General features: G+C 51.7%; 3 protein-coding genes and 1 pseudogene across 4 annotated transcripts in view; 3 read left to right on the top strand and 1 right to left on the bottom strand.

The window, feature by feature from the left end:
* The first annotated feature begins 13,615 nt into the window (after positions 1-13,615).
* Positions 13,616-34,159, top strand: PRODH (proline dehydrogenase 1). The gene is made up of 14 exons (XM_066365319.1): positions 13,616-13,914; positions 18,585-18,793; positions 23,343-23,377; positions 23,777-23,926; positions 25,053-25,117; positions 25,339-25,455; positions 25,876-25,955; positions 26,709-26,790; positions 27,355-27,447; positions 27,538-27,684; positions 28,430-28,605; positions 30,110-30,208; positions 33,443-33,531; positions 33,605-34,159. Exons 1-14 carry the CDS (start codon positions 13,645-13,647, stop codon positions 33,790-33,792), a joined length of 1,800 nt encoding a protein of 599 aa, XP_066221416.1. The 5' UTR covers positions 13,616-13,644; the 3' UTR covers positions 33,793-34,159.
* A 620-nt stretch (positions 34,160-34,779) lies between these two features.
* DGCR6L (DiGeorge syndrome critical region gene 6 like) lies at positions 34,780-42,509 on the bottom strand. 2 transcript variants are annotated; one of them, XM_066365323.1, is made up of 5 exons: positions 42,338-42,505; positions 42,099-42,259; positions 36,814-36,914; positions 35,861-36,001; positions 34,780-35,331 (listed from the first exon to the last, which is right to left on the bottom strand). In XM_066365323.1, the coding sequence occupies exons 1-5, from the start codon at positions 42,445-42,447 to the stop codon at positions 35,248-35,250; spliced, it is 597 nt and encodes a 198-aa protein (XP_066221420.1). In that variant the 5' UTR covers positions 42,448-42,505; the 3' UTR covers positions 34,780-35,247. The 2 variants fall into 2 exon arrangements, with proteins under 2 accessions (XP_066221420.1, XP_066221419.1); XM_066365322.1 differs by having other exon boundaries at positions 42,099-42,509.
* Positions 39,393-39,493, top strand: LOC136396533 (U6 spliceosomal RNA; annotated as a pseudogene).
* Positions 42,510-63,845: 21,336 nt separating the features above from the next.
* Positions 63,846-69,169, top strand: part of GRIK4 (glutamate ionotropic receptor kainate type subunit 4) — a 375,204-nt gene continuing 369,880 nt past the window's right edge. The window contains exon 1 of the mRNA XM_066365318.1: positions 63,846-64,259. The gene's annotated coding sequence lies outside the window, so the exon portion shown is untranslated. The remainder of the gene's footprint in view (positions 64,260-69,169) is intronic.

The raw sequence follows: 69,169 nt of genomic DNA, 5'->3' as shown, positions 1-69,169 counted from the left end.
CATGTGTACAGCTTGAGAAGTGACCCCAGAGACCTTCTGGGGGTGAGGGAGCCTCCTCCCGCCATTGCATTCCAGTCTCTGTTGAGCATACTCTCCAGGACAGGTACACTCAGGTGCTAGGGCAGGTACAGGCAGTGAGGAAATGCAACCAAACCAGATGCTGCAGGAAAATAACTCAAGTGGGGGTTGTTTTAGTAGATATTAAAGGGCCTCTCAGAAGAGGAGACCAGAAGCTATCAGACATGGACAGGAAGAACCACCAGTGCAAAGGACCTGAGGCAGAACAGAGTATCTGAGGACAGGCAGGAAAGCCAGGAGTGAGAGAGGGGGCACATCTGCCCACTGCAGCCTCTCCTTTCCCCCACACCTGGCCACAGGCTCCAGGCCTCAACATTAGGGGCCTTGGGCACCAGGTGTGGGTCCCACCAGCTTCAGGTATAGTTGTCACAGAATCCTGGCTTTCAGCTGCCAGCCCCACCTTTCTCCATACTCCTCCCTTCTGTGCTTCCCTGTTCCCTGAGCCCTCAAATACAGGAAATTGCCCCAGGGTGCCACAAGGGGAGAACTCTGACCCAAGAGGCCCGGGAGCACCATTGTGAAGCAGGGCCTTTTTTCACTTTTAAAATATTTGGGATGGATTGAAGAGAGAGAGAGAGAGAGAGAGAGAGAGAGAGAGAAAGAGAGAGAGAGAGAGAGAGAGAGAGAGAGACAGATGTGAGTGTCATAACCATGCGGTTGTTTGCTCCGGATTCACCCCAACTAGTCCCTTGCTCCTCTGGTCCTCCCGGCAGCATGCCCGTCTCCTTTCCTTGCAAAGGTCTAGATTGGGGCACTATTTTGTGAAACTGGGAGAACTGCACTGGAAATTCAACCGACATATACAAGGAGCCATACACACATTCTCTAGGTGAAGCCCAGGGAGGAATGCTGGAGGACGCCTACCTGCCTACCCCACCCTCAAGCTTTAGTGCGGAAACCACTCACAGGGGTTGAGAAGGGGTTGTAGGAAACCCATAGCCCTTCCAGCTGGGATCTGGCCTTAGCTGGCCTGGGAAGGTGCAAGCCCTTTGGGGAGCCTGGAGCTGAGACCCATCTGGCCTATCTGAGTTTTTGTTCCCTCCACAATGATTCCCCCAGCTTCTGGCCCCCTGAGCACCTGACCTCAGGGCAACTTAGAGTCACTGGGCTGTTTCCTTCCTTTGCATTTGGAGACAACAGCCCTGCCCCTTACTCCCACTTCTGCCCCAGCCAGACCTCCTCCCTCCCCCCTGGCATCTGTGTGTCAGTATGGTCTCCCGCATGTTCTCCTTTGGGGTCTGAGTCCGAGGTGGGGGAGGGAGGGCTTCAGGGGACCAGGCAAGACTGAGGGGAAAAGGAAGCGGGAGTCTGGCAGACAAGCAAGAGGAAAAGGACTTGAGTAGCACAGAGCAGCACAGGGCAGCACAGGGCAGGAGGAATATAGCCAAAGTGGGGTGGACAGCCAGCTTCACCCCATAGATGCTCTGGCTGGAATGGCCCTTGGCTCCTCCAGTCCAAAGATGGGGCCCTTCAGCTCAGGGAATCTTGATAATGTCCCCCAGACCACATTGTCAGTGGCAACAAAAGGGGCGTTCCAGTGACAGCCATTGCACAGCACTTCAGGGCTCCAGCCCAGAGAAGCCCCAATTCCTTCTGATGCTCAGGAAGACACGCTTGCTGCTGCCACGTGCTCCTCCTGGTTTCTGTTGGCCCTTTTCTAATGCCCACCAAGGGCTTTCTCTTGCCAGGTTTGTCTCCCACATCAGCTCCATTGTAGAGATGAGAAAACTGAGTGAGTGGCAGGAAAATGAAGTGTGGAATCAAAATGAAGCTGGGATTGGGGAAGAGAGAGCTCAGGCCAGGCCGGCCTGACTGTGGAGCCTTCATGGGACCACCGATGAGGCACAGGCGCAGGCCCCCATGCCCTGCCCCAAGCTACTGCCCGACAGATGCGGGGTGGGCACTTGGCCTCCTCATCACTCTCCCCGAAGCCACTATGCCTGGGGATGCCCCCAGGGGCCGGGAGTAGCGCCACTGCCCTGCTCCTGATGGGAGGGCCATGAGGCTGAGCCAGCTGGAGGCCTCAGTGTTCACTCCAAAGCCCAGACCAGTAGGGGCCACTCCCAGGGACCCTGTGACAGGACAAGAGGTATGTGTGGGAGGGTGCTGGCCAGCTAGGGGACAGCCTGAGTGCAAGGCCTTATGCTGTGGACTGTGGTGGAAGCAGTATTCAGTGTTTTTTTTTGTTGCTTCCATGAACTATCAGACCCTTTCATTACAAAATGCTCCATCCTTAAAGATACTGCTGCAGGGCAAACAAAGGGGTAAGCAGTCCTAAGATGCCCACCCTACCAGCCTCCCCCTGGGGCAGCCCCTCGGAAGGGCTCCCAGAATCAGGCAGCCCCACTGTCTTTTGGGTGCATCTCGTGTGGGGTAGGGGACTGCAGATGGTTGGTGTGGGCTTGTGGAAGCTGGACGAAGGGTGCCGACTGGTGCCAGGCCGGAGCCCCTATGTGTGGACTGAGCCTGGCCTGGGGGCGAGGAAGTCGGATAGGAGGCCAGTGGGGGTCCCCCAGAGTCCAGACCTGAGGGGGTCTGGGTTGAAAGACTTCTCCTTCTGGGTGAGATGACCTCCCTCCTAGGAAGGGTTCCCTCTACCCATCTGGCCCCCCCAAATGGGCAACCCCGTTGGTGAGCACTGGGTCCTTGGGGGACACTGGGCATCTCAAGCTGTTTGTGGGCCAACATCATTGTTTTGGTGGTGGCACTGCCAAGCCCACTGCTCGACTGCTTCCTCCAGAGGCCGAGGGCCTGGCGAGAAGCTGTGCAGAGCCAATTATCCCAAAGGCGAGCCTGCCGCAGATAATTGGGAAGACAGGTTCTAATGAGGTAGGCTCATGGAGCCCAGCTCAGGGTGTGTCCACTCACACCAGAACTTAGGGACTCGGTGGCTCGGTGCCTTGCCATGCCCCACGGCTAATTGATAGCCCTCATACACTGCCGTTGACCTGGGAGGTAGCATTTTCTTGGCAACTGAGGTGTGGCTGAACGAATACCTTGAGACCCTGAAAGTGAAATCGATGCCCCCTAATCCTCCTGCTTACTTCCCAGAAGCCTCCTCTCTCTCTCTCTCTCTCTCTCTCTCTCTCTCTTTTTTTCTCAAAAAAAGAAAACTGGGCCTAGAATAGCCCATCTCAGTGGGCCTAAAATAGCCCGTCTCCGTGGAGGGGATACAGGCATATCTCAGAGACGTTGTGGGTTTCGTAATCTTTTTGCTGGTGGAGGGTATTGCTTTTGGTTAGTAAAAAATGCAACAGCTATGAGGTGTAATAAAGCAAGGTCTGCTATACTTGCATTCCATCCTGCAGGCCTTGGGGAGGGACAGACAGTCACACTCCCTCCTAGTGTTCCTCACACCTAACTGGGTAAGAAAAACCAAATGCCGTTTCCTGTTAGAACAGGTGGAACTCCCCGACTCTGGTTCCTGACATAATCTCTCTGAATTGATGCAACCCCCTTCACCCCACACAAGAGAGAGGACCAGCATGTGTTGCAGTGCTGGCCAGCCTGGCCTTGGCCAATGGGTATGGGCGGTGAATAGGACAATTGAAGTCTCTGACTATGAACCTCATGGCTGCAGGTAAGGGGTGTGGTGCCCTGACCTAACCTGCCCTTCCTCTTGGGGGGGCGTAGCCCTCCAGGGGCAACTAGGGCTTCCTTCTCACAGAATCCCCTTGGGGTGAGGTTGTGGGTCAGGTAGACCCAGCTTGGTCCCGCCACCCCAGCTGGCTGCACTGAACATTAAAAGGCAACTTGGTCACCGCTAACTTGGGGCCGGTGTGAGGGATAAAGTGACCAGCACTCTGCAAAGAGCCTGACCGGGGTGGTGGGGGTGGTGCGTGGAATCAGCATGGTGGGATCTTTGCGCACACGTTAAGCAGAGCACAGATGCTGAGGTGGCATAGTGGAAACTCACTTGGCACACTGCTTTGGGCTGGGCGGAGAGAGGTGGGGCGAATAGAGATGATACTCCAACAGTGAGCCTTTGACCCTAAGGACAGAAAACCCACTGCAAACTGGGAGGATGGTGAAGAAAACTTGTGGCTCATATAATTGGGGAGAGTCATAGCAGAGTGGCCTTCAGGTGCTGCTGGATCAGAAGTCAGCTCTGCTCCTTGGGGTTCTCTTGGCCATGCTGCCCTGTGGGTCTGCCTCACCTTCTGGGTAGTCCCCAGTCTGTACCTCTCGCCCAGGACTAGTCAACCTTTTATACCTACCGCCCACTTTTGTATCTCTGGTAGTAGTAACATTTTCTAACTGCCCACTGGTTCCACAGTAATGGTGATTTATAAAGTAGGGAAGTAACTTTATAAAATTTATAAAGCAAGTTAAAACATGTAATAATAATTACTTACCGAGTACTTTATGTTGGATTTTTGCTAAGTTTGGTGGAATAAATCTTTATAAAACAACTTACTATAGTTAAAAAATCTATCTTTTTATTTATACTTTGGTTGCTCCACTACTGCCCACCATGAAAGCTGGAACGCCCAAATAGTGGGCGGTAGGGACCAGGTTGACTACCACCGCTCTCGCCCATGCCATCCAGCAGTCACCTGCGCTCCACCTTCATTGCATGAACCTAGACCATCACTGTGCTCAGGGCAGGTTAGAGAAACCTGGTTGGTCTGGGTTTTGTTCACTGCAGACCAACTGCTGTGGCAAGGACCAGTCTGTGCTGATGAGCTATGCCAGCCAGGTCCTAGTCCTTACAGTGGGAGAGTGCCAGGCCCTGCTGGCTCATAGCTACTGCAGGTGGAGGGTGGGCTGGGGGCAGTGAGTGGGAATGGGTATATTCTAAGTGCAAAGGGTGGCACTGGGCAGTTTCTTAGGTGTGGGTGGGGAAGGAGGGCAGTTAGGAATTTCTGTCCAGGATGGACACTGGGGCCAGCCAAGTAGGGTGGGGGAGAAGGCAGAGGACTACATTGGTCAGGCAGATGAAAGAAAATGGGGGGATAGTTTTAGATGGGACAGATGAGTGTGGTCAACAGGGGAAGCTGGGCACACAGGTTGGTCCCTGGAGTGGCTGGTCTAAAGAGAGGACTGTGGGCCACACTAGTTATAGAGGTAAATCCAAGACACTGGATGCATTTGCCAGAGAAAGAAGGTGGTGAAGGGAGGGGCCCGGACCAAGAGTGGGCAGCCGTGGGATTGGCGAGAGGGGGCCTTCAGGGTCTTGGTGACAAATTTAGACTATACTCCTGGAGCTGAGGGAGTTGACAGAGCTGAACCTGGGCTGATAAGAAAGATCCATGGAAGGTCCTAGAACTAGCATCCTCAAAGAGGTGAGCTCCCCTTCACTAGAGGACACCGAGGGATTGACCATTAGCTGAGGTGACAAGGCTCTGTAACCCTCAAGATGCTGGGAGGAGGGAGCCTCTGTCCGGACCCCCCACTGGGAGAAGTTGGACCCTGAGGCTAGGCCCTGGAGGCCAAGTCCTTGTGAAGTTGCTCCCTCACCCATGGAGGGGGACCTCACCCAGAAGGGCCACTCCTCATGTGTCACAAATGCCTCTGATGGCCAAGCAGGGGTCTCCACACTGCTGGGAGTTACGTTCTCGGGGACGTGTGGTGCAGTGGCAACATAAACATGCTTTATAACCCCTGGTTTGTGTTCATCATGAGGGCCACCCGGAACATTCTGGAGCTTCATCCATCCTCTAGGGCAGGGGTCCCCAAACTTTTTACACAGGGGGCCAGTTCACTGTCCCTCAGACCACTGGAGGGCCGGACTATAAAAAAACTATGAACAAATCCCTATGCACACTGCACATATCTTATTTTAAAGTAAAAAAACAAAATGGGAACAAATACAATATTTAAACTAAAGAACAAGTACATTTAAATCAACAAACTGACCAGTATTTCAATGGGAACTATGGACCTGCTTTTGGCTAATGAGATGGTCAATGTGCTCCTCTCACTGACCATCAATGAAAGAGGTGCCTTTTCCGGAAGTGCAGCAGGGGCCGGATAAATGGTCTCAGGGGGCCGCATGTGGCCCGCGGGCCGTAGTTTGGGGACTCCTGCTCTAGGGCCTGGGAGTTCGAAAGGGAGACCCTAGTCTGGGCTCTGGTATGGACCAGGACAGTGTCCAGGAGGGTGACTTGTGTGGGGGAGGAGTGGGGATCGTGGAGGGAGGGTGCTGAGAGCTCTGTGCTGGGGCAGACAGCAGGAGATAGGCGGGAAAGGAGGTGGCCTTCAGGCAGGCAGCTGGACTGTGGTGAGGAGTGAGGAAGGTAAGGCCTGACACCCCCCTGCAGCTGTGGGCCAGAGTCTGTGTGTCCTGGAGGTGGGACAAGGCCCCAGGGGGCAGGGGGACTCATCGGGGCAGCTCTATGGCCCTCTGCTGCTCTCTGCTGTCCAGCTCTGTCACTATGGTCCCCGCCCTCTGTACTCTGTTTCTCCCCACCCTTAGTCCCCTCCACCTCTTAGACCCTCAGGCCCAGGCCAGGCCATGCCAGGAGCAAGCATGAGGTTGAATTGCTGAGGTCTGAGGGGGATGGGAGCTTGTGCCAACCCTTGTGCCCTGTTTTATCCCAGCCAGTAGCTCTGGGTGGACTCGCTTTGGTGGACAGCCTGGGGGTTGCCTCCGCTGCCCCCAGCAGCTAGGCCACCACCCAAGGTCTCAGGACAGCATGGACTGACCTGGCATGTGCCCCCTGAGGAGGGGACCAGGGAACTTCATCCTAAGCACCCTGCACTGTGGCTCCCCATTCTTGGTCCTTGGGGAAGGGTCTAATGAGAAGCTAAGGACAGGCTCTGCAGCTTTCTGCCCCCAAGTGCACCCTGGATGTGGCCAGTCTCCCCCAGTCCCCTCCCAGTGCAGGGCTCATCCCCAGCCCCCTGGTGTAAAGACCAGCCTGTCAAGGTGTGGAAGCACCTTTAGGGTGGACATTTCTCTGCACGTCCCAGAGCTCTGGACATGAAAAAGCAAATCCCATCAATCTTAATGGCATTTGATGTGTGGTTAAAACAGGCTGGTGGGTTGTTCTGGATGCCCAGTGACTTTGAGGCTGACCGTGGTGCTAAGCCCGGAGAGCCTTCAGTGGTGGTGGTCACTGTCACAGGTAATGATGGCTGTTCTCATCCATGTCTGGGAGGCTTGGTGGCTCTCAAAGGATGGCAGCCTCTCCCGACTATGCCCTGTTGGGCAGAGGCTGTCTACCTGCTTCTGGGCTTCCTAGTGCCCCACCTGCAAATGAAATTTCTGAAACAGCTCTTTCCCCAACCCCCACATATGTTTAAACATTAATCAAAGAAGGAGGAGGCCCCTCTGTGCTGCTGCCTGTGATGACAGGGTCTGTCACAGTCAGAGAAGCCCTTCCTTAGCTCACCCCAAGTGGCAGGCCTCTCAAGGGCCCACAGGGCCTGCGTAGCTGTGCAGGGATGGCCGTGAGCCTGAGTCATTTGTGTCCTGGTGCATGGTGGCCTCCCCAGGAAGACAGCGAGATGCACAGGAGGACGTCAGCCGTGTGCTCTGCAGGAAGCCAAGGTCAGCATTGTTCACCTGGAAGCACAGAGAGTACCAACATCAAAGACTGGCCATCAGGTGAGGAAGGAAAATCAATGCTGGGCTGAGCTACTAATGCAGACATACGGGGGTGGGGTGGGGAGAGGGGATGGTGTTGAAGGGTGCCAGGTGGACCTGGCTCCGCATACCCCGAGCACCTTCCCACCTATGTCAGAATGTGCTGAAGGGGCAGCCAGGAGAGCAGCTCCGTCCATCTGGGCTCTGGTTGTCCCCTATGGGGTGGCTGGGCTCCTCGCCCGACTGCGGCAGAACTGCTGACTATGCCCTGGGTGGTTCCCATAGAGAAGCCAAAGGCCTTGAACAGCAATCCAGAGACACTCTCGGCCAGTGCCAGCTGTGCCCCAGACTCCATCACCAGTAAGTCCCCAGAGCCCGGGCTGAAGGGCCCCTGTGAGGGGCTGCCTGGGGGCCTGAGTGTCTGGCTGCCTCAGATTATTACACGTTACACAATAAGTTGTGGGGTTATTTTATTATTTTTGTAAAACATTATGAAGACTATAAAAGAGCAATCGATACAAAAATATCACCATATAAACAAGTTATCCAAGTGCTGCCTCTCTCAATTCAGGTGTTCCTGCCCCGCTTTCCACCCCTCCCCATGGCCTCTGGGGGCATGCAGCTTCCCCTGTGTCAGGAACGTGTGTCCTTGTGGCTGACACCTCAGTAAATGCTCATCTTCTCATTATGCAGATAACCCATGGTGACATTGAAGATGTCCCAAACCTTCCTAATCAGGGAGAGGTCCCAGCCTAAGACCCTGCTCTGGAGAGACCCAGCCAGCCAGGCCTGCCTGTCCTAATCACCAGGGAGACCTGGGGCTGAAATGTCTCCACGCAAGCCCAAGGCAATGGCCTGCAGGAAGCCTAAAGCCCTGCCCCCTCCCCAGAGGTGCTGGGGCAGCATGGGGTACCTGGAGCCCTCAGTTGTGATATGTGCAGCCCCCTCTGTCCTATCTCCCACTCAAGAGGACCAGTGAAAGTTCTGAGGTATATATGTTGGGGGCAGGGCAGCAGAGGAGGCAGCCTGGACCTCCCCCCAAACCCCAAACTTTAGAAGAGCCTGTGGTTTGGTACCTCCAGTTTTGAAACTGGGACTGATGGGGGCTCACCAGGCATGGGGAGCTGGCTCATCCTGGTACTGCGGGAGGAGGATGAGGGGCACGGGTAGCTGTGGCAAAATGTCAGGAGTCAGAAGGTCGGGAGCTGCCCCGGGCACTCTGCTGGCAGGCGGGGGTGCAGCTGGCTGGAGAGCAGGCCAAGTTTTACGGGACCCCTGAGGTCCCAGCTCTCTCTTACCAAGTCAGGGTTTTCCTTACTCCAGCTCAACTGTTACCTCCTCCAGGCAGGCCCAGGTTCCTGAGCAGTGCCCAGGAGGCACAGCCAGGTCAGGCCCTGAGGACACTGGACAAGCTCATCCCTGCACACTGGGGCCTCTCACCTCGGAGGAGAGACCACCACGGATAGAGAGCTGTACTGGTCTCACCTGTGTGAGGCCCCTGGCAGGGCCAGGCCATTTCTGCCTGTGTCCAAGCCACAAAAAGCCTGATCACGTAATCCTAACTCAAGCCAGCCCCTCATGAGTGTCCAGAACTTCCGCCAGCAGCCACTGCTTTGCCTTTTCTTTTAATGGCTATTATTTAAGCACTTAAACAAAATTTATCACAGAAGTCACACATGCTTGTTGGGATAAAAAGCCCAAAGTAGTATAGACAGAAGTGTATAAAGTAACAAGTGACTGTATCTGTCCCACCACACTCCTCTTGGAAGACCCTGCTGGACCTGGGACATATGCAAAGGCTGTCAGATCAGCCTATCAGAGGTGTCATTCTGTGTCTTACTCTGAGGCCAGGCGAGTTCTCTGGAGGAGCTGTGTGCTGTGGCCAGGTCCCTGCCCCTGGGGAAGTCTCCATCCAAGCAGTGTCGTCATCACTACGCTGGAGCAGAGGATGGCCCAGTGTCACCAAGTGTCCTGGTTCCTGGTCAAGCCCATAGGACCAAGGTGGCATGTCTCTAACATCATGCCCAGACCTGAGGGTATCAGCCCCCAGACACATAGGGAGACCAAAGCTGCAGCTTCCTATAGCTCTGCCTGTGAGGATATGTCAGCCCTCCACAAGGTCCATGTCCCCAGGACCAGTGCCAGCATGGTATCCATCATAACTTTCTCATCTTCAACCCGGTCTCCTGGGGACTCACTGCACCTCTGAGGAGCGCTGGGCAGGTGGTGGGAGCAGGACTCTGCTTTGTCAGGTTCTTAGTAGATGCAGGGCTTGTGCTAAACACCTTTGGGTTGAATCTTGGCAACAACCCCTGGCAGGAGTGCGTGTGGGGTGGTGGTATTATCATTCTCACTACCCTGAGGGAGAAGTCCCAAACTTTCTGTGGTCCAAAGCTGCCACCTGTGGCCTTGCTCTGTAGTCCATGTGCTCTGGGTTTGGAGCTGTGCCCAGTATATAACAGGAATTGGGGTTGCTGCTGCTGTTGTTGTCACATTATTCTGGTCCTTATGTGGCATGTGCCTGCTCGGTCCTGCTGAAACCTCTGGAGCTCTGAGCCAGCTGCCTTCTTCACAGAGGATTCTACTACACTGACCACAAAGATGCACGTTTATCCTGCTTCAATCCCATCACCAGTCCTTCTCTTCTGTCACCAGAGGCCTCAGGTCCTCTGGCTTGGCCCCCTTTCAAGGCCTGTGCCCTTGCTGGGCTCCCTCGCCTGTGGGCTCCTAGGACGCCTCCAGCCAGGGTTCACCTGGTGCCAGCACAGACCTAACACTTGGAAAAGGTGGAAGAAGCAACCTGGGTATGGCAATTCTGCTTCAAATCCTGCTGTGGGCCCTACTGTAGGTCACTCCTCTTCTCAGAACCTCAGTTTTCCCTGCATAAAATGGGGCAGTAATCGTAGCTCCTATATGGGGAAGGTTATGATTGCCATATTTTTGGCATACAGAGCACACCTGATTTTATAAGGAAAGAAACGATTGGTGGAAATCTAAATGCTCCCTTCACATGTGCATTGGAGGTGACCATCAGAAGTGGCTGGTGTGGCAAAGTGTGACTGAATTTACATAAATATAACAGTGTGTTCTGAGATCTAGCAGACAATCCTATTTTACCAGTTCTGGGAAAAAGAAAAAAAAAGAATAAAATTACAAAGCTAAATAGAATTTGAGCAGAATCTGTGAACATGGAGTGGATAATGGGATAATATTCCGATAAGGGAATTTATGTTCTGGGGAGCAAATACTGGACCGTGTTTGGTGCAGGCTGATAACAGAAAGACAAGTCCCAAATTAAACAAATATGAATGAATTTCTCTGTGTGTAGCCAAAGCAAATATATCAGTTAAAAATGGGTAGAGCAAGCAGCAAAATGTAATAAATCAGAATAAACTCTGATGCCGAATAAGAATAAATATTTCACTGAGTACCCATACAGATGGGACATGGGAGGAATTCAGAGAAAAGACTGTTTGGGTAGAACCACATATGATGCTGTCACATGACTGTGGCAGAAAGGGGTTGGTAAGTGTCCTGAGGTGACTGGCCTGGACTTCCATGAAGGTCTGTCTCCTACATGCTTCCTCTCAGGAACTCCTGACCCTGCTGACTGGCCCAACCTCAGGGGGGTGACTAGCAGGTGACAGCCACATGACTGAGTCCATTGAGGCCCTCTCAGATCTACCTCAGTCTCCTGAGCTGGAGGACAGGAGCCCAGCCCTCTTCTTGCTGCTCCCAACTTACCCCCCATCTGGGTGACCTCTTGGAGGACCCCCACACAAACTCCCACCAGGATCTCAGGTCCTAGGGACTGTCCCTTCTTCAAAATGTGCTAGCAGCTATTTGCAGCAATATTGGCTTCTTGGCATTTATGGAGCCAAGAAACTTGGCTGTTTTATTTATTTTCATAGTTGCTGGCATCCTTCAGGCCAACCTTGTCTCCATAGGCACATTTACAGGTAGGTCACCCTCCCAGGGAGCCAGGGACACAGCGACGCTCATCCCCCTCTGTCCCCAGCCTGGAGGTGAGAGGATGGTCTCAGCAAAAACTGCATGCCCTGCTCCTGCGTCCTCTCTGTGCAGCCCCAAACCTGGCAACCCTTTTCACCTTCGCCTCCATGTCCAGGCCATAGGCTTTCTTGAAGCAAATGCTATGTCTGTGACAGCTTTATTGAGATACAGTTCACATACCATACAACTCACCCCTTTCAAAGGTACTGCTCTTAGGTTTTTAATATGTTCACAGAGTTAAGCAAACATACCACTATCCAGTTTCAGAACATTTCTTACCCAAACTCCATATCCATTAGCAGTCACTCCCCATTCCTGCAGGAAACCACTAATCTATTTCCTGTCTCTAGATATCTAGATATATCTGCTCTGGACACTTCCTAGAAATAAGATCATACAACCTGAGGCCTTTTGCGTTTCTCTCCTTTCACTTAGGATAAATGTTCACCCACTTTGTAGCATGCTGCATCAGTACTCCATTGCTTTTTTTTTTTTTTTTTTTTTGGCCTTACAATAATATTCCACTATATGAGTGTAGGACAATTTATTTCTCCATCATCCATTAATGGACACTTGGGTTGGTTCTATCTATTGGCTATTGTGAATAGAGCTGCTAAGAGAAAGGATCACTTGCCACTATCCCCATAATTGCTTGCCCTTAGGTAGAGGAATAAGGGATGGTAGCTGATCTGCTAAAGGTGGAAATTGACTGAAATGAACTGAAATTTATCAGCTTCTTCATCAAGCTGTTGCCTGGAGGTCGCAAGTGCTCAATAGTGTTGAACAGGTCAGGGTGTCCAATTCACCAAGATGCATGGGGTATCTGGTGAACTAGGTGAACCAGGTGGACAAGGTGGGTGAGGCTGGGAGGCTACCCACAGTTAGATCCAGCACCTGTGGGAGTGTGGAAATGTCTTCAGGAGATACAAGAGGGGCCCAGGAGTGAGTGATGGGAAGGGATATGCTACAGTGGGCAGTCAGGACAGGTCCCTCCCAAAAGGTAGTATCTCCTGTGACAGGCTCCTAATGTGATGTTGTAAGGAAGGGCTTCCTAGGCGAACAGTAGAAGGTGGGAAGGCCCTTAGGAGTGAAGGGAGGCCTCAGGGAGGTGGCAAAACAGGTGGCTTTGCTGTTAACCTTAAGGGTGGCACTGAAAGCCTGCACAGGAGGATGAGAAGGGGGCTGAAACCAGGGGGGCGGCAGGGGTTCCAAGGTAGCCTGTGGGTTCCAGGCTGGGGACAGAGGAGGATGAGCGTCGCGGTGTCCCTGGCTCCCTGGGAGGGTGACTTACCTGTAAATGTGCCTATTGGGTGGGACTGGGAAGACAGGAGAGGAACGGGCGTTGGGCAAATTTCTAAGGGGAGTTCTTCCCACGACTTGGTCTTAGGCCCGGGTCGGCTTTCCAACCGTCCCTTTTACAGGGCAAGAGAATCAAGACCGCCTTTCAACCTTTCTGAATTCTCCCCAGGGTCTGGCCTCATCTGTGAGTCCAAATGACTCAACGATCAGGAAGGAGCCGTGCACGTATGCGATGGCGCTGATGTACGGCCTCCGGACCCACCTGGCCAGCAGGGCGACTTGGGAAACCCGGGAAGAAATCACACACCTGGTCGCGGGCCCAGACTCTAGAGACGGAGATGGGGGTGGTCAGCCAGGTGACAGGGTTCCGCCTGGAGGTGTGGCCAGGACCTCAGAAGGCGGGTTTCAAGTGTTTAGTGGGGCCGGTCCATGGGCAGGATCTGCTACAGAAAGTATACTACCCCGGAACGCTTAGGGGGCGGGGCCTCCATGGCAGCGGGAGCGCCTGTAGGGAGGGGCGGGGCGGGGCGGGGCGGAGCGGAGCGGGATTTCCGGAGAGGAGGGCGCGGCCGAGCGCAAGGCGGGGCTTCCCTAGGACAGGACGCGGGAGCTGGAGCAGGGCGGGGCCTCGGGAGAAGCTGGCGCTGCTGGTTGGGGGGCGGGGCATTTGGGGGCGGGGCGGCGGCGGGTACTTAGGCAACTCGGGCACACGAGGACTCCGAGCCATGGCTGTGAGGCGCATCTTGTCCGTGTGCTGCGGCACTCCCCGCCTCGCCTCACTGTCCACGGCGCCGGCGACCCGCGAGCAGCCCTCTACGGGCTCGGGGGCCGTGCCCGGAGGCGAGGCGGTGGAGGCGGTGCGGTCGCCGGTGCCTTCTGTGGACTTCGGCAACGCGCAGGAGGCGTACCGTAGCCGGCACAGCTGGGAGCTGGCGCGCAACCTGCTGGTGCTGCGTCTGTGCGCCTGGCCCCTGCTGTTGGAGCACCACCAGCAGGTGCGAGGGTGGGCGGTGGGTGGGCTGTTACGGGTTCCTCTGCTTGTCCCAGGATCCGTTATGAAGTTTCAGAGTGTAAAGAAGGGGCCCCTGGAGCATCGCCTGTAACGAGGGAAGTCAGGAAGGGAGGTGTTTCCTGCATTCCTTTTGGGGTCCCTGAATTTTTCTACATCTCAGTACTACCAGCTAAAAACAAAGAACAATTTAACTTTTGAGCTGTATGCCGCTTGCATACAAAGTTGTGACCTGAAATTTAAAATGGATTGTTCTTCATGTTGCTCAAAGCGGAGTCTGGTGATATTGAAGGGCTCATACCCTAATCCCAGAGTTCTCAGTGATCCAGGGGCTCCCCAGACACAGTCACTAGAACAGGTGGTGTTGCGGGGGGGGGGGGAATAGGAAGCTGCTGAGACATTAAACCAGGGGTGGTCAACCTTTTTATACCTACTGCCCACTTTTGTATCTCTGTTAGTAGTAAAATTTTCTAACTGCCCACTGGTTCGACAGTAATGGTGATTTATAAAGTAGGCAAGTAACTTTACTTTATAAAATTTATAAAGCAGAATTACAGCAAGTTAAAGCATATAATAGTAATTACTTGCCAAGTACTTTATGTCGGATTTTCGCTGTTTGGCAGAATAAATCTTTATAAAACAACTTACTATAGTTAAATCTATCTTTTTATTTATACTTTGGTTGCTCTGCTACCGCCCACCATGAAAGCTGGAATGGCCACTAGTGGGTGGTAGGGACCAGGTTGACTACCACAGCATTAAACTTTTAAAATTTTAGCTTGGCAACTTTGAAAAGTGTGAAGGATTTAAGGAGGTAAGAAGCAGAACACCATCTTAGCCACTGGCACTCTGGGGTACAGAGATGCAATTATTTCAAGGTGATCCTGGGAACAGTTTGCAAGGCTCCAGTTGTTGGTGCCAAGGGTCCGGAAAGCTGTTCTTGCAGGTGCCCATTGATTTCTCAAGTGGGAATGCCCAGGGCATTGTGCTGCCTCTGTTAGCCCCTGGGGAAGGTTACACCAAAGAGCATTGAGCCACACCTTAGGCTTAGGTGAAGACCAGGACACAGCAGGTGGGGGGTGAGTGCAGTGGTCTAGGAAGTCCTCTTTGGGTGGCTCTGAAGGGACTGTGAGGCCAGTGGAGGTCGTCTGGATCCCTCTAGAAACTGCGTGATCAGATTTGGAGTCTAGGACGATGGCAAGAGGGAGGTATTCAGAGGAAAGGGGAACTGAATGGGAGAAGTGGAGGCCTCTGGGAAGCCATCCCGTGTCTTTGGCAGCCAGGGATGTCCTGAGGTACAGCAATTGCAGTGGCCAACTGGAGGAGGAGGGCAAGAAGGGACACTCGAGGTGAAGGAAGCTGGTGGGGGTGGGAGATGATGATGACCCTTTGGGGAGCACTGCCATCTGAGGAGCAGACAGACAGGAGTGGCAAACACTGGTGGTGCAGCATTCAGGAGTGGGGAGGCAGCTAGGGGGTGGGAATGAATTAGGGAGGCAGGATGTGACTGTGGGGGTCTCTCTGGAGGACAATGACGGGAACCCGGCTCCCACAGTCTGGGCACTGCAGAAACTGCCAAGTGTAACTGGGATGAGCGGTGCAGAAGCTATGCTCCCTGTGGAAGGGAAGGAGAGAGAGGGCTTGGAACCAGCTAGGCCAACTTTTGTCTAGGTGCAGGACTGCATTTTCTTCCCTGGGTTCAAAACCAGCAGCAAAGTCAGCATAACTGGGGGCCCTAGGTTACCTTGAGAGGGGTGGGTCATCTCTGCTATCTTTGTGATGCCTGCTAGGGGCACGTGCTGGAGTACAGGTGCTGAGCTGTGAGTGCCTGGAGGAGCCCTTCCCAGGCTCTCTCTAATCCCACCTGTGAACTGAGGACACCCTCAAAGAGTCCACTATTGGTGGAAGGTGCCCTGCATGCCCCCTGCCCCCCTTGGGACCTGTTCCACCTTTGTCATTGCTGGTGGTCCCACTGTTGATGGTGGCCTCGGTGCCTGGTGCTGGAGGAAATGGGGCAGAGGCCAGACAGACTGCACAGAGTTGGCCTGTCCTCTGCCCTGCAGTAAAAATTCCTCCTGCTGAGCGGTGCTGGTCCCTGTGATTCCTGCTGGGGTGCTGGGGGGTCATTAAATCTGTACCCCAGGGGTAAAGTTGGCCTATAGCAGTCCAGATTGAGCTGTTACGTTGGCTCAGGACTCAGTGGGGGCCACACTGAGACTAGGCATCTGTGCTTAGTTGTGAGCCAGTGCAGAAGAGGGTGATAGAAGGGGACACTACAGATGGTGACAGTGGCCCTGCCCAAGGCAGGGAGGAGAGAGAACCTGCTTTATTTGTTCTCTGCACATGTCTATGTTTTACAGCGAAAACTAGAGTATATATTACTGATTCCCCATGAAGGATACCCCCACCTGGGGAAAAGGTGGGGCTGCCCTCATGTCAGGCAATGCTGCCTAGGTGGTTTCAGGTGGCCGCTTTGTTCTGGAGTTGGCCTTAACACTGTCAGCTCTGCTCTGTGTGCTTCCAAAGCCGTGAGACAGGCTGGCCTCCCCTGTGCCAGGGTGATGGGGTGAGTGGTTGGCTCTGTGATCTGGGTGGCCATGCCCTCTGAGCCCTGCCTGCCCTTGGGGCAGAGAAGGTCAGCGCAAAGCTCAGTGCAGGGTATGTGGGAGGTCACCAGCCCAGGGTGCCCAATCCCAGCCTTCCTGTCTTTGTCAATAAAGTGTCATTTTTGCTCTTGCTCCTTCGATTAGTGGTGGCTGAGGCTGCTTTTGCACAACACTGGCAGAGTAGTTATGACAGGGGCAGTTTTGACCACATAGCCTTAATAAATTATTTACCATGTGCCCTGGATGGGAACTTTTGCTGGCCTGAGAGGAGACTCTTCCACACACATGGCAGAGCTGATGTGTACCCTGTCGGGTTCTTTTCCAGAGCTGAATGGTGGTTATTCCACCCCGCCGGCACTGGGGTGATCTTTGCTGTGTTCAAGTTCAGCTTTCCCTCCTGTGAGGCTGCTCTGGCCCTGGATCAGTGTGAGGCTGGAGGGAGGGAGGGAGGGAGGCCTGCCCTGTCCTCCCTTGTTAGCGCACTTTCGTTTTCCATTTCTAATCCTCTTTATAAAAACAATGAGGTGCAATAAAATTAGGCACAGAGGCTGCAGAGAGATACAGGTGATGACCTGGAAAACCTTATCCTTGAGACACCCTACAGTGCTCACAGGTGTGGCCTGGAGGCATCTCCACTGAGCGCCATCTTGCATTTCAGGGCGTGTCTACCTCTGAGCTACTGTAGGCTGCTTGGGACTGGTTTGGGGAGGAAGGTGTTTGCTTAAGTTTTTGCATAAAGTACAGATTGTTCCTTGAAACCTTGATCCCAAGAGATGTTCCCCACAATGAAGAGAAGAGGACTCTCTTATCCACTGGGTTTGAGTAACCTCAGCCTTTTCCTGTCTTGCAGCTGGGGTAGGGCAGTGGCCACACAAATTCCCAGACGGATGCTGAGTGTACCCTCCCAGCAGCTATTCCTCAAAGACTCAGAGGGTTTCAGTTGTCCTCATTCCTCCTGCTCTGGCTGTCCGTGTCTTCCCTTCCTTCACCTTGGCAAGCCCCCTTCTCTGGATCTAAGTTAGCAAACACCTCCTACACTGTTCTAAATCACCCCCTAGGGTTACCTTACTTACTCCTCTCTTCTTCGGTGTCTCTCCCCCAGTACGATGTGAGCTCCTCTGTTTTGTGCAGCCTAGACTTGTACTGGGCATGAAGCAGCCCAGTATCATTTGAATGAATGATGGCAGACATTTGGGATGTTATTGGAGGAGAAAGCTGGGTGGCTTACGGGCAGCTGTCTTCCTGTACCTCATTCCAGCTGAACTCAGATTCATTCTGAATTTTGCACGTGTTTATTTGTTCAACAACTATTGGAGAGCTGGCTCCTTGCCAGGCACTGTATTAGGAATTTGGACTAAGCAGCAAACAAAACATTGAAAAATCTAGGCACTTACATTCTAGAACAGTAGTTTCCAACCTTTTTATGCTTGGGGACCAGTGAAAATGAGAGAATAATTTTGGGGACCGCTAAGGCAGAAATCAGGTTGAGCGTAAGTGAATTAGACTGAGGTCTTTGGGTCTATAATCTTCGTACAACATAAGGGCAATTATCTCTTTTGCAGACTAGCATAAAATTTCTGGGGGAATGGCACACAGACTGGTGGTTGAAAAACACTGTTCTAGAAAGTTGCATCAAATCCTCCTCTTCCCCAGAGTAACCTTCTGAGGTATGGATATAGGGAATATCATGAACACCCCCATTGCTCTTCCCAGAGAGTCCTGCCATTCACTTTGTTTATCCACCAAGTGGTGGTCAGGCACCCACTGAGTGTTACTGGGGTCATCTGTGAGTGTGCAGGGCAGGAAGGAAGAGTGGCCACAAGAGTAGCATTGGGACACACCCTGTATGAGGACTGGGTGATTGACAGTTCCTGCGAGCAGACTGGCAAGCTGCTTTTGTGGTTTCCACTGTAAAACGGAGGCTGTGAGCCAAGTTTGGCCCCGGGGAGAGCGTGTCAAGGCTCTGTGGTTGGACTGAGGGGCAGCAGGATGTCCTTCTGGGGACAGGGGAGGCTGCTGGCCAAGACAGCTTCTTCCCTTTGCCTTTCAGCTGCTCCATCTCACCAGGAGGCTTCTGGGACAAAGGCTGTTCGACAAGCTCATGAAGATGACCTTCTACGGGCAGTTTGTGGCTGGTGAGGACCAGGAGTCCATCCGGCCTCTGATCCAGCATAACAGAGCCTTTGGTGTGGGTTCCATCCTGGACTATGGAGTGGAGGAGGACGTGAGCACTGAGGAGGCAGAGCGCCAGGAGATGGAGTAAGGCCCGCCTGGCATCTGGTGGTATTCCCAAAGCGCCCCAGAGTGGCCAGGGGCTGGATTGGGGCCTGGGCTGGGAGGAGGCCAGGGCTAGGAGAGCTTGGTTAGCCTGATTACCTGAAGCCCTCCTGGGTTCAGCCTGGGTTCCTGCATTTTTTTGCCCTGTGATGATGATAGCCTTGGGCTTTCATGGGAGGCCTGGTGTGCACGAGGCCGGAGAAGCAATGAGCACACCCATGGCCTGGTATTGTCTGGTCTGCACACTGCGAATGGTTTTTGCATTTTTAAATGATTAGGACAAATCAAAGCAAGGATACTATTTTGTGACATGTGACAATTATATGAAATTCAAATCGCATTTGCCCTACAGTGGCAGAGTTGTCCCTGTAGCTGTGAAAACACACTGAGTGGCCCTCGAGGCTGAGGACAGGGCACTGAGCTGGTTACAGAAGATGTGGCTGCCCTGGTGTGGAGGTTGCTGCCCTGCTAAAGCACCTCTCCTGGGAGGGTCCCTGACTCTGAGTGGGTCCCACCGCGCCACCCTTGCCGGGCCCCTGAGACGGTTTTCTGATATGCAGGTGGACTCTGCCTGGTGGGTTTGGAGCCTGCCCAGGCATCAGTGGAGGAGGGAATGTGTAGCCAGGTCTGGTATGGCAGGCTGGCCTGGGGACTCCCCCTAAGGTCACCTGGCTTGCTGCAGGCTTGTTCTCTGGGCAGTGAATGTGGAGATTGATGGCCCTTCCCTGACCCACCCTGCTGAGTCAGAATTAGGTCACCCTCTGCTTCCTGGAGTAGTGTCTTTACGGGAAGTACAGACAGGACCAGCCCTTTCTTTGCAAAATGCTCAGTTCTTTTGCTGAAGCCTGTGCCCCTCCAAGCCAGGCTCTCACTTGCATCTGGGATCCCAAGTCCTGGCAGCAGTTGTGCCTGACTGACCTGAAGCTTGGGACAGGCCTGCTGAATAACCCACCCATCTCAGGCTGTGGTGTTTGCTCTGGCCCAGGGGGGGTGGCATCACGTGAAGCTCTTGCCCTGGGAACGGAATGTCCAAGCTTCTCAGTGGCCAGTTGGCCTGGGGAGCCCAGCCTCTGCCTAGTGATTTGCTTTCTTGAAGGCGGGGTTCTCCAACTGAGTACCTCTCTGTTTCCAGTGGGGGCTGTGGCTGCCTATTGACTAACTAATGGGCTCTGTGTTTTGCTATGTCACGGTGAGGGCTGGGTAGTTTTATAATGGGAGTTTTTTTCTCTGTGTGAAGGAGTGAAAACACTCCTTTCCCAGGGTGGCCTGCTTGGCTTGCTTTCTAACTTGCCATGAGGCCGTGGAGCCTGTGCCCTTGGCCTGCCCTGCCGTTAGTGCCCCTTGTCCTGCAGGAGCACCACTAGGTGGGCTCTGGGACGTGAGCAGCAGTCCCTCCTCATCCTAAGAGGGTAACCACCATTGATGTTGGGGACTCATGCCCAGTTCTGCTGCCAGAGGCTCTGTGCCTTTGCAGGGGCCTGGGTTGAAGTGTGGAACCAGGTTTGAAGGTGCTGGTCTACACCAAGTTGCCTGCCTGACTCACTGGGCATTTCTGGCTAGGCCTGGCTCCAGACATGCCTGTGGACCCTGCTCTCAGTAGTGATGTAAGTCAGTGCTCCAAGTTAAGGCTGTGGGTAGGGATTGCCAGGCCTGCCTTGGGCATAACTGTAGAAGCCACAGAAAGTATGGAGGCATCAGAAGACACCCAGGAGGCCTGAAGGCATGACAAGCAGATCCAGGAAAGCTTCTCAGGGTGGGAAGCAGGAGGTGGGAGACAGTGGCCCTCTAGGGAGGGTGTGGGATGGTGTTTCTCAGAACACTTGTTGGAAGGCAGAGGCCAGGGTCCTGACTCTAGGAGAGGAACCCACAGGTCTCTCCAGCAGTCTGGGAGCTATGGGATGGGAAAATGGGCTATGGTGTCTTGCTGATAATCGGCTGTGATAAGGACACCCAGAGACAGTGTGGATGGCAGGTGCATCTGTCCTGTTTGTGCAGACCCAGGGCTGGATGCTGTCTGGGCTCAGAGTGGTGGCAGCGTCCCTGGGATAAGTGTGCACAGTGTCTCAGGTGCTGCCTGGAACCAGGGCCCGGGAAAGCCTAGGGGGCAGGTGTGTAGGCAGGAATGCCCTGTGGACTTTGCTGAGCTTCTCTCTCCTCCTGCTGCCTGGCCTGCATTTTCCTGGCGGAGAGCTGGGGTCAAGGTGGCTGGCATGGGTTCCCCTCACGCTCTGCTCTTCCGTACAGGCATCAACAAATCAACAGTGCTTTTGCTGAGAACTGAGCTTGGGGGTGGTCGAGGGGGTGATTGAGTCTTCCTGGCACTTCTGCAGACCCCTGGGGCACTAGTGTTCTTTCTCTTCTGCCCCCTGATCCCAGGTGTACTTCATTCCCTCTTCCATGTCCTGGCTCATGCACATGTGTGTGCGTGAGTGCATATACATATGTGTGTATACACTAGGTGCTCGCCTTCTTTCCCTCGTGGTGATGTGACCTTCGCTGCTCATGGGGACTGCTGTCTTTGTCTCCTGTCCAGGTGGCTGTGCAACCCACCTGGCTCCTCTGCTCAGCCCATTCCTAAATTGCTTCCCATTTGGTCTGTGCCTAGGAGGTTCAGGGGTGGAAATGGCCATGGCCTCTGGCGGCTTGCAGAGTCCTCTGATCCTGGCTATACCAGTCAAGTTGGAACCTCCTGGCACCGGGCCCCTAGAGACCTTTTAGATAGACAATGGTTCCCATCTGGTAGAAGGCCGTTGGCCAAGTAGACAGGTAACTGTGGTTAATGCTCACCTTATCTGAGCCGTGTTGCAGAGCAGGCCTGAGTCCTGCGAGCTACTGCCCCTGCCTTAGAGCACACAGTGGGTTCCCAAGTCATGCCTCCCCTTTAGTGGATAACTTTTGCCTGGTTGTACCTGGGCCACAGCTTGGAGGGCCTGGGGCTGGTGTTGTAGGTGCCCTAGCCCAGGGGCCTCAGGTTGGGGTGGGGGACAGGAGCTGCTTGTTCTCACAGGGACATCATGCATGGGGCCCACATAGTCACACACCGTACCCTGTTCTCTTCTGTTACATCGAGCACTCATGTCTGGTTGGCACGAGGCTGCTGGAGCGTGGGTGCTGGCGTAGCTCCCATTCTTGTCCCCAGGCCTCTCTGGGTCCTGACTTAGGCATTATTCTCATGGTCCTGGATTCAGGTCCCAGGGTTGTACTGAAGCCAAGCCTGGGGGGAGGGCTTCCTGGAGGGTGGCTAGGCGGCCCAGGACTTGCTCTGGGGGCAATGAGGTATAGGTTGCCACAGCCTCTTGATCCCTTGAGGCCACCGTAGGTGCTGGTACCGCTCAGCAGCTTCTCTGGCTCTACTTTGGCCCAGACTGCATCTGGGGGAGGTTCACCGCCCCTTCTCTGTGGGGTGTGAGCAGAGCTGAAGCATCCCCCCACTCCCCCACCCCCCGCAGGTCTGAGGGCTTGGGAGGTCATGGGGGCTGCTGGGATGCAGCCCAGCTCTCTCTGTGGGAACTGACTTGAGAGGCTTTAAATACAAATTGAGTTAATTGATAGAGCTGCTGGAATGCCCATCCCAGGCCTGGTGGGCAGGGATGTTGAGCAGTCTCTGAAGACTTAGCCATGATTCTTGCTGGACCAGACTCCGCTGTGAGGAGAAGGAAGAAGTCTGCTATGACACCGTGGTTGCTGGCAGGGGTGGGGGCAGGCCAGGCAGGGCCACGAGAGCGCAGCTGAGGGACTGCAGAGAGGCCAGTGTGGCCGAGCGCTGGTTGGGGTTGGGGCGGCCAGGGCCGAGGGTGGGCATCACTGTCCTGTCCTCATCAGGCCTGGGGGTGCTATTCAGGCATGATGGAAGGGTTTTTGTTTTAAAAGAAAAATTCTGGTTGCTGCTTGGAAAATAAGGCTAAGGGGCAAAAATGAAGCAGGGTGCTGGGGCAGCAGGAAGGGGGGCCAGCTGTGTGTGGGGTCAGGAGCAAGCTTTGGGCCCCAGTGGCTGGAAGTGCCTGGGTGTAGGGGTGGAGGGTAAAGCAAGGGGACTCACTTGTCGATTTCGGGCATTTTGTGTGCTGGTGATTGTCTCTGTTTCTAATCAGCCCCAATTGGCCGCATAGTTCTGTTCTTGTCTGCATAGCTAGGCATTCCTTTAAGGACTTACTCTGTGCTCTGGGCTGTTCAGAGAGCTCTCCACCTATCAGGCAGTTTTCCTTCTCATCCACAGTTTGGGGAGGCTCCACCCATGGGGAACCCCAGACTTCTCCAGGACGCAGGGCTTGTAGGCCAGACTGGTGTGGAGGCTGCTGCCTTCCCAGCTCAGAGGAGGTGCTCGGAAGACCCCGAGCCACCGGTAGGGTTGGGCGGGTGAATCACTCTCCCTGCCCTGGCTAGCCCCGCCCTCCTCAGAAGCCTTCCTGGCTCAGGGGCATGCGCAGGCTCAGGGCTCAGCCTCTAGTTTCCTCTCACCCTGATGGGTATGTACTTGTCAGTTATGCCTGAGGTGGCATGACCCTGACCCCTGCCCTATTCCTTCCCGAAGGGCCTGTACCTCCGCAGCAGAGAGGAAGGACAGAGGTAAGAGGTGGCTGTTCACCAACAAATGCTCTCACCTCTACCCCCTGTACCCCCCATTTCACCTGTCCTGAGACTTGGAAGGGGCACAGCTAGCCCAGGGGACAAAGGGCAGTGCTGAGTTCTGATCCATGTCCACGGGCACCCAGGCCATCGCTGCAAACATGCTGACACATCCTCACGGCCCTTCGTTGGTCTGGGCTCCGCCTTCCTGGCCCAGGTCTGCATGTGACTAGGGTTCTTCCATGGAGGAGGAGCGGGTACAAGGTCAGGTGGCTTTGGCCATTGGCAGACAGCCGGCAGCACAGTGCAGGGGGCTGCAGGGCTTCCTGGGCATCTTGTGTGCTGGGACTGGGATTTGAGCTGGGCGCAGAGCCTAGTGAGTGCTCGGATCCTTTGCAGGCACCAGTAATAGGGAGAAGCAGTACCAGGCCCACCGGGCCTTTGGAGACCGCAGGGATGGCGTCATCAGCGCCCGCACCTACTTCTACGCCAATGAATCCAAGTGTGACAGCCACATGGAGACGTTCCTGCGCTGCATTGAGGCTTCAGGTGGGGTCTCGCTCTTTGCTGGCTGTTGACCCGCCGGGCCCATTCTCAGCCAACCTGTGGCATGTGGAAATGTGGTGGGTGAAAGGGAGGCCAGGACTGGAGCACTCACTTGGGGCTTTTGCTCTGTCTGGGCAGCCCTGACGGTCGTGAGGATGAGCTGGGGTGACATGGGGGAGCCACGCTAGGTTTAAGTCACACCCATGTCCAGGATCTCCACAAAGAACCCAGTTGCCTCCAAGAAAGTGCCTCCTGCCCCTTTCCTGGGTACTAGGTGCCTAATGTGGACCTTTGAGAAGGTATTTAGTGGGCTTGCGACCCCCAGGTCTGGCAGGGGCAACACTCTGGTCACACATGGCACTTGGGTTTGCTCAGGGCTGCACTGTTCAGGGAAATGGTCCCATATACTCTACAGTGGAGGATTCCTCCTTCCACAGACTTGGGACAGAAGCATCTGCAAAGCGGGCCAGTTAAGTTGGGAGATCCCTGGGCCTTTGTGTCCTATAGTCTTTAGAACCCACCAAGTCACAGTGCCACGCCACCGTCCGTCCTCCGCAGCCCTCCTGTGATGGGACAGTGGGTTTCTCACCTTCAGGAAACTAAGAAATGGGAGCGAGCAGTGGTCAGAAGCAGCCTTCTAAGACTGGCCTGGGGGAGACCCTGGCCAGTCAGGCAGACACTGGGTCCCCTGCTCAGTGCAGGGGAATCTATTTGCCTCCCTGCCCAGTCTGCCTGGGGGAGGATAGACAGGGGCTCCCACAGAGAAAGCCGTGCTCCGGAAGCTGGAGGATAGGTATGAATGTAGCAGTTGGGCACCTTCTGCGCTCCAACTTGCTTTCCGATGTGCATTTCTGTGTTCAGTGAACCTCCCATGGGCAGTCTGGTTGCTGATGGTGTGGGAGAGGAAACTGAGCCGGGGGGGGGGGGTGATCATCAGGGCTGTGTAGGAATGGGCAGATCTCCCCACCACCTTCCTGACGCCTGGCAAATGCAAATGAGTCGCTGTTCCCACCTGTGGGGCGGGGCGTCCAGAGCAGCTGTGTGTATTGTGGTTATGGGTGAGCACAGGCTCCTGCTCCTCTTCCTCCTTCTCTGGAGCTCTGAGGGCTTTTCCCGTGGCTTCCCACAGGTGGAACCTGTGAAGATGGCTTCTCAGCCATCAAGCTCACTGCGCTGGGGAGACCCCAGTTTCTGGTAAGTGCTGCAACCTTCCATGTACTGAGAAAGTTTGCAGGAACTAGGGGCTGCCATTAAACTTCAGTGAAAGTGCATGTGCTGGTACCTTGGGGCTTGGAGCCAGGTGCCCAGGTGGGACAGGGTGGGGTGGGGGGGCAGGAGCTATGCAGAGGTCCTGGGGGGTTGCCCCCGGGCTACACAGTGGCGCTGGGGCAGACAGCTCAGGCCTGCATTTGCAGCTGCAGTTCTCAGATGTGCTGACCAAGTGGAGACGGTTCTTTCACCAAATGGCTGCAGAGCAAGGAAAGGCCGGGCTGGCTGCCATGGACACAAAGCTGGAGGTGGTGGCACTGCAGGTGGGCAGCCCTTCCCTAGTAGTGTGAGTGGGTGGACACCATGGGGTTGAGGAGGTGCCCTGCCCAGGAGAAACTGGCTAGGCAGTATCTGAGGTCAGTTCCCAGAGCTGCTCCAGGGCCTGCAGCCCACCCTGAAGCCGCTATTTTGGCTGGGAAGAAATCTGACCACAGACTGAAGACACACTGGATAGGAGGGTGGAGGGGCTGGGCCTGCAGGTAGCAGAGTACTGAGGAGCTGTAGGGACAGGGAAGGGGGGTCAGGAACCATCGATGGGGCAGAGAAGTAGCCTGAACTGTATCCTGTTCTCACCAACAGTGTAAGTAAGTCAAAACAGATCACAAACCAACAGGCAGGAGACACTAAATGTTAGTGAATGGGGCTGGGGATGCCAGGGGTCTGATGCCTTCTCACCTCTCAAGGAAAGCGTGGCGAAGATGGGCATTGCATCCAAAAAAGAGGTTGAGGACTGGTTCACAGCAGAGAACCTGGGCGTGTCTGGGTAAGAGCACAGTGCCTGACTGAGAAGGTGGGAGCAGCTGTCTTGGTTTGGCCATGGTTCCAGCTGAGTCTCAGCAGCCTCTCCCAGTCCTGGGCACCCTGTGCAACTTTGTGGGCCTTGGGGTAATGGAGCCAAAGGAACTGCTCCCCTGAGATGCACAGAATGGGAGTGACAGGGAACTGGCACTCCAGGGATGGGGGCTGGCAGCTTGGGCACAGGGCCAAGTGACCGTGCAGCTCAGCAGGAGTGCCAGACCGGCCTGGTGCCACACGTGGCAGACAGGTGAAGGGTCAGGCAGCTGAGACCTGGAGAACCCCAGGCTCCATCCTTAGGGTGCTAGAGGCTGGGACTGAGGTCGCCAGGATCCCTGGGCTGGCAGCAGGGTGCTTTCTACTTGAATGCTGTGTCTGCTGCTGCCTGGTCTCCCAAGTTTGGCTCTTCCCCAAGCTTGACACAGCCAGTGGTGTTCTTGGTGCAGGCCTCGAGTTTCATAGCTGCCTCTGCCCTGATGTAGAATGTCTTCATGTTTCGGTTTTCATTTTTTTAAAACAGAAGACAATGTTTACATTTATCTGTATTTTGATACTGAGCACTGAGGTGGGTTCTATGGAGATTGGGTTTGGGAGTGCCCTTTTAGGGAATGGGCTGGTTTGGGGTCCAGGGCCCCCACACACCCTAGCACCTGTGGGTAAAGCTGCCTGGCCAGATGGAGAAGCTACTGCTGCCACTCTCCCAACCCACCTTCTCCCGCAGCACCCTGGACCTGCTGGACTGGAGCAGCCTCATCGACGGCAGGACTGAGCTCTCCAAGCACCTGGTGGTCCCTAACATGCAGGTGACACCACCCCCCTTACCACTGAGCCCTGTCTCGTAGGACACCGGGCCAGAAAGGGCCATGTTCCCTGTTGCCTCACCTGGACCAAGACTGTAGTCTTCCCCAGCCTCACAAGTCCCCATGATCTAAAAGGAAGAAGATAGACCCACTAGTGCCCCACAGGGTGGGACAGAGACCCACAAGGAGGGCTGTCTGGGGAAACTTCCCCACATCATCTGTCCTTGTATGTTGAGTCACTCCAAACCTCACTGGCCTGAAAGGGCAGCACTCCTGTTATTCCCCTTCATGGTTCTGGGTGGTTCTCTCTAAGGATTTCCCTTGCAGTTGTACTCAGAGGATGGCAGGGGCCGGGATCATTGTGGAGGGTCCCTGGTCAGTCACATGGCCAGCTGTTGGCCAGGGCTTCCCCCATGTGACTGCTGGTTTCCAGTGTGCGTGTCCCTAGGAGCCAGGCAGAAGCTCTCGCCTTCTCTAGCCTAGCAGCTCCGGGCAGGGCAAGTACTGGCTTTGAGAGAGGTGTGGTCAAGGGCCCTACTGAGGCCTGACCACATACTGTCCTGTCAGACAGGACAGCTGGAGCCTCTGCTGTCAGGGTTCACCGAGGAGGAGCAGCAGCAGATGACGAGGATGCTACAGAGAATCGATGTCCTGGCCAAGGTGGGGGGCCTAGGATGTGCCCGGGGGCTGGGCGACACCTGTCTTACCTGAGCCCCAGACAAACCGTCTCTCCTACCCCTGATCTCTAAGAAAGCCTCCAAGGTGGGGGTGCGGCTGATGGTGGATGCAGAGCAGACCTACTTCCAGCCGGCCATCAGCCGCCTGACGCTGGAAATGCAGCGCAAGTTCAACGTGGAGCAGCCACTCATCTTCAACACATACCAGTGCTACCTCCGGGTGCGTGGGCCCGTGCCCCCGCCCACCAGGCTGTGGCACACCCCCACCTTAGCCCTGATGTCCAGGAGGGAGGCCCCTGCCCAGGGGCCCAGGCTGACCCAATGTGACTGCTCCTGGGTGGGAAGAAAAGCCGCCCCTCCTCTGGGCCCCAGCTCCCAGACAAGGGTGTTGAAGGGGTGGGAAGAAGATGGAGGAGCTGGTTCAGGGTCCACTTAATGTGCTTTAATCCCTAGGTTTCAAAGTCTTCATGAATTACCCTTTTCTCTCATTGCTCTTTGTTCGGGTCCCTCCAAGAACCTGATGGCTCTGGGCCCTTCCCCAGAAAGACCTGGCTAGAATTTTGCATGTTCCTCAGTAATGCTTCACGGTGGGATCCTTTGGCATAAACCTAGAATGGGCTGCTTGGGGACCAGTGAGGTGTTTAGAGGCTGCGGGGTAGGGAGGGCATCGTGGCTATGGGGGTGGGGAGATAGCCAGGCAGGTACCCACCCCGAGGTCAGCCTGAGGAGACTGGCATGTACTGTGGCTGTTGGGACCTGGCCTGTCCCCTTAAAGGACTGTCTCCAGGCCAAACAGAAGAGGCTGTAGGCCCCACTGTCACCATTCCTTGGGGACAGAGGTCAAAGGGCCTCCCCTCAGCCAGCTTTCCTGGTGCCCCTTGCTGACTAGGCTTTTGGACCCAGGAAGGGGGTGCTGGCTGGGAGGGGGGCTGACTAGTTACTGACTTTTGTCCCTGACTTTGCAGGATGCCTATGACAATGTCACTCTGGACGTGGAGCTGGCTCGCCGTGAGGGCTGGTGTTTTGGAGCTAAGCTGGTGCGGGGCGCATACATGGACCAGGAACGGGCCCGCGCTGTGGAGATTGGCTACGAGGACCCCATTAACCCCACATATGAGGCCACCAATGTCATGTACCACAGGTGCGCCAGCCTTCCTTGGGCTCCAGGGCCTGAGGGCTGCCTGGGGAGGGGAGTGAGAAAGTGGTGAGAGCAATGTACTTTCTTGGTGCTGGGGCTGACCTGGTGGACCCCCATCCAAAAGGAGAGCAGCCCTGGGGGTCAGAAGCTTCTGGTAGGAAGACTTTTGCCCTGAGGCCAGAACTGATTATTTTCTCTGCTTTTATTTTATTTTTCCGAAAGCATGAAGCAGCTTTTTAATTTATTTTTGACAGAGACAGAGAGAGGGACAGATAGGGACAGACAGACAAGAAGGGAAAAAGATGAGAAGCATCAGTTCTTCGTTGCAGCACCGTAGTTGTTCATTGATTGCTTTCTCATATGTGCCTTGACCGGGGGGCTCCAGCAGAGCAAGTGACCCCTTGCTCAATCCAGTGACCATGGGGTCATGTCTATGATCCCATACTCAAAAGAACACAAAAAACCAGCAACCCTGTGCTCAAGCTGGCGACCTTGGGGTTTTGAACCTGGGTCTTCCGCATCCCAGTCCAATGCTCTATCCACTGTGCCACTATCTGGTCAGGCAAGGCAGCTTTTTTAATACAGAAAAGTCTACTGAGCAAAACTAACTTGGCCTGGGTCCCCCGGCAGCTCCTATTGGTGCCCAAGTAGCCCTTCCCACTCTGCACTCACCTGTTTCCAGGGACTGTCAGTTCTGTGTCTCTCTTGCTGTGTTTATCTTGGTGATACTTGGTGATATTTTATGCAGTCTGGACAGGCTGACCTCGTGTTTTTTCTCTCTGAGGTTGTACATAAGATGTATTCCTAATTTAAAGAGGTCTCCAGTGTGTCCCCTCACCGGCAGTGCCGGCTTCCTTCCAGGAGCTGCTGTGCGCATCTGCCAGTGCGGACTGCGTGGTGGATGACATTGTGCGCTTGGTCTCCTGCCCTTGCTTTTCTGGTAAAGCTGTACCTGGATACCTAGGTCGGCGTGCAGACCAGCACAGGTTGCCTGTACTTATGTGCGTCCCTGCAAGCTTTAATGTGGTTTGGCGTCCTGTTGTTATCAGGGCCATCCAAGGCACACCCTGTCCCTGTCTTTTGTACCCGTGGGTGAGGACACAGCTGTTGCTAGAAATGGAGTTTCTGGGTCAGAGAACATGCACCCTGACAAACTGTTTTCACTGCCAGGTGGCGGCACCTTTAAAGGCTCCCCTAAATCAGGGACCCCCCCCCCCCATCCAGGCCTCTAATTTCCTTGAAGACCTTACCCCAAGCAAGTCTGCCTGTCACGGGTGCACAGGGCACTGCGCCTCCGCTAGTTCCCTGAGAATGTCTAGCCCCTGCCTACTCACTTTTCCTTTCTTACAAGGTGCTGAGGAGGGACAAGTGCCCCTTGCCTTGGTCCCGTGGTCATGGGCACCTTTGGGAGGAGTGCGCTCACTGGGTGGCCCTGGGCCTGCCTGTGGCCTTTGCCCCCGTGGGGGAACTCTTCAGGCAGGCCCAGGCTCACGTGTCACTCTCCCAGGTGCCTCAATTATGTCCTGGAGGAGCTGAAGCACAACGCCAAAGCCAAAGTGATGGTGGCCTCCCACAATGAGGACACGGTGCGCTTCACACTGTCCAGGTAGGTGTGGCCCTCCCGCGGCTGCCCAGATGCTCCCTGGCTCAGCAAGGGCTTAGGTGAGCACCCCGGTAGCGTGTAGTGACCTGCCAGACACGTGGGCATTTGGGGGGGCATCTGTGGGGTGAGCTGGAGTGGTGGCTTTCGTGCCTCGCAGGCCCCGCATCGGCACTGCTGCAGCTACAACAGGATTTGCGGTTAATTTGTTTTTTAAAATGAATACGTGACTTATTAAAATTTCAGATTCTAAAACTAAATTCCATTAGGTGACTTAAACAGCTTATTAAAATGCACAATACAGTGTGAAATGCTGGAACGCCTAGGAGCCTCCGATGCATAGCCTCTTTATAAACAATTTGTCTTAACATTTTACACTGCATTTGGAATTTAATATAATCTGTTTTCTCTTTAAATGCCTGGCCCATGGAGAGAAACTTCGGCAGAATTGTTACAACTCAGATATAGGAATAAAGTGAAGCAAAGTCTTACATATTCCCCTGTTATCACCATATTTTTTGTTTCATGGCTTAACCCAAGCAGGGCCACACCAGGGAACCTAATTCCCCTGCCTCTCCCTAGTCTCTGCCTTCCTGGAGTAAAGCAGGGACCCCCATCCCAAAGCAGGAGTACCCCAAGCCCGAGGCTTGCTGCTGAGTGGGGCTTCCCGAAGGGTCAGTGGAGGTGCAGGTGGGGTGCTGGGGCTGCCTGGCTGGCCGCTGCCTGGGGAGCTGACGCCTTTGTTCACGACGGTGCTTCTTCACATCCTGAAATTGCAACTGAAAACCACAATTTCTAATGCACAACAGTTGCAGCCACCACGGTTGGGAATAAGGGCACCCAGGCTTCCTCCTGAGCATCCCGGCCAGGGTTGGAGACCTGGTTGTTTGCACGGGGGTGGGGAGCAGAGCAGAACCCCAGCTGTCTTCTGTAGGGACTTCTCAGGCCCTTATTTCCCACCTTGGAACCCCATTCTTGTCACTGGATGTTGGAAGGCTACCCTTTTGTGCTCAGCAAAGATTAGTTCTGGCTTCAGCTGTTAAAATGAACACGACTGAGTTGCGTATTTTAAAACATGGCTTCCCTTTAGGCTTAAAAGTATTATTCTATGATGGAACCTTGATAAAGGCTTGATCCATGTGTCACCAGGGTCCTTCTTAAAGATGTCCATGCAGAACCTCCCGTAACCTTGGCCCAGCCCTTGGAAACCTGTACCCCTGCACAGTGTGTGCCCTGCAGGGGCCAGCTATGTGGAAGGTGCCACCTTCATAAGTTTCAATTATGAACTCAGTAGCATTTGTTGGTCGCTAGTCCACTCAGACACTGACTAGACAGAGAACTACAAACCTTCTAAAAGCACAGACTGCCCTTGAAGGGCTTCCTTCTGAACGTTCCCACTGAGAACACAGCTGTCATCAACATTCTGGTCACAGCAGCCTGCTTCACTTGGATGCGGTTTCCCCGTCCTGAGTACCAGCTGAGTGCCCTCCTTCCCTGTAGCCTCCAGGGCCTGTGCCAGGCTCCGCAAACCAGTCCTGGGAAAGGCCAGCCCCTGCAGGCCACAGTTCTGTGCTTCTGCTTGGGCCAGGGAGCCCCGAGCAACTCAGATCACCCTCCCTGGGAAGCAATGTGGGCCTCTGATCAGACATCAGGGACTTCAGATAGCCTGTAAGCTTTGACCAAGTTAACAAACCAACCCAAAACTCGGAGGCCGAACAGCATTCTGTGGGCCAGCAGTGTGGACTGTGCTCAGCTGGGGCCAGGTTTGCCCTAAATAGCTTCATTTGTGGCTGGGGCAGCAAAGGGGACTGCATCTCATGTCCAGTGCCCAACAGGCTGGTCCAGGCTTTGCTACATGGTAGTCTCAAGCTTCTAGAAGCCCAGAAGGTAAGCCTCTGCCTACACATTTGCTATTGTCCTACTGGCCAAAGAAGTCACAAGGCCCCACCCACCCAGACATCACACAGTGAAAGCCTCCATCTGCCTTGGGAGAAGCTGCAGTGCAGCCATGGCTGAGGGTCTGGGCGCTTGCAGGGGAAGCGTCAGCAGCCATCTTTGCAGGACGTCATTTGAGCATCCCCACCTCAGCTGTCAGATGGCACCATGGTGGCACCCTGCTCTCACAGGGTCATGTTCTAGTGGGGGACAGAGACACATACACTGGAGACCAGGGTGACAGGGTGGAGATCGGGCCGCTGTAGACTGGGTGGCCCCAGCAGTGGAGCCCAGACCTGAGGGACAACCCTCCTGTGGGATCCAGGGATCCCATACTCCCAGAGCCGGGGGTGGGTTGCAGGGCCCCGCAACGGGGAAGTGAAAGGGTCCTCAGGAGCAAATATAGGGAAGCACAGACCTGGGTGGGGGTGAAGACTGAACAGACTCCCTGGGGAGGTGGAAGATGGGGAGGTGACCCCAGAGTTCTGGTGCAGACAGGCAAGCCTGGATACACAGATGATGGAAGCTGGAGGTAAAGGTAGATATCTCAAACCCTGGAACATCTGTAAGATCCTATGAAGGGAGGTGTGAGGGTAGGAGGGGGTGCTGGATATAGTTGGGGGCCCACCAACATCTGAGTGGTACTAATAGAAGTATAAGCCATGTCTATTGCTTCTAAATGTTCTGGTAGCCATGTTAAAAGAAAAAGACAAAGTTAATCTCAATAATACATTTCAATTAATCCAACATATTAAAAATATTACCATTTAAACATGTATATGGTATTTCTGAAAAATGAGATCCTTTGCATCCTTTTTCATACCAAGTCTTCATAATCCCACGTGTTTCGTACTTGTAGCACCAGCAACCACCAAAGACTGGCCACTGGTGACTGCTGGCTGCCCTGTGGGGCCAAGCAGCCAGTGCGGGGATGACAAGTGGCCTGGTTGGGTGGGGGTGGAGAGCTGGGTATGTGGCACTGAGACAGAGTGGCTGGAGAACAGGGCAGTGGAGGGGGCCACTGGGTGGGGCTGCTTCACTGTGTCTGAGTACCAGTAAGGGGGGTGGGGCAATCAGGAGGGGAGGGGCCACTGGGGAATGAGCACAGCAGAGGGGAGGCTGGCTGGCTGGGGGGGGGAGCTTGGTAGCCATGGGCTGAGGAGGGAGCTGCAGGGCAGAGGCCTAGTCTGGGCAGGAGAGAACTTATACCCATGCTCCATCCTGCAAGAGCTGGAGGTTAGAGCATGTGGATGGGGATCCGGGGGTGGCAGAGGGGCTCAGAGCTGCTGCCTTGCCTGGTCACAGGATGAAAGAGTTGGGCCTGCACCCTGCCAGTCGCCAGGTGTACTTTGGACAACTGCTGGGCATGTGTGACCAGATCAGCTTTCCACTGGGTGAGCTGGGCCGCCCTGGGGGTGGGGTGCGGGTGTCAAGGTCAGGACTCACTGCCTCTGCCTGTGCATGCAGGCCAGGCGGGCTTCCCGGTGTACAAGTACGTGCCCTATGGCCCTGTGATGGAGGTGCTACCCTACTTGTCTCGTCGCGCCCTGGAGAACAGCGGTATCATGAAAGGCGCCCAGCAGGAGCGGCAGCTGCTCTGGCGGGAGCTCAAGCGCCGGCTACGCTCAGGAAGCCTCTTCCACCGTCCAGGCTAGCACCCATGGGCCACCACCACCACCTGCCACCAGACTTGGCTGACCAGGGCCCTCAGGCTGGGGTGGGGATCTGTGGGGTCTGGGTGGGCCCTAGGCCAGTGCTGCTATAGCCCAACCTCACATGGATTCACCTTTTTACACCGAAGACCATGAGACCTGGCCTCGACCCAGGGTGTGGGCCCTCAGGTGTAAGCTGAGTCACTGAGATGGTCAGGAACTTGCTGTTTGCGTGGGCAGCATCCCCATCTTTGCCCACCTCGTGACCCTGGACCCGAGGCCCATCTTCCACCAGGTTGAACCCACATACCTAAAGTCCCACAGGTGGACAGGGGTGGGCTGATCAATAAACCACCATTTCTGCAGCTAAGAGCCCTCAAAGCCTTTTCCTGTGGGGCCCTCAGGGGTCAACAGCAGAGAGGGAGTGGCTTCAAAGGCCTGAGAAATCTCACCTCAGTCTCTGCTTCTCTCAAATCATGTGCCCCTAGGGGCCAGGCCACATCTCCCTTCAGGCTATACCACAGACCCCGCCATGCAGAGTCCTGGACCACCCGGCCCCCAACTCTGCAACCCAAGACAACAGCAGGGCTGCCAGGCTCAGAGCAACAGACAGGATGCTCTCAGGGGTTGGTGCTTGGGGCTTCCCCCACCCTGGTCTCTCCTTTCCCTCAGTCTTCCTGCTGCCCTGTGCCCATGACCCACACTGGGCTTTTGCTGCTCTGACAGGAGCAGGCCATGGCTGTCCCCCTCCCCCGCTCTTCAGAGGCCAGCCCCACAGAGCAGACTGGATGTGGCCCTGGTGCCCCAGGGGAAAAGTGGGGGTGGGGCTGGGCCTGTGGCTGCACAAGGAGAGTCCTGGGGAGGGGCACTGTGACTGGGTATGGGCATGCTCTGCTGGTTTCTCCCGAGGCTGTGCAGCTACCAGGTGAGGGCTCCAGCTGGGTCCTGGTCATTACTGGCACCACAGAGCTGTCACACAAGCCAATGGCAGACCATACTGAGGCACCTTTATTTCTCTGGATCACACAGGGTTTGGCCTGCCGAGCCTCTCCCACCGGGCGCTGTACCTACCAAGGGCGGGCCGAGACCAGAATAAGCACAAAGCCTGGGGCCTGGCAGAGGTGGAGATGTGCCTGGTAGAGTGAGCTGGTGCCAGGACTCTAGCCCCACCTCTGCCCGTTCTGGGGCAGAGAGCCAGTGTAGGCTGGGCACGCTTCCCCCTTACCGCACCACACTAGGTTTGGACATAAAAACCCAGACAAAGGTAGGTGGCAGATGCAGCCAGGGTCCTCCTTGCCTTTCCTCAGAGCAGTGACCCTTCCTGCAGGCACCTGGGAAGGTGGTGACCAGGTGTCAGGAAGATGAGTTCCTTAGCTTTCTGCTACTTGTGGCAACAGTGGGACAGGGCTGTCTTCCTAGCCAGGATGGGCAGTCGGTACTGGCAGGGACTCCCTCTGGTCACAGGGCTACCTTTCCGATTTGGCAGCCCCTTTGTTGAAGTTTCCGGATGAGTTCCAACAGGTTCATCTGTAGTGTCAGCTCCTAGAATGCAGAGGGGCCAATGTGAGGCCAGAATGACACCCAGTCCCCTTTTGCCTCAGCCAAGGCCCCAGGCAGAAGCCACCTTTTCCCAAGGGCCCAGAAGCAGCTATCATGGCCTAGGGTGTGCCAGGAGGTGAGCCCATGGGGCTGACTCCAGTGAAGCTTGGCCCAGTCTGCCAGAGGCTGGGACCCCGCTGTACAGCAGGGCCTGCAGCTGCCCGGGCTTGGCACACACAAATGTATGCAGAGGAGGGGCAGATAAGGGTCCTGTGGGCACAGTGGAACTGGGGGAAGATGAGCAAAGCCCCTGCAGCCTGTCAGCTTGCCCTCCTGTGGGCAGAGGCAGTGGGACCAGCCTCAGTGCTGAGCACTGCCCAGAAACCCTTCCTGGAACTTAACTCCACCTCTAGCCCCTCTCCTCACACCACCCCCCTCCTCCCCAGCAACCAGCCCTAAAACCCCAGATGGAACCTGGCCTTTGGGGATTAGCATCCCCTGGGCTGAGCCAGGGAAGGCCGAGGGCGCTGACCTGCGGGTTGGTGGTCACATAGAAGCCAGCAACCCCCGCCTTCTCCAGGGTGCTCTGCTGGTCTGCCACCTTCCGGTCCAGCTCCAGGATGATCTTCTGGTCCATTGCCCGCTGCTCCTCACGGATCCGGTGCTCCACTGCCTGCCACAGTGAGGGCAGCTCAGGGGTCCACTCCACCCGTGCCTCAGGTACAGGCTGGAGGCAGGTTACCTCCCCACCCTCCCAGAAGCTCAGGGTTCAGACCACGAGGGGCACCCTTACTGCACCCAGGCCTTCCCTTTCTTGGCCACACCAAACCCTCCAGAGGGGCCTGGCTGCCCTTTTCCAACGCTCTCCTCTCTGGGACCTCCCGTCAGGTGCTGTCCCTTTGCTGTGTCAGGCACTGCCCAGCACGGACAGCTCAGGACCACTATGAGCTGGCTAGGTGCCGGTCCCATCTCTGCTTACAATCAAGTTGACCACCGACTCGGGGCTGCCTGAGCCTCCAACTCAAGATCCCATTCCTGCATTCCCAGTTTTAGGGCTGCCTCAGGACCCCACATACTTCTGTGTGACCCCCACCACCCATGGCTTCTTGGTTACATGCAAATTTCCTGGGTGTCCCTGAATAACCTGGAAGGAAGCAGGATAGGCCCCTGCTGACTGTCCCTGTCACCTCATCATGGCCCTTGTATCTCCAAGGCCATAGGCACAATGGCCCCTACTCAGCATCCAGTCTGCATGGGCCCAGTCCACCAGGAGCCGCAGACAAAGGGGATCACACATTTTCCTCCTGGTCCTGGCATACCCCAACACCCCATGGTGAAAAGCCATGTGTAAGAACTCCCCAGGCCTCCAGCAGCCCACCCCAGGCTGAGGCCCAGGGCAGCCAGTAGCTCCCAAGCCACCCTGAGCCCCTCCACCATGTCCCGTCAGCATAGCCCAAGTGGTGCCCACACTGCCTATACCCATACCTCCTGCTCACGCTGTTGAGCTGCTTGGAGCACGGGCAAGTTGTGGGGCCGGCAGGCTTGCTGGGCTTCCTGGTGCTTCTGCCGCAGCGCCTGCCTGAGCACTGGGAAGGGACAAGACCAAGAGAGTCCATCAGGCAGCAGCAGCAGTGAGCTGGAGAGTGTCAGGGAACACCTCCCAACTCAGCGCCTGACCCTCCTCAGCACCAGGCTGAGGCCTGGGGCAGCCAGGCCAAAGCTGCAGACATGAGGTCCCAACTGATAACCCTGCCTGCCTGAAGGCCCGCTCGGTGGATCTCTGGGAGATACCAGCCATCCCCCAGGGCAGGGCCTCTCTCAGCAGTGAGGCTCCAGGGACAGGGACACAGGACACAGGACGGTGTGAGGCACTAGAGGGTGAGGCAGGGTAGGCTGGTGTGAGGGTCGAGCCAGCGCTGTAGCCTGTAATCAAGACCAAGGGGGTGGCAGACTTTGGTTTGGTCTAGGGGCTTCTGGGCTCAGATGGCCACAGGTCACTGAGGTAAAGGCCTGGACAAGGAGGTTGAGGAGGGGTCACTGTGCCAGAGCAAGGTGTGGCCTCTGCCCAAGGGAGTGTGGCAGTGTTGCTCCTCACTTAGTACTGCCCTTCAGGGTGGGCAGGGCCACCCCACCCCACCCCACCCACAGCCCCCAGAGGGCATAGAGAGGGCACAGACCCTGGGAAGCCCCAGGCTGGGATAAGCTGGCCCTGTGCTGGGAGTCTGTTGCTCTGACAGGGCCTCACCTTGGCCACCAGGCAAAGCTCCCCTGAGCCGCATTAAACTGTACCATTAATATAAGGATGTGCCCATTGCCAGCCTCACTAAAACCTGCCCAAATGTTCTGAAGGACAAGTATCAGAGTCTAGAGCAGGGGTCCCCAAACTTTTTACACAGGGGGCCAGTTCACTGTCCCTCAGACCATTGGAGGGCCGGACTATAAAAAAAACTATGAACAAATCCCTATGCACACTGCACATATCTTATTTTAAAGTAAAAAACAAAACGGGAACAAACACAATATTTAAAATAAAGAACAAGTAAATTTAAATCAACAAACTGACCAGTATTTCAATGGGACCTATGCTCCTCTCACTGACCACCAATGAAAGAGGTGCCCCTTCCAGAAGTGCTGCGAGGGCCGGATAAATGGCCTCAGGGGGCCGTAGTTTGGGGACCCCTGGTCTAGAGAGTTATCAAAACCCTGGCTGGATAGCTCAGTTGGTTGGAACATTCTCCCAAAGCTCAGAAGTTGCTGGTTTGATCCCTGGTCAGGGCACATACAGGAGCTGATGGGTGTTTTTGTCTCTCCCTTTCTCCCTCCCCCACCTCTCTAAAATCAATGCAATAAACATTAAAAACAAAAACATCCCACTAAAAGGAACCAAGCCTCGGGCTCACTTCAGTAGCATACATAGTAAAATGGGAATGATACAGAGATTAGTATGGAGTCTAATAGGACTTGATAGAGGAGAAAGGTACCATGGGATGGAAAGAAACTAATCCCAAAACAGAATATACAACACTACACAGCCCAAATCCTACATCAGAAAGTTGTCAAGTGGCCACAGCTTCCCATAAAGTGGCATCCCCTGCCATAAGGAAAACAAGCCCAACACTCTGTGCTAGGCAGAAACCTCACAGTACAGCTCTTCTCAGGAGGGTCCGTGAAGCTCCCCTGCCAGCAGTTTGGCATCTGCTGTGCCTACAGCCTTCTCTCGTCTCCTGTTTCTTGGCATTCTGTGCACACCTTGACTGTGGCATTTATCACATTAAATGTGATAAATTTACACAAGTTTTAAAACAAGAGCCACCCTTGAGGCATAGGGACAAGAAAGACGCTCCCTAGTTAATCCTCCCACATGGAGGGAGGATTTGAGGAAATATATCAATTCAGGGAAATGTCATTTCCTTCACTTTGTTTAATAAACGTTGCTACAAATCCCAGGTCAACTCCCAGACTCTACTGCATGAGCAACCAGAGGTAAAAGCAGAGCTGCACTTGCCACTGGGGTGGAAGGGGCAAGACCTTAGTCATGACCAAGGAAAGCGACCACAGCCAATCACTATCCACTAAATCAGAGGAAAGGAAAAGCAGAGCCTGACCAGGCGGTGGCGCAGTGGATAGAGCGTCGGACTGGGATGCGGAAGGACCCAGGTTCGAGACCCTGAGGTTGCCACCTTGAGTGCGGGCTCATCTGGCTTGAGCAAAAAGCTCACCAGCTTGAACCCAAGGTCACTGACTCGAGCAGGGGGTTACTCAGTCTGCTGAAGGCCCACAGTCAAGGCACATGTGAGAAAGCAATCAATGAACAACTAAGGTGTCACAACAAAAAACTGATGATTGATGCTTCTCATCTTTCTCCGTTCCTGTCTGTCTGTCCCTATCTATCCCTCTATCTGACTCTCTCTCTGTCCCTGTAAAAAAAAAAAAAAAAAAGCAGAAAGCCGTAGCGTGCTTGCCCACTGCCAGCAGCACCAAAACCTGCCCAAATGTTCTGAAGGACAAGCAGCAAAGGGCTGGAGAGTCATCAGAAACCTTCCACTAAAGAACTAAGCCCAGGCATGCTTCAGCAGCACCTGTAACAAAACTAGAACACAGAGAAGATTAGCATGGCCCCTGCACTAAGATAACATGCAAATTTTGTGAAGCATTTCATATGTTTAATAAATAAGTGTAATGAGGTACACTTTATGAAAGAAAAAAAGGGCACCAAAGCTCCATGGACAAATTCAGGTACTTTTTAAAAAAAAATTATTATTCTGAATGCTTTATTTGCTCCCCAAACTACTAACCTCTGTGGAAACAAAGATTACCAAAACAAGAGCAAGCGCTACTTACTGACAGCAAGAGTGAGCCAACCCCACTGCCAGCCTTTTGCAGAGACTCAATTAAAAGCAGGAGGCGTGGAAAAGGGGAAGGTCTGAGCCCTGGCTGGGTAGCTCAGTTTGTTAGATATGCCGTCCAGATATGCCAAGGTTGCAGGTTCGATCCCCAGTCAGGGCACATCACATACAAGAACCAACCAATGAATGCATAAATAAGTGGAACAACAGACTAATGTTTCTCTCTTTCTTGCCCCTTTCTCTTGCGCTCTATAAAAATAAATAAATAAGTAAATAAAAAAAAAAAAGGAAAGAAACAAAGGGGAAGGTCCGCCCCAATGGGAGGTTGGTTGGTGAAACTGGAGGCAGGATGACCAGAAGAGAGAGAGGAAGAGACAGGGAATTAGAAAAGATGAGCCTGAAAAACTTCTTCCAGAAAACAAGGGAGTATTCAAAGAATGATGGGGATACAACAAGACATAGGAGCCAGATGAAGTTCTCCCACTGGCTAAATGTGGCACAATCTGAGCACTAAATAGAATAATGAGCTATATATTTTGGATTTGTGAGTGTATGCACCTTATAACTCGATATAAATGTAAAAAAAAAAAACCCCCCCCCAAAAAAACCCCCCAAAAACCAACCACCCAATCAGGGAAGAATATGGATTCTACACAGACCCTTCTGAAACACTGAAGAGAACACTTTCCAACTCATCCTATGAAGCCAGCATCACCCTGATACCCAAACCAGACAAAGACTTCATGAGAAAATTTCAGAGCGATGTCCGTCATGAACACAGAAGCAAAAATTCTTGAGATTTTAGCAAATCATATCCAACATATACAAAAAAGAATAATACATCATGACCAAGTAGGATTTATTTCAGGAATAATTTTCCCATGAATTAAAAATAAAAAAATCAGTGTAATTCACCATAGTAACCAAAAAGCTACTGATCATCTCAATAGATGCAAAGAAGGATTTGACAAAAACATTATCCATTTCTGATAAAAACACACTAATCCTGGGGCAGACGTGTACCGCCTATCCCCATAGGGAAGAGACCTTGTATCACTAAAGGAATTTTTGCTACAAACACTGAACCTATGTATCATCAGGCTCTACCTGCTGTCCATTTTATAGAAAACACGATGATGGAGAAACAAGTTAAATGACAGCACAAAGAAGCAATCTGACAGATCCAGAGTGGGGACATTCTATTTATACAATGCCTTGGAGTCTTCAAAAACGTCAATGCCATAATAAATATTGGGGATCGTCCCAGAAGCTGAGACCAAAGTAACCAATGCAATGCATGAAACTACACTCAATCCTTATAAAGCCACAGGCAACTTGAGACAAGTTAGGCAATGTGACCATGGACTGAAGATCAGAAGACACCCTTGAATGATTTTCTCAGGAGGCTGACCACTGTGGTTATATAGGAGAGTGTTATTGTTCTAGAGCACTGGTTCTCAATCCTGGGCTAAAGTTGACCCCCAAGATGTCTGAAGACATTTTTGGTTGCTATGACTGGAAGAGGGAGCCCCTGCCATCTCACGGATAGAAGCCAGGGCTGCTTCTAAACATCCTGCTATGCACAGGACATTGTCGTACCATTAGTATTTGTTCAGCTGCAAGTATGAACAGTGCTGTGATTGAAAACCACAGTCTAGGGGAATGCTGAAGACTCATGGTGAAGCCCTATGCATGTTGCAGAGATTTAGGGTTATAAAGAACTTTGGCAAAATATTAATTATTGAATCTGGCTAGAAGCATATGGATATTCATTATACTATTCTTCCAGTATTTCTAAATATTTTAACTTTTTTTAATAAATAAGGGGAACAATAAAATAAGAAAAGTGGGAAATCTGATGGGACAGCATAGCTTTCAGGAAGGGCTCGTGGGCCCCTGGAAGGGGCCAAGATTCAGCAAGGCTTTGGCCCAGTCTGTGGCTCAAATGGGTAAGTTTCTGGATCCCAGAGGATGCTACAGGGGCAGTGCATGGGAATTCGATGCACAGTTGGTGTGGAGCTCTGCACCAACCAAGAGGGCACTGTCCATAAAGAGCGGTGCAGAACTGTCAATACTTTGGGACATCATTGGAGATGGTCAACCGCTATACGGACCGCCACCACCAGGAACTGCCCTGGGTCTTGGGCCTTCCTGCCTAGAGGGGGATGGGAGCGCGGAGGAGCCCGAGCAGGAATTTTCGGGGTGTTATGCTAAAAGGGAACCGTTGCAACTGACAAAAATAAAAATTGGATTGACCCGTTTGTTACCAAAAAAAAAGCGCTAACAAGGCTCCGCGCCCTTGATCTGGCCAATTTTAGGAACTTCTTCTGAACGACATCTAGGGAAGAGCTCAGCCCGCAGAGACCAGTAGCTCCCCGGGCAGGCTGACCTCCCGGCGGAGGTTGTCCCGCCACCCCCGCGCACCTCGGTGTTCGTTCTGCAGCCGCAGGCGCTGGTTGTAGAGGCTCTTCTCGGTGAGGTGCTGGATCTCCAGCAGCCCCTGCACGATCTCGAATACGGTACCGTCGAGGAGCGCCAAGGCCAGGTCGCTGAGCGTGGTGTAGGACAGGCGCTGCTGGAAAGAGCTGTGGGTACAGAAAGGGGCAGAGTGAGAGCAGTCAGGACTCGGAGCTCCCTCAGCCGCCCGCTCCCTGGCCGCGCACCTGGGAAGCTCCTTGACCAGGCTCTGCAGCGCCGACAGCAGCTGATAGTGCCGCTCCTGCTGCCGAGCCCCGTCCAGCGCCTCCTCGAAGGCACCCCCATAGCGATCCATGACTCCCGCCCCAGCAGCAGCGGACCAGAACGACGGTCCCCACTGCTACGTCATCTCGAGCGCGGTGCGTCCCGCCCCCTTTTACGACAGTTCTGAGCACAGCGCGGCTAGCTCCCTGCGTCAGCCAGACTGAGGCTCGCCCCTCCCCTTCACGGAGGCTCCTAGTTGGGTCTCGCTTTGTCCCCGCCCCTTACCTGCCGTTCCGCCCCCGCGACTTTAGAGGCGTAACTCCACAGCCTCGATCGCGAGATTTGGAAGAAGCCCGCCCCGTCTGCAACTTTGTTGGCGCTGAAGCGGTCTCTGCTCCCATTCTCGTTTCATTGCCGCCTATGGATCCTATCTCTCAGCTAGGCGGCGCCGTGAAGGGGCTTGTCCTGCGCATGCGTATGCTGGAGAGTTGAGGATCCTGCTGCTCCAACCTGGTGGCTTCCCGCCAAAATTGAGTCACTGAGCCCTCCGAGCTCCACCTATTAAAGCAGCGTGGCGTTGGAGCCGATTTTGTTACCTTTGGGGCTCAGTCTCCTTGTCTTCCACTCATGGGACGCTTGTCCTGGCCTTTTGTCAAGTTAGGCACGCCCACCCCACCGCCCCCGCCCTGTCTGGGAGCTCTAGGCAAGACCTAAGTGCTGGAGGCAGTGCCTGGCATCAGGCTGGCATCCCTGCCCCTCATCCACCTTCACCCAGCATCGTCAGCATGGAGAAGAAAACAGTCCAATACCTCATTTCAACTATGAGAACACATTGCCAGGAGTCCCCAATTACAGTTCTTATGAACTATAAAAGTCTACCCAAAAAGTCCGGACTGCTGAATATTCTAATGTGCTCATGGGGGCAGAAGGTAGGGGATTCCCGCCTTAGAGACCTAGCGTTGTTATTGGAAAGGGATCTGGAGGGGGCACGGTCTGGAATGTGTAGTTTCTTGACTTCATGCAGGAAAGAATTCAGGACAGTCCAAGTGTTTTGAGAGTATGTTTATTACAGCCTGGGAGAGTGCCCTGACCAGGCAGTGGCGCAGTGGATAGAGCGTCGGACTGGGATGCAGAAGACCCAGGTTCAAGACCCCCAGGTCGCCAGCTTGAGCGCGAGCTCATCTGGTTTGAGCAAAAAGCTCACCAGAATGGACCCCAGGTCGCTGGCTTGAGCAAGAGGTTACTCGGTCTGCTGAAGGCCCGTGGTCAAGGCACATATGAGAAAGCAATCAATGAATAACCAAGGAACCGCAACGAAAAACTGATGATTGATGCTTCTCATCTCTCTCCGTTCCTGTCTGTCCCTATCTCTGACTCTCTCTGTCCCTGTAAAAAAAAAAAAAAAAAAAAGGCTTGGGACAGTGAAACAAGGAAGAGCTTAAGATCACAGTGACAGGAGTGAGCCTAGGCTGGGCTGCCTAGACTCGCTGGTCACAGTGATAGAAATGAGCCCCAGCAGGCAGGGCTGCTTTGGGTTCACTAAAACGTTAGGCAGGAGGATGGCCCTTGGAGCTTACAGTAAAATTACACACACCTGAGAAAAGGGGATCACAGTGCACACTGGTGTCCTTTGTTCTTGAACTCACTTTCTGATTCCCTGTGGGTGCTGCTGAGGTGTGGGCCTCCCTTCCCAGTCCCTCAGAACAGAGCTGAAGCTGATAAAACCCTCAGCTGCCATCTATAATGGGTTCCTCAGCAATGGGGCATCCCACAATTCATGTTTTGGTTCTGGCCCTTTTGTTTCTGTTACCGTTTTCGTTGTGTGGAATGAGGATCTCATGGAGCTGCCACCTTGGGTCACTGTTCTTTCCATTGTGTAAGTGATAAACGGAATCCAACTCAGCTTGTTTTACATTTACTGGGCAGTTCAATCCAGCCTTGGCCTTGGCATATGTAGGTGTGCTTAACAAATGGGCCAGCAGAGTTAGAGTGCCTTTTATTTTATTAAATTTTTTAAAATTTATTCATTTCAGAGAGAAGTGGGAGAGAGAAGGGGGAGGAGCAGGAAGCATCAACTCCCATATGTGCCTTGACCAGGCAAGCCCAGGGTTTTGAACCAGCGACCTCAGGGCCACCACCTGAACAATTTCTTCCTGGCAGATAGTCTCCGGGCTCTGTCGCTGATCTCAGGCTGGATCCGATCTCACTCCCACCCTAGCGGAGAAAGCTACATAAAGTGGCTGCCAGGTGGCGCGCACAGCACCGCAGCGCAGCTGCACTGACACGTGTCTGGGTCCCCCGGAGGGCGAGAGCGCACTGCTGCGCCCTGTGGGCCTTGCTTGGTCGTGGGCTATCCTCAAAATGAGACCATAGGAAGGAAGACAAGGAGGCCGGGCGAAGTCCCCCGCGGGCCTCCGCTTAACGGCTGCCTGGGCATATAGCTCCGGAGAGGGGACTTGGAAATAAATGGAGAAGTTCCGACCACTAGGTACTACACAGACCCGTACTCGGGATGGGCTCTCCACACGATTTACCCATCCAGCCCGATCTAGTTCCCACCTCCAGAGCGGGACTCGGAAAAATTGGTGGGAGTCCAGTACTCGGGAGACGCCCTGCCCGACCATCCCGCGGGCAGGAGCAGGTATTGTCTCTGGAGTGGAACTTGGAAAAACTCAGAGGCGCCTCCGACAATCCGACCAAGTACAGGACGGCGTCCAGGCACGGGAATCCCCTTGGGTTCCCGCGTGGCTGCCCCGGTCGGTCCCGCGCGGGAACTGGCAAGGCTGGTCGACCCGTCTCGGCAGCACCATAACCTAGCCCGGGAGAGCGGCAAAGGAAATCCCCTCATGCCCCTGCACGTTTAATCTCGGCGAATAGATGAAGCTCCGACATCCTGGCACGACCAGGATGATCCCGCTAGTGCCGCTGGCCTCTTGGAAGTCTATCTCGGGCACCGGGAACACATCCCATCCATTGCAGATTTCGCTCGAGTTCCGGAGGGAAGACACTATATAAAATCGGCCGCCAGATGGCGCCAGACAACGGACACGAAGTCAGCGGGACGGATCCAATCGCGGGCGGGCGAGGGCGCACTGCGGATCACCGGGACAGATCTTGCTTCAGCCCACCTAGGATCGCGTCCTAGCCCATCGGGGATTGCGTCTCTCGTCCCGGGGAGGGTGGCATGGGGCGTTCGCCTTGAAGTTCGTGCCCGGCAGGGCGCGACCCCGACAGCAGAAAGGAAACTTGAAAATGTTTTTAGGCAGCTGCCGGGAAAGGGACACACTCCCCCCAAACGGGATTCCCAGGCCGGCGCTGGCCTTTTCTGGACTCTGGACAGGACTTGGAATTCCCCGAGACGCCGCCAGACCAGGCGTTTGATCTGGGCTTCCCAGAACTGTTCTCCTGCTCCAGGGTGGATTTCAACCTCAGCTCACACACCATCTTCCCCAGGAAGGCTTCTCCTAGTTCGCAGGGTTGACATTCTGTCCCCCACCCATATAAAACGTCACTCTTGTCCTTGCACTCTTGTATTTTCTGCTCTTAGGTTCCAATGGTGTGTCTCATGGAATGAATGGCAACCCCACTAGGTCAAGTGCGGTGTCCTTTAAATATTTTGGAACCCTATGTTTACATGCATGCAGAAACTTATTCTGTGGGTCCTGTGGAATTTCCTAAGTCTGGGCAGGAGGCTGGGAACCTGGGAACTGCTTTCACAGCCAGGGGCGGCCAAGGAGGGGAAACTCTGGCCTGATCAAGTTATTGAAGAATTTTGAAGGTTCTTTATACATTCCAAATACTGGCTGAGTGGTGGGTCACAAGTATTTTCTCCTGGTCTGTCACAGAAACTAGTTTTTATGTTTTGATGACTCCAATGTATCAATTTCCTTTATGGATCACCCTTTTGATGTCAAATCTTAAATCCAGTTCCCTAGCCCTAGATCCCAAGCTTTTGTCTCAGAAATCGCTCCTCCTGTTGGATTGCTTTTGCAATTTTGTCAAAAATCAGTTGGGCATATTTGGGTTTTTATTCCATTTCATTGATCTCTGCCAATATCATATGTTCTTTATTAGGCATATAATTTGTCAAAATAGGTACAACTTGATTCTTGTTTTTCAAAATTGCTTGAGCTAGTCTAGTTCTTTTGTCCAACCACAAAGTTTTTAAAATTTAAAGATAAATATACATACTGTTTTTAACACTAAGGAAAAGCCCTACAACTTGCTTTTGTCATTTAACAGCTCATCATCAACATTTACCTGTTCAAAAAGACATCCAAATTTAGTTTTGCATTGTAAGGGTATCCTGGAATTTAATATTAGCCCTTCTTTTTTTTTTTTTTTTTTTTAAACACAGAGGGATTTTTTTTACTTTATTCATTTTAGAGAGGAGAGAGAGAAAGAGAGAGAGAGAGAGAGAGAGAGAGAGAGAGAGAGAGAGAGAGAGAGGAGGAACAGGAAGCATCAACTCCTATATGTGCCTTGACCAGGCAAACCCAGGGTTTCAAACCAGCAACCTCAGCATTCCAGGTAGATGCTTTATCCACTGCACCACCACAGGTCAGGCGATATTAGCCCTTTTTAATGAATGGTTATTGTTCTCCCTCCCTCCAATTTTGTTAGTATTGTAAGTAATGCTGAAACTAGTATTATCAAACAAGCATTTGCACAAACGTTCCCACAAGCTTGCTGTTTTATAACCTTGCATCTCTTTCATTTTAACTTTCTGTGGTCCTTTATCAGTCATTTCCTTTATGGCTTCTTGACTTACGTCTTAGCTTTAGAAAGACCTCTACTCTGAAATTCCAGAATAAAAATAATTCATCCATGTCTTCTAAGAGTACTTTAATGGTTTCAGTAGGCAATACAGGCCAGCTGAGCCCTGGCTTACTTTTCTAAGTCGGCCCAGCAACGTGGGAACCGCCCCTGCTGCTCTGGGAAACACGAACAGGGCACTCGCGCTTGCCGGTGTCTTCGGGAAATTTTCCACATTCGCTCAGAACCAGTCCAATAAGCCTGGGGGTGGTGTGGGGGTTCTGTCCCCTTCCCGGAAGCCGTCCCTGATGGGGAACGGTGGTTCCAGCGATCTCAGAAATGTTTGAAGTCCCCTCCTTCCGCCCTTTCGTTGCCAGAGTCGCGCTGTGTTGGGCAGTGAGGTCGGGAGTTTGGAGGAGGACGCCCCGAAGTCACATCCACCACCTCACCGCCAGCCCCGGCCCAACTGACGTAACCCGAGGTGGGCCGGGACGAGATGGTACATCTGGGTGGCCAGCGTTGGGCCCTCGCCGGCCCGCTATCCTGATCTGTCCCGCTGACATTCGCGCGGGTTGTCTGGCGCCACCTGGGGGATGCTGGTATAGTGTTCCCCGAAGCTCCCGGGAAATCTTCAAGGGGTGGGACTGGCTGGGTGCACGAGACCCGCAGAACTATAAGGATTGCAACAACCACTCGCGAAGTCTGGGCATGCAGTACCACGACCGCTGCCGCTCTCCTAGAGGGAGTGCTGTACTGCCTTTTCAGGTCGACCAGCACGCTCTAGTGCTCCTCCGCTCAAGGGCACCAATGCGGCCTTAGTGGAGGAATGGGAGAAAGTGCCCTGTGCCCACACGCCATCCTGCCAGTGTCTCGGTCGGTGGAGCTTCTCATTTTTTTCTGAGTTCCGCTCCGGAGGTAGGGCTTCTCCAAGATGTGCGAGGAGGGCGCCATTGGTCCCGTCGCTGTCCAGTGTGGGACCCTTTCGTAGGAACATTTTTCCGCCAAATATTTCCAAGTTCCCTTATTCAGAGCTGGGGACCATACCGGGATGGCTGAGGGAAAAGTCACAGATAAAGTCTCCTGGGCCTCCCCGCCTAACTTACGCATGGAGACCGTGACCACCAAGGCCACAAGGCGCTGGGCAGTGCGTCCTCGCAGGCGCGGGGACCCAGGTCAGTTTCGGTGGCATCCCCATCGGTGATGCTGCCATATATGGATAGCTTTGTTTTCTGACTCCGGGCGAAGCGTTCAAGGGACAGGATCCAGTCCCGGTGACGCAGGCAGAGTTTCGTGAGGAAGTTAACGAGGGCGTGTTCGTCCCAGTGGTGACCCGGCTCCTGCGCGGAGTGACGCCCCGGGACTTGTGGCTGACAGGCTCTGGCCTGTGTCCACCTGCACATGCAGGTCTCCTCACCACCGACCCGTAGTGTTGGCGTAAACCGCATAGGGCACCGCAGGCCTGGTCATTGGAGGCCACCCCCTGATTTTTTTTCCGAGTCTCCATTTGGAGCCAGGGGCTGGCATGGGCCGTCCTGTGCAGGACGGGAAAGGGGCCCCCAGACTGACGGCAGTCCTCCTGAGGTCTGGTCGTCGGAAGCATTTCTGGGGAATATTTCCAAGTCTCAGTCTGAAGACATATATGTTCTTTGAGATCTTTTCAACATCCTGGTCTTAAAAGAGGATCCTGGAACATTCATTGCACAAGCCATTCTCATTCTCCATTGGTTTTTCTGGGCCTGTTTTAACAAGACAAGCCTATAAGGGACCTAATTTTAGCATATCCCTCATTTCAAAGTCAACGCTTTTGAACTTTTATCTACATCTACTCTCCAGATAAAAATATTACAGCAGGATGAGAACTCAATCTTCCCACTTTGTGCACAGAAGTTGCTGTTCCAGCTGGCCCTGATTTGGTTCCCTGCAAAGTAAATGTTTGTATGTTTGTCTTTACTAATTTTTTTTAAATACTTTTTTTTAAGCGGTTTTAAGTTTACAGAAAAATTGAATGCAAAGTACAGAGAGTCCCAATATATTACCAATCCTTCCTCCCCAGCCCCATCCCGTTTCCCTAGTTGTTAACACCTTGCATTAGTGTGGTCAATTTGTTAGAACTGATAAGGCAGTATTGATAGGTTATTATCTAAAGTCTCTAGTTTATATTAGGGTTCCTTGTATGTGTTATACATTCCATGAGTTTTGAAAAATGTGTAATGTGAGGTTTCCACCACTATAGGATTATACAGTAGAGTTTCACAGCTCTACAAATCCCTCATGCTTTGTGCTACACCACAAAAACAAAATGAAGGATAAAACCCACAAAATCATAGCAGTAGAGGTAGAAAAAGCATTTGGTAAAATTCAGCACCATTTATGTTAAAAACTCTTAGCAAAGTAGGATTAGAGGGAACATACGTCAGCATAATAGAGGCCATATATGACAAACCCACTGCTGACATCATACTCAATAGGCAAAAAGTACAAGCATTTTCCTTGAGATCAGGAACAAGACAGGGATGTCCGCTACCACTACTCTTATTCAACATAGTACTGGAAGTCCTAGCTACAGCAATCAGACAACAAAAAGAAATAAAAGCCATCCAAATTGGAAAGGAAGAAGTAGCACTGTCATTATTTGCAGGTGACATGATACTGTATATAGAGAACCCTAGAGATTTCACCAAAAACTACTAGAACTGATAAATGAATTCAGTACAGTAGCAGGATACAAAAATAAATATCCAGAAATCAGTTGCATTTTTATACATCAATAATAATCTATCAGAAAGGGAAATTAAGAAAACAATCTTATTCTCAATTGCTTCAAAAAGAATACAATACCTAGTAAGAAATTTAACCAAGAAGGTAAAAGATCTATACTTGGAAAATTATAAGACATTGAAGAAAGAAATTGAAGAAGATACAAATGAGTGAAAACATATATACCATGTTCATGGATAGGAAGAACTAACATTATTAAAATGTCTATATTACCCAAAATCAATCTATAGATTCAAAGAAAATCTATAGATTCAAAGAAATTCTTTTTGAGATACCAAGGTATATCTTACAAACTAGAAACATATTCCAAAAATTTATATGGAACCACAAAGACCCCAAATAGCCACAGCAATCTTGAAAAAGAAGAACAAACTTGGAGCAATTATACTACCTGATATTAAATGATACTACAAGGCTATAGTAATCAAAACAGCATGATACCGGCATAAAAACAGACATACTGATCAATGGAACAGAATAGATAGCCCAGAAACCAACCTATGCCTACTCGGTCAATTAATATTTAACAAAGGAGGCAAGAACATACAATGGAGTAAAGACAATCTATTCAATAAATCATGTTGGGAAAATTTCACAGATACATGCCAAAAATAAAACTAGATCACTTTCTCACAGCATATACAAGAATAAACTCAAAATGTATTAAAGACTTAAATATTACACATGGAACTGTAAAAATTCTAGAAGAAAACATAGGCAGTAAAATCTCAGACATTTCTCTTAGCAATATTGTTTCCTAATATATCTCCTTGGGCAAGGGAAACAAGAGAAAAGATAAACAAATGAGACTATGTCAAATGAAAATGTTCTTGCACAGCTAAAGAAACCATCCAGGAAATGAAAAGACAACTTATGAATAGAAGAACATATTTGCCTATACATAGGGATTAACACCCAAAATTTATAAAAACCTTATAACAATTGACCAAAAACCAAACAATCCAATAAAACAATGGGCAAAGGACTCTAATAGACACTTTTCTAAAGAGGACATAGAGATGGCCAATAGACAAATGAAAAAATGCTCAATGTCACTAATCATCAGATAAATGCAAATTAAAACCACAATCAGATATCACTTTCACACCTGTCAGAATGGCTATCATCAATAAGTCAACAAACAAGTGTTGGCGAGGGTGTGAAGAAAAGGGAATCCTTATGTACTGCTGGTGGGAATGCAGACTAGTGCAGCCACTGTGGAAAGCAGTAGGAGTTATCTCAAAAAATTAAAAGTGGAACTGCCTTTTGACCCAGTGATCCCACTTCTATGAATATATCATAAGAATCTTGAAACATTAATTTAAAAGAATATATACATCCCTATGTTTATTGCAGCATTATTTACAATAGCCAAGATCTGGAAGCAGCCCAGCTGCCCATCAGTAGATTAGTGGATAAAAAGGCTGTGGTACATGCACACAATAGAAGCTAAACATAAATCCAGAACAAGTTTATAGTCTCTTAGTGAAAGTAGACATGAAATAAATAAGTAACCATAAGTTCTAATAAGGGCAAGAGAAATCTAGAGAAGGGAGTAATTAATTCTGTTGGGAAGGGACCAGAGAGTAGCAGACTAGGAGAAAGTTCTAGTAGGAGGAAGGCCTAAACTGAGTTTTGAAAGGTAAATATGAACTTGTACATATCTCTCTGTGTGTGCAGGGGGTTGGGAGCTCCAGGCATAACTCGCAGTGTTAAGGTCACAGAGGCATAAATAAAGGAGGTCCAGAAAACTAACTCGAAGCAGTTTGGTATTGATGGGGTATGAGATGGGAAATAGTGAAAACTGGGGGAGGCAGGAGAATTAAGCAGGGAGTTTCTATGCTGTGCTAAAGAGTTTGGACTCCATTTTACCTTATAGGCCACATGGGTTGTGAGAGCATTTTCAGCTAGGGGGTAGAGTCGAAAAGGTTGTGGGGTTTTTTGTTTTTTTATAAATAAATTTTTATTTTAATGGGGTAACATCAATATATCAGGGTACATATATTCAAAGAAAACATTTCCAGGTTATCTTGTCGTTTAGTTCTGTTGCATACCCATCACCCAAAGAGAGATCATCCTCCGTCACCCTCTATCCAGTTTTCTTTGTACCCCTCCCCCTCTCCCTCCTTCCCTCCCCCCACCCCCCGTAACCACCCCACTCCTGTCCATGTCTCTTAGTCTCGTTTTTATGTCCCACCAATGTATGGAATCCTGCAGTTCTTGTTTTTTTCTGATTCACTTATTTCACTCCGCATAATGTTATCAAGATTCCACCATTCTGCTGTAAGTGATCTGATGTCATCATTTCTTCTAGCTGAATAGTATACCATGGTGTATATGTGCCCCATCTTCTTTATCCAGTCTTCTATTTTTTTTTACAGTGATTAAAAGCCTTTAAGCAAACTCCTGGCCAATACAGCAAGAATCCAAAAAAGAGTAGTGTCCTTAACATGTTCACCAAGTCCAAGTTGGCCCCATCACCATGCCAAATTCCTGAAAAATGCAACGCAACCACAGTTCAGTCTGTTAGGAGCTGTCACAGGGAGCAGGAGTCCAGGAAAAGTCCACATCCAGGAAAAGTCCTCATGGCACTGGAATTGTTGTCACCATTCTATACTTTGCAGCTCATGTCCAAGTCCCAATGACCGCTGCTTCTAGATGGTAATGATTCAGGTAGACTAGAAAAGCCATTTGCAGCATGCATGGATATGGAACTTCTGTTCTCCTCTGCCTGGAGAGATGAGACCAGGTTGCTTTTCCCTGGAGCTCTGCGACTGCGGCATGGTCAAGAGAACCTTGGGTTACACTAAGCTGGGTGGCAAAGGTAGATTCATAATAGAAGTTGGCAAAAGGGGGAAAGAGAGCTCTAAATTAGGAGTAGGTCCCAGCCTGAAATATGAGTGGGGCATTGAGGTAGGAGGGATAAAGGAAACACTATATATTAAGCAAAGCAGCAGAAAATAGGACTATCAACACCCACAACAGAGATCTTTGAGGGAAGAATAAAAAACCTGACTATTCAGGCAAAACATAGTTAAGTGGCCCTTGTGCAAATGAGATCAGTTTACCTGCTTCTTGGAAGAAATACCCTAGGCTCGTCCACAGTGCCGTAGATGGGGCTGACGGCCCTGGGCACCTTCAGCCTTCAGTGGCAGACCCCAGCATTCTGGGCAAGGTTAGGTCATAGGTGGCTGGAGCAGGGCTGGAAGAGACTGAACCCTCCCTTAGAGGAGCGAGGGGGAAGCCTACCTTCCAGTGTCCCTGTTTCCTCACAGCAGAGGCATGTAAGCCTGGCAGGCTTTAGCTCAATGACCTTCCTTTCCACTATTGAAGCAGAACCCAGATGGCATCCTATGAGACCCCTTTGGGGTGTTGGAGCCTTTAAGGGTGTATCCTAAAAGCTGGTAGTTCCCCTGATCTCTATTGAGCTTTTTCTGCATCTAGGTATCTTAAAAGCCATGCTCAGAAGATCTCACTGAGGGGTTTGAGGATCCCCATCCGCCTATATAAATCTTTTTCATATATCTGGAGCTATTTGGAAAAAGACAAAACAGTGTTATTAGCTGGATCTAATAAAGAAGGTAGTAGTTTGCAGGCGAAAAAGATTTGGTGTCTCCTGTTCATCAGCATTCAAAAGAAATGTAAAATTTTTTTTTTTTTAAGTAAGAAGCATGATATGGTAGACCCGTAGGAGTTCCAGGATATGACTACCCCCTTTTAAATTTTTTTTTAATTGTCCTTAAAATGTTTGCTGAGTACACTTTAATAATACCTTAACTTTAAAGATTGTAAGCATGACAAAATACAGTAAATGCTTTTGCTCCATATGCAGGAGCATTTTCAGTTTAGCCAGTTTAGGAAATCCAATAATAGAACAATGCATACAGACAATGAGCTATAACATGCTTAGCAGCCTCTCCTGTTCTGACAGAGGTTACTATAGATCCGGAATATGTATCCACTGTAATGTGGACATATGACTGTTTGCCAAATGAAGGTATATGAGTAACATCCATCTGCCAAAGTTGTCCTGGTAGGGGTCCTTGAGGGTTAACTCCAAATGAAGGGGCAGTATAGGACCCCTTGGACAGGATTTCCCAATCTGCCGTGCTGCTTCCCAAGAAAGTTGAAACTGTTTACACCGGGCTGCAGCGTTCTGGTGATGAATAGTATGAGACTGACTTGCTCGGTCTGTCATGGTTGCTCCATATAATTTTCTTTTGGGTAGATTGATCAACAAGGGCATTCCTAGGCCCTGGCCGGTTGGCTCAGTGATAGAGCATTGGCCTGGTGTGCAGGATTCCAGGGTTCGATTCCCAGTCAGAGCACACAGAAGAAGCGCCCATCTACTTCTCCACCCCTCCCCCTCTCCTTCCTCTCTGTCTCTCTCTTCCCCTCCCGCAGCCAAGGCTCCACCAGAGCAAAGCCACCCCGGGCACTAAGGATGGCCCCATGGCCTCTGCCTCAGGTGCTAGAATGGCTCTGGTTGCAACAGAGCAACACCCCAGATGGGCAGAGCATTCCCCGCCCCCCCCGTAGGCATGCCAGGCGGATCCCAGTCAGGCGCATGCGGGAGTCTGTCTGACTGCCTCCCCATTTCCATCTTCAGAAAAATACAAAAAATAAATAAATAAAAGAAAAAATACAACCAAAAAAAAAAAAAAAAAAAAAAGAAAAGAGAGGAAAAAAAAAGGGCATTCCCTTGTGCTAAAGCTCCAGGGAGCATGGAGTGAGCTTGAGTATGTCCTACGAAACATGGAGCTCTATGTTGACATATAAGTCTTTGAAGAAGGAGGAACTGCTGAAATAGTTCATCAGCATTTGTCCCTAAGACAGCAGTCTTTATAGTGGAAACACCATAAGTAAATATTTGCTGTTTGTCTATAGATTAAGGGGGGAATATGGCAAATGCTGAAAAGCCATGATCTTTGTGCCCCTCCCCTCCCCCAACCCCCTCCCTCTCCTCCCCCCACCCTGTAACCCCAACACTGTTGTCCATGTCTCTGAGTCTCATCTTTATGTCCCACCTATGTATGGAATCATATAGTTCTTAGTTTTTTCTGATTTACTTCTTTCACTCAGTATAATGTTATCAAGGCCCATCCATGTTGTTGTAAAAGATTCTATGTCATCATTTCTTATGGCTGAGTAGTATTCCATAGTATATATATACCAAAGCTTTTTAATCCACTCGTCCTCTGATGGACACTTGGGCTGTTTCCAGATCTTTGCTATTGTGAACAATGCTGCCATAAACATGGGGGTGCATTTCTTCTTTTCAAACAGTGTTATGGTGTTCTTGGGGTATATTCCTAACAGTGGTATAGCTGGGTCAAAAGGCAGTTCGATTTTTAATTTCTTGAGGAATCTCCATACTGTTTTCCACAGTGGCTGCACCAGTCTGCATTCCCACCAGCAGTGCAGGAGGGTTCCCTTCTCTCCACATCCTCGCCAGCACTTATTCTGTGTTGTTTTATTGATGAGCGCCATTCTGACTGGTGTAAGGTGATATCTCATTGTGGTTTTAATTTGCATATCTCTAATCATTAGTGATGTTGAACATTTTTTCATATGCCTATTGGCCATCTGTGTGTCCTCTTTGGAGAAGTGTTTATTCATTTCTTTTGCCCATTTTTGGATTGGATTGTTTGTCTTCCTGGTATTAAGTTTTACAAGTTCTTTATAAATTTTGGTTATTAACCCCTTATCAGACGCAATGTCAAATATATTCTCCCATTGTGCAGTTTGTCTTTTTATTCTGTTCTTGTCTTTAGCTGTGCAGAAGCTTTTTAGTTTCATAAAGTCCCATTTGTTTATCCTGTCTTTTATTTCACTTGCCTGTGGAGACAAATCAGCAAATATATTGCTGTGAGAGATGTCAGAGAGCTTACTGCCTATGATTTCTTCTAAGATGCTTATGGTTTCACGGCTTACATTTAAGTCTTTTATCCATTTTGAGTTTATTTTTGTGAGTAGTGTAAGTTGGTGGTCTGGTTTCATTTTTTTTGCAGGTAGCTGTCCAATTTTCCCAACACCATTTGTTGAAGAGGCTGTCTTTACTCCATTGTATTTTCTTACCTCCTTTGTCAAATATCAGTTGTCCATAAAGCTGTGGGTTTATTTCTGGGTTCTCTGTTCTGTTCCATTGATCTATGTGCCTGTTCTTATGCCAGTACCATGCTGTTTTGAGTACAATAGCCTTATAATATAACTTGATATCCGGAAGTGTGATACCTCCCACTTTATTCTTCCTTTTCAAGATTGCTGAGGCTATTCGTGTTCTCTTTTGGTTCCATATAAATTTTTGGAATATGTGTCCTATATCTTTGAAGTAAGTCATTGGTATTTTAATCGGTATTGCATTGAATTTATAAATTGCTTTGGGTAATATAGACATTTTAATGATGTTTATTCTTCCTAACCATGAGCATGGTATATGCCTCCACTTATTCGTATCTTCCCTGATTTCTTTTATCAATGTTTTATAATTTTCCGAGTACAAGTCTTTAATCTCCTTGGTTAGATTTATTCCTAGGTACTTTATTTTTTTGGTTGCAATGGTAAAGGGGATTGGTTCCTTGATTTCTCTTTCTGACAGTTCATTATTAGTGTATAAAAATGCCTCTGATTTCTGAGTATTGATTTTATATCCTGCCACCTTGCCGAATTCATTTATCAGGTCTAGTAGTTTTTTGACTGAGACTTTAGGGTTTTCTGTATACAATATCATATCATCTGTAAATAATGATAGTTTTACTTCTTCTTTTCCAATTCGGATGCCTTTTATTTCTTTTTCTTGTCTGATTGCTGTGGCTAGGACTTCCAGAACTATGTTGAATAGGAGTGGTGAAAGGGGGCACCCCTGCCTTGTTTCTGATCTTAAGGGGATTGCTTTTAATTTTTGCCCATTGAGTATGATGTTGGCTGTGGGTTTGTCATAGATGGCATTTATCATGTTGAGGTATGTTCCCTGTATTCCCACTTTGCTGAGAGTTTTGATCATGAATGGGTGCTGGACTTTATCAAATTCTTTTTCTGCATCTATTGAAATTATCATGTGGTTTTTCTCCTTTCTTTTGTTTATGTGATGAATCACATTGATTGATTTGCATATATTGTACCAGCTTTGCCTCCCAAGAATAAATTCCACTTGATCATGGTGTATGATTTTTTTCATATATTGCTGGATCCGGTTTGCTAATATTTTGTTGAGGATTTTTGCATCTAAGTTCATCAGGGATATTGGCCTATAATTTTCTTTTTTTGTGTTGTCTTTGCCTAGTTTTGGAATCAGAATTATGCTCGCCTCATAAAAGGAGTTTGGAAGTCTTCCTTCCTCTTGAATTTTTTGAAATAGCTTGAGAAGAATAGGAGTTAGTTCTTCTTTGAATATTTGGTAGAATTCACTTGTGAAGCCATCAGGCCCAGGACTTTTCTTTTTTGGGAGTTTTTTGATAGCTGTTTCAATCTCATTTGTTGTAATTGGTCTGTTTAGGTTTTCTGATTCTTCCAGATTGATTTTTGGAAGATTATATGATTCAAGGAATTTGTCCATTTTATCTTGGTTATCTAGTTTTTGGCGTACAGTTCTTCATAGTATTTTCTTACAATATTTTGTATATCTGTTGTGTCAGTTGTTATTTCTCCACTCTCGTTTCTAATTTTATTTATTTGAGTCCTCTCTCTTTTTTTCTTGGTGAGTCTCGTTAAAGGTTCATTGATCTTGTTTACCTTTTCAAAGAACCAGCTCCTGGTTTCATTGATCCTCTGTATTGTTTCTTTAGCCTCTATGTCATTTATTTCTGCTCTGATCTTTATTATTTCCTTCCTTCTACTAGCTCTGGGCTTTACTTGCTGTTCTTTTTCTAGTTCTTTTAGATGCAGGGTTAAGTTGTTTATTTGAGCTTTTTCTAGCTTCTTGAGGTATGCCTGTAATGCTATAAACTTTCCTCTCAGGACTGCTTTTGCTGTGTCCCATAAATTTTGAGTTGATGTATGCTCATTATTGTTTGTTTCTAGGAATTTTTAAATTTCTTCTTTGATCTCAATGTTAACCCATTCGTTATTTAATAACATGCTATTTAGTTTCCAAGTGTTTGAATGTTTTTCAATTTTTCTATTGTGGTTGATTTCTAGTTTAATGCCATTGTGATCAGAGAAAGTGCTCAATATGATTTCAATCTTCTTAAATTTGTTGAGACCGCTTTTGTGCCCTAACATGTGGTCTATTCTAGAGAATGTACATGAGCGCTTGAAAAGAATGTATATTCTGCTGTTTTAGGATGAAAGGTTCTGAAGATATCTATTAAATCGAGTTGATCTAATATGTCCTTTAAGTCTGCTGTTTCTTTGTTAATTTTCTTTCTTGAGGATCTATCTAATGATGTTAATGGGGTATTGAAATCCCCTACTATTATAGTATTGCTGTTGATTTCGCCCTTTAAGTCCATCAAAGTCTGCTTTATATATTTAGGTGCTCCTATATTAGGTGCATAGATATTTTTAATGGTTATATCTTCCTTTTGGATTGCTCCCTTTATCATTATGTAGTGACCTTAATTATCTCTAACTATGGTCTTGGTTTTAAAGTCCATTTTGTCTGATATAAGTATTGCTACCCCAGCTTTTTTTTTCATTTCCATTTGCGTGAAATATTTTTTCCATCCTTTTATCTTCAGTCTGTGTGCATCTTTTGATTTAAGGTGTGTCTCTTGTAGACAGCATATGTATGGGTCCTGTTTTCTTGTCCACGCAGCTACCCTATGTCTCTTGATTGGATCATTTAATCCATTAACATTTAAGGTTATTACTGATATGTAATTGTTTATTTACATTTTTTCCCCTTAAAACTGTATTCCTCTTTTGTTATATTCTTTTTTTCCTTTGATCTGTTTACAACAGGTCCCTTAGCATTTCTTGCAGCCTTGGTTTGGTTGCAGTGAATTCCTTGAGTTTTTTTTTTTTTTTTGTCTGTAAAGCTTTTTATTTCTCCTTCAATTTTAAATGATAGCCTTGCTGGATAAAGTAGTCTTGGTTGTATGTTCTTGTTCTGCATTACTTTGAATATTTCTTGCCATTCCCTTCTGGCCTCAAGTGTTTCTGTTGAGAAGTCAGAAGTCATCCTTATGGGGGCTCCTTTGTAGGTGATAGTCTTTTTTTCTCTAGCAGCTTTTACTATTTTCTCTTTATCATTTAGCTTTGGTATTTTAATTATGATGTGTCTTGGTGTTGGTTTCTTTGGGTTTCTCCTTAATGGAGTTCTCTGTGCTTCCTGAACATGTGAAATGTTTTCCTGCCTTAATTGGGGGAAGTTTTCCGCTATAATATGTTTGAACAAAGTCTCTATCCCTTGTTCTTTCTCTTCTTCTTCAGGAACCCCTATGATGCGGATGTTATTTCTCTTCATGTTGTCACAGAGCTCTCTTAGAGTTTGCTCAGACTTTTTGAGTCTCTTTTCTTTTTTCTGTTCTGCTTCCATGCCTTTATTTATCATGTCCTCTAACTCACTGATTCGATTCTCTGCTTCATCCATCCTGCTTTTAATTCCTTCCATTGTATTCTTTATTTCAGATATTGTATTTGTCATTTCTGACTGATTCTTTTTTATTATTTCAATGTCCTTTTTTATATTTGTTATCTCTTTATTTAGGTTTTCGTAATGGCCATCTATGGTTGTTCTAATATCTTTGAGCATCCTAACAATCGTTATTTTAAACTCTGCATCTGGTAATTTGGTTATATCTGATTCACTTAGGTCCTTTTCTGGGGATTTCTCTTGGTTTATTTGTGTTGTATTTCTCTGCCTCTGCATTTTCTCTTCACGGGAGTGGCTGTGATCACGTGCTTGGGTGCACAAGCGTTGGTGGCCTTGGCCTTTGCCCCGCCCCCGTGTGTGACGTTATGCTCGGTCCTGAGGGCACTGGCGAGCACCCTTGCTCAGCTGCGGGTCTCTGCCTGTTTCCGGGCCCTCGCCCCGCCCTTGCAGGAGGAGCCCACTCGAGAAACGGCTGCTAGCCTTGGCTCTACCTCCGGGCAGGACTCTGTGCCCAAGCTCAGCTCAGTAGTGAAACTCCGCCTCTTCTGGGCTTTTGGCTCCACCCCCGCGGGAGGAGCCGGCTACCAAGTCAGACCGCAAGCCTGGGTTGCACGGGCGGGGCAAGGCTGTACTCCTCTGCCCTTGCTCAGGGGCTGGTCTCCACCCTTTCCGGGGTTCCCGCCCTTCTCCCGCAGGGTAGATTACAGGCTGTCGGCAGCTGAGCTTGACCGCTTTTGCATGCCCCCTTCTCCCCAGCCGGGCAAGATTGAGCTCACACCTGAGCCCAGTGGTGGCCAGCTGGCTTCTGCCCCTGCCAGCAGAACTGCGCTTTTGTCTTCCGCTGCCGCCCGCCCTCCAGCGCACCCTCAGCTGCGTGGGTGGGGAGTTGCAGCTCGGACCCTAAGACTCACTACTGTAGACCCAAAAGCTCCCTCCTTCTATGCGACTCTGCTCTGAGTGCCGCGGGGGAGCTTGTTTGGCTGCTCTCTTGCTTCCCTTTGCTGGTATTGCTGTTTCCGGGGGAAATATTCACTTCAGCTTTGGGGAGTGACTCATCCCAGGGGTTAGGGTGGCTATCTTCCAAAGTGTTTCTCCCTGTGCCTCCTAGATTACACTCTCTTCCTGTTACTCTGGTCCTCTCCTCTCTCCCCCCCGGCCCCAGGAGCCCCAGGTGAGTGGTTGTGAGAGAGATGTTCTGTGCGGTCCCTTTAAGAAGGATCCTGGGCCCTGGCCGGTTGGCTCAGTGGTAGAGCATTGGCCTGGCTTGCGGAAGTCCCGGGTTTGATTCCCGGCCAGGGCACACAGGAGAGGCGCCCATTTGCTTCTCCACCCCTCCCCCTCTCCTTCCTCTCTGTCTCTCTCTTCCCCTCCTGCAGCGAGGCTCCATTGGAGCGAGGATGGCCCGGGCGCTGGGGATGGCTCCTTGGCCTCTGCCCCAGGCACTAGAGTGGCTCTGGTCGCAACAGAGCAATGCCCCGGAGGGGCAGAGCATCGCCCCCTGGTGGGCATGCCGGGTGGATCCCGGTTGGGCGCATGCAGGAGTCTGTCTGACTGTCTCTCCCCGTTTCCAGCTTCAGAAAAAGAAAAAACAAAAGAAGAAAAAAAAAAAGAAGGATCCTGGGTCTGAGAAATCAGACTCTTTCTCACAAACAGTATCCTGACTTGTTTCCAGCTAAATACTGTACTTACGTCTCTTCTGGGCTCTGGGGCTGCAGGCTGGGGCTTTGTTCCTGGGGCTCAGGACCCTTTCCCCTCTGCTAAACTCACTTCCCGCCACGCGAGTCTCTCCCTGCTGCCGTTCGCTCCCGGGAGCTGGGCAGCCCTCTCCGCGTTTCCGTTTTTCCTACCAGTCTCGATGTGGCTTCTTCAGTGTTCCTTGGTTGAAGAGTCCTCTTAGTTTAGTCCAAAGTTGGTTTTTCCAGATGATAGTTCATAAAATTAGTTTGTAATCCACTTTGGTTCTGGGAGGTAGATGTTGGTACGTCCGCCTACTCCAGCGCCATCTTGTCTCTCCGGAAAGGTTGTTTTAGATCTATCACTTGGCAGTCATTTGTGGATATGTGGGAGGAAGCCAGTCTACCAGCAGGGAGATCAGTTAGAAGGCTGTTGCAGTCAGAGATGGTGACATGATGATGGCGTGTGCCACTAAGCTGAGTGAGGATGAATGGCCTGGTCACAGTGTGCCTCACTTGGCCCAGCATATCCCCCTTGCCCTTGTGATGAACCTTTAAAGCGACCTTTGGCAAAGACATGGTTGGTAAATTTAAGAGCAAGTATTCTTCAAGGATCCTCATGCAAAACAAAGAAGGAAGAAGCTAAAAATAAATTCAGGAGAACAAACTCCTTCCAGTGGGCTACAACCACCAGAGCTTGGATCCACTAGACTTAACAATAAGGTGCAAGAACTCTGAACCCTGTCTGTCTAGCACAGTACATCAGCGGGCAGCAAGGGGAGCTTCAGGTGAGAGGTTGTAGGGGAGGGAGCCCTACTTCCCACTCCGCCTGCTTTCTCATTTAGACAGCAGCTTCAGAAATAGTTCAGCTGGGCCAGCCTCATCCCTTCCTGACATACCCTTGCTGTGGAAGCCAAAAATAATCTGGACTGACCTCCCCATCTGATCCCCATCCCTGGCTGAGCTTGGGAAGTTAGTTTGCCTGAAATTAAGTTTTGATGGCAAATGGCACTGATATTCAGGAATAGAGAAAGTCAAGAGCAAGCGGGGGGGGGGGGGGGCTCAAAAGAAAGCAGTAGCTAGTAGCAGAAGGAAGAGACAGGAAAGTGGGTGGGGCAACAGGGTAGGGCTAAAGGCCGGCTTCCCTGGCATTATTGCCCACCATCTGACTTGTAGGGGGCTCCTTGCTTCTAGGGGCAGAGACCTTCAGTAAGGGAGAGCATAATTCAGGGTCATCCTTGCAGGAAGGGGAAACACTGGGGTCCTCATTCGGCTACAGCCAAGGCTATCTCCAGACCCATCAGCACTCTCTCTGGCCTTGTCAAAGCCCCCTCCCATGTCCCTGGTTAAGAGGATGAGCTCACCAGGCAAAAGAACAAGGCAAAGCATTTCACTTAGTATTTTTCTTCCCAAACACTTAACCCTCTTGGGTCTTGCTGATTTTGTGTCCCTCTGGTAAAAAGGACTCAGGATCCATGCTTGGCATTTCAGAGTTTGAACTAACTTTAGAGACAATTTAGTCTTCTTCCCTCAAGTCTAGAGATATAGAAACTGGCACTAAGGGACATGAAATAATTTGCCCGGGGTCCCCAGCTTGCCCCTTACTCTTACAGTGCCCTTTCTGCTTGGCCCACGCTGCTACTGGCTCATGTTGCACGTGAGGCATAGTGTGAGGGTTTAGAGCTGGAATTAGAGATTAGTTCTATGGATCCTATTTACCTGGCAGTGTGGCTGGCTGACAGGAGATCTTAAACTCTATCAGGCTTCCTCATCGGTAAAGTGGAGTGTGTCACCTTAACATCTACCTTGCAAAGTTAATGTGAAGGTTATTGGAAACTGCATGCTTAAGTGCCGTAGTCCGGGTACACAGTAGGTGCTAAATCATGCTTTCCTCAAGGAGCAGTCATCAATCCATGTGTGGAGGTGGGGGATGGAAGACAGGAAGCTTGTCATCCATATTTCTCTCTACAGCCTGGGTCACAGAAAATTGGGAGGATGAGGGTGGCTAGCCCTCCCTGAGGAACGCAATGTCAGGGAGTATTCTATAGTCCACATAACATACCTTCATGCCAACACCCAACTGGGTAAGCCTGGAAACAAACCCTTCACAGAGAAGCTGATTGGGTTGTAGGTGCGCTGATGGCTGGGTGTGGGGGTGTAGGCCCTTGAAGATGGAAGGGCTCTGTGACCAGTTCCCTTGTCTGTTTAAGACAGAGATCCTGTGGGTTGGAAAAGAAGAACTAATGTTTGAGGAGGTCAGATGTCCTTGGGCTCCTTCCGCAGAATCCCCCATTCCCCAGCCTCCTCCTGAGCACAGCTGTGGAGTAGTAAAATGAGCATCGACCTCGCGGCAGAAAGCTTGGTTGCCCCCTTGGTCCTGTCACTCACTACCTTGTTCACTTGGAGGCCTGGACTTCTGGGCTGACCCCTTCACCTTTCCTAGACTTAGGATTCTCATCCTTAACGTGAGGGTTACATGAAATCTCCCGGGTCTCCCTCTTCGCTTCCAGTCTAACAGGGCACGCTCGACTTTCGCGCTGTTCCCCAAAAACCCACCAGGAGGCGCCCTTTGCCCGCCGATGCTGGCAGGACTATAACTCCTCCGGACCAGGGTGGGGGGCCGCCTGCCCCTCTGCGCTGGGCGGCGCCAGGTGCTGGCAGCGCCCGGGTGTCTCTGAGGTCGATAAAGCGCAGCGTTCGCACCTCGTCCCGCGGCGTCCCGCAGCGTCTCAGCCGCGCTCGGCCCTCTCGCCCTCTGCCTGGCTCTGCGCCCCCAGCGCCTGTCGCTCCGCTCAGCCCCCCGGGGCGACAGTAACTTTGGCCTCGGCCTCTGGGATCCACCCCCGCCTTGCTCCGCACGAAGGGGGCGGCGAGGGCTTGAGGGCGACCCAGCCCGGAAGGGGCGCCCCCCTCCCCCACTGGCCGGCTTGCACGGGCCGCTGCAGTTCCTGCGCTGCCCGCGGGGCGGCGCCCTGCGCCCGGGCCGCGCTCTTCCCGTGCTGCCCGCACCCCGCTCTCGCGGCCGGACACAGACTACCTTCAGCTGCCGGCGGATCGGGCCGGAGCCACCGCAGCTGCTGCGGGAGAAGAAAAGGCAAACAGCACCCGGCTGCGGGCTGGGCAGCCCGGCCCCAGCTCAGGCCGGAGTGCGGAGCCACCCAGGTAAGGGCAGGGCCGGCCGCGGCGCCCCCGGCCGCACCTCGGGTTAGCCCGCGCCTTTGCATTCATTCGTGTTGGGCTTCCTGCGCGCGCTCCCTCCGGCACCGGTATCCCCTACTTTGAAGTCTCAGTCTCTCCTTACCCCCCGGGACCACTACCCCGCACCTTGCCCTGACGCCCCGCCCCGCCCCTGCGCCCTTCCGCCCCTCTCCCGCCTTCTGCCAGCCTGTCCCTGCACTCCGATCCCTGCGTCTCCCGACTGGGATCATCTCTATGGCTCTGCTCCCGGGGTCCCTCCAGCCCCCATCCCCATCCCCATCTCCCCCTCTGCATCCTTTCCCCGAGCTTGAGATCCTCCCGCCCCGGTCCTCCCGCTTTCCCCTGTGCTACTCCCAGCCTGCTTCTGCCCTCTGCAGGGATTACGGCCCCTTCTCGCACTGGCGCTTCTCCCCCACATCTCTTCCGTCACCCTCTGCTTCTCTGGTTTGTAGTCTCCTGGTTCCCCCCTCTCCACAACTCATCCTGGATCCCAGGAAGCTCCCTCCTCTCGCTGACATCTGCCTCAACTGTCCCTTGCCTCTGCACTGGACTCTGGCCACCCCCTACCACCCTGCATGCACACTGTTCGCTTTGGGGGACCCAGAGCCCTAGCAGAATTGACTCTTTCCCTGGACTAACGGAGCGCCCATCCACCCCAACCTAGTTCACCTGAGTGGGAAGCGAGGGAGAAACTCTAGAGACCTTCATTTGGGCAAGTGATAGGGGAGGAGCGGGGGAGGGGAGCTGACTGACATTCTCTCCTGTGAAGACTGGCCCAGCAGTGAGCGCTCAGACCTCCCCTGGTGGAGGGCCAGCTTGCTACACCTGGCACAGAGGTGTCCACCTGTGTCTGATTCCCTGGCTCTCTGGAGCTGAAGAAAGTGAGAGGGGGAGTTGGAGCCCCTGGGGAGTTGGCCCTTGGCCTTTGGGGTGGGGGTAGCAGTGGAGGGAGGCCGCCTGCCTGGCAGTGGTGGGGCAATGGGAAGAGCTTCTTCTCCTTTGGACCTTTGGCCACACAGCTCTTGGCATCTCTATGCTGCCATCTTCCTCCTGGTACTGTTGTCTGGTGATGCCACGTGGTGCCATCTCCCTGCCTCCCTCCAGTGGCTCTTCTGGGCATGTCTCCCGAGAGCCTGGGTTGTCTGGAAAGAGAGGGAGAGCCCTGGGCTCAGTCGGGTCCCTTTGCCAAATGTTGGGTATCTCAGAACTGGCCAAGAGCACTGAGCCCTGTCGGAAACAGAGAACTACCTTTACTTAAGCTCCCTCGAGTCACCAGGGTAATGGCGACACTTCCAGGAGCATCTGCCAACACCTGGCGTCTGGGATAGAGGCTGTCTGGGTAGGCAGTGGTCCTCTAGAGAGAAATCTCATTCCACTTTACTTCCCTAGTCTGTGCTCCTGTGATGGAGGCAAGGGGCCCGGAGAGGTCAGCTTTGCCCTGTCCCACCGAGGAAGGAATCCCCCGGAACTCCGTTGGGCATCATGAGGCTGATTGTATTTGCTGACGCTGAGCTCATGTCTCATTATTAATCAGGTTTATTATTTTCCTCACTGTCTGGATGTGTTCATCAAGGTCATGACCCTTCAGAGAGCTAATCTAATAAGCACACATTACAGTGTCTGGATTTGTTTAATTTTCCATATTTTGTTCATTTTTTGTGGAGCGAGCCTCTGTGGGGAGCTGTGGCCTGGGGCTTGGTCACTAGTTTCTGCCTGCCTCACCAGCTCCATGCCCCAGTCTGTCTCTGGACCTGCCCCCTGAGACCAGAGGCAAGGCTGGTCCCAGGGCTCTGAGGAGTGCCTGGTGGGAGGAGGCAGGGGTTAGTGGAGGGACTCTGAGAGGAGATTCTGTTTTGTGTGTGTGTGTTTCCCCATTCCCCTTCCAAAGGCATCTTGATCACTGGCTGACATTTTCTCTCAGCACTGATACTTCTTCCCAGAGACTGGGTCAGCTTTTTGGACTGACCCTCCAGTTCATTTTTCCCGGAGGATGGTGGGGGGACTTTTACATGGTGGGGGGAAAAGTGGAGACTCCAGAGAGAGGGTCCCAGCTGCTGGGAGGCAGGGGCTCTTGGAGAGTGGGCCTCAGCTGCCCCTGAGGTGAGTCTTAGCCCCACCACGATGGAGGGGAGGAAGAAGGCACGATTCCCTGTCTTGGGAAAGGGGGGAAACTGCTGGGCAAACCAGTGGAGCAGCAGGAGGAAGAGGGGGAAGCCTGTGTTGTGTGGCTGGTGGGGTGGGCGATGGTGGCGAACAGGTGTGGGGAGAAAGCATCTCTTGCTACTTCTGCACAGTACTAATTCCTTGTGTGTGTATTGTGTCCCACAGTTTCCCAAATGCTTTTTAGAAAAATTACTTGGTCTCTACTAGGGCCTTACTGGTATTTGATCCTTACCACCACCCTGTAAGAAGATGTTACTGATTCCCAAGAAACTGAGTTTCCCACAGGTGAAATGACTCGTCTAAGGCTCTGCAGCCACACCCAAGGCCACTGGGTTCCCTCCCCCATGCTCTTTTGCTGCTACTTGTTGCTTTTAAAGCTGTTCAGCCTTCTCTCTCCCCATCCCGTGCTTCTGTTCCTATTCCTGCTTTCCAGTGTCACTGAACACTTTCTTCTCCCCGTGGAGCTGAAGAATCGGCTTCCCACCCCTGCCCAAGGTCTGCAGTCTAGCTCATTCTTGGTTCTGCATTCTCTCAGCGCTCAGACTGGCTGCCCCAGCACCCGGGCCAGCTGCTTCTCTTGACTCGCCCCTGCAGAGAGAGTTCCAGGGTCTCTAAGCCATGAGACGGGCCTCTGGGACCCCTGCACATCCCTCTCATGCCTGCCCCCCCCCCCACTCTCCTGTCCTTATCACATCAGTCCTCTGCTCTTTTGAGAACTTCTGGTGCCCTGTCTGACCTCTCCTTTCCAACTGCCACTGTCCTAACTTGGGGCTTCAGTGGTCCGTCTCTGGGTTCTGGTAACTTCTCTTCCCTGGGCAGCATGAGGCCGTACCTGCCTTCCTACAAAGGAAGGTGCTTGTGACCTGTGACCCAATCTCAAGAGCCATCAGCTCTTATTTCTTCCTCCTGGAAACCTCCCCTCCCATCCTTAGGGGTAAAACCTAAGTGTCTGTCCCAGTGTCACTTCCTGAGTGACTTTGAACAACTTGCTTAACCTCACTTGCCTCGCCTGTAAAATGGCCTGCCTGAAAGGGTTGTTTCGGCAAGAATGTGAGTGAATGGGAATGTGATTTGCGATGAGAAGGAGGCCGCCCTGCGGGTACACGCGCAGGCGCGTGCGCGCGCACACACACACACACAGCACCCTGGGGGGCTCCTCCCACACTGCCTCTTTGAGGCACTGTTTCAGCCGACCCCCTCCTGTCTACTGTGGATAATTATCCACCCCTTGTTGTCTCCTTGCCCAAACGGCAAGGCCCTTGAGCAGCAAAGCCCTCCCTGGTGCCCTTTCACATCTTGAGTTCATAACTCAGCAAGTGCTGTCCTTCCACAAGCCATAAACTGGCCCCTGCTCGAAGTAGGAACATAAGAAATAGTTGTTAATTGATTATAACATTTAGTTGCATAATATAGGGTATGCCTTACATGTAGCAAATCCAATGTAAGAAAAAAAAATCTTATACCACTGGGCCAGCCAAAATAAATCATGGGAAGGGAGAAGGGAATCAATGTACCATTGCACTGTCTGAGCACTCTGCTTTCTTCACTCAATCTTCCCAGCTCCCCATGAGTTAGATGTGAGCACCTCCATTTTTACTGTCGAGGAAAGGGGGCCTGTCGGGGGCCCTGCAGTGTGACACTCTACTGCTTCACAAGCCAGGGAGTGCTCCAGAACCCCAGTTCCTTCCCCTGTTCTTGGGCCCCGAAAAGGGAGGGAGAGGCTCTTTTTAAAAAGATTCATCATGGTCTTTTTAAAAATTTATTTATTGATTTTAGAGAAAGAGAGGCAGAAACATCGATCTGTTCCTGTATGTGCCCTGACCAGGGATTGAACTAGCAACCTTTGCATATCAGGATGGTGCTCTAACCAACCAAGCTATCTGGCCAGGGTGATTCCTCAAGGGCTTTATTAAACTACGGAATCCATTCCGTGTAAATGCATCATTTACATACAGCCCAGCAGGGACTGCCTGGTTCAGAGCACCTTTGTGGGCAGGGCTTTCCCTTCAGCAGGTTTGCGATTGGAGTGGAGAGCACAGGAAGCCACACCACAGGATTGGGACAGGATGTGTGTGTCCTGTGCACTGGTCTCCAGCAAAGCAGGTAGACAGATGGGGCTGGAACTCCATGACAGGAGGGAGGACTTCATGGGTGAAGAGGGGGCGGCAGAGTAGGGGGCAGAGGGTGTGCTGAGGATTGGGTGAGGCGAGGGAAGAAAGGGCCCAGTCTCTCGGTGGGCAGGGGTAGGGCAGAGCTAACTCAATTCAGGAGGCTGCTGCAAGCCGAAAAGGAGAGGGCCAGGTTGATGCGTCCGCTATGGGGAGACATGGAGGATCCTTGGGCGGAGGTGTACTGCGAGTGCCAAGGGAGGAGTTGAGGGCCTGGGTGCTGGCGAAGGCGGGAGGAGAGTGCACTGAGTGACATTTCCAGAGAAGAGCGGAACTTGCTGGCAGATTGGGAAGAGCAGATGAGGGAGCAGGAAGTGTCACAGAGAACTTGGAGATTTCTAGTCTTGGAGACCAGGGAGAATGCGATGTCACTTTCAGAAATAGGGAAGCCAGAAGGAGAAGTGTGTCTGATGGAAAGCTGATAAATTTATTGCCAGACGTGTTGTGAGGGAGGCCACTGGAGCATTTGCAGATGGGGCACGGTTGGCCGGCGGAGTTCCTGGCCAGCAGCTGAGCAGTCTCGTGTGGGGCGTGAGCCTTGAG

The sequence above is a fragment of the Saccopteryx leptura genome, chromosome 2 (assembly GCF_036850995.1).
Source record: "Saccopteryx leptura isolate mSacLep1 chromosome 2, mSacLep1_pri_phased_curated, whole genome shotgun sequence".
In the NCBI taxonomy this organism is placed as follows: domain Eukaryota; kingdom Metazoa; phylum Chordata; class Mammalia; order Chiroptera; family Emballonuridae; genus Saccopteryx; species Saccopteryx leptura.
This window is presented reverse-complemented; position numbering and strand designations above follow the sequence as displayed.

What these genes read in the sequence shown, in the direction of transcription:
- PRODH (XM_066365319.1), top strand. Translation starts at nt 13,645, where the DNA reads ATGGCTGTGAGGCGCATCTTGTCCGTGTGCTGCGGCACTCCCCGCCTC. An exon ending in TGTTGGAGCACCACCAGCAG is followed by an intron (nt 13,915 to 18,584) that starts GTGCGAGGGTGG and finishes TTTGCCTTTCAG; the next exon opens with CTGCTCCATCTCACCAGGAG. An exon ending in AGCAGAGAGGAAGGACAGAG is followed by an intron (nt 23,378 to 23,776) that starts GTAAGAGGTGGC and finishes GATCCTTTGCAG; the next exon opens with GCACCAGTAATAGGGAGAAG.
- DGCR6L (XM_066365322.1), bottom strand. Translation starts at nt 42,447, where the DNA reads ATGGATCGCTATGGGGGTGCCTTCGAGGAGGCGCTGGACGGGGCTCGG. An exon ending in GCTGCAGAACGAACACCGAG is followed by an intron (nt 36,915 to 42,098) that starts GTGCGCGGGGGT and finishes GTCCCTTCCCAG; the next exon opens with TGCTCAGGCAGGCGCTGCGG. An exon ending in CTCAACAGCGTGAGCAGGAG is followed by an intron (nt 36,002 to 36,813) that starts GTATGGGTATAG and finishes TCACTGTGGCAG; the next exon opens with GCAGTGGAGCACCGGATCCG.